Source organism: Periplaneta americana, chromosome 5 (genome assembly GCF_040183065.1).
Source record: "Periplaneta americana isolate PAMFEO1 chromosome 5, P.americana_PAMFEO1_priV1, whole genome shotgun sequence".
Classification (NCBI taxonomy): domain Eukaryota; kingdom Metazoa; phylum Arthropoda; class Insecta; order Blattodea; family Blattidae; genus Periplaneta; species Periplaneta americana.
Window position 1 is genome coordinate 191,536,952 of NC_091121.1, and position 60,948 is coordinate 191,597,899.

At 35.1% G+C, this 60,948-nt stretch overlaps 2 protein-coding genes across 2 annotated transcripts; both read right to left on the reverse strand.

Moving 5' to 3' along the window:
- Positions 1-17,440: 17,440 nt before the first annotated feature.
- Positions 17,441-33,554, reverse strand: LOC138700367 (uncharacterized protein DDB_G0282077-like). Its single transcript, XM_069826952.1, has 3 exons — positions 33,273-33,554; positions 22,470-22,839; positions 17,441-19,491 (listed from the first exon to the last, which is right to left on the reverse strand). The coding sequence occupies exons 1-3, from the start codon at positions 33,334-33,336 to the stop codon at positions 19,050-19,052; spliced, it is 876 nt and encodes a 291-aa protein (XP_069683053.1). The 5' UTR covers positions 33,337-33,554; the 3' UTR covers positions 17,441-19,049.
- An 18,515-nt stretch (positions 33,555-52,069) lies between these two features.
- On the reverse strand, positions 52,070-60,228 carry LOC138700561 (uncharacterized). Its single transcript, XM_069827145.1, has 2 exons — positions 60,142-60,228; positions 52,070-53,090 (listed from the first exon to the last, which is right to left on the reverse strand). Exons 1-2 carry the CDS (start codon positions 60,203-60,205, stop codon positions 52,495-52,497), a joined length of 660 nt encoding a protein of 219 aa, XP_069683246.1. The 5' UTR covers positions 60,206-60,228; the 3' UTR covers positions 52,070-52,494.
- Between the last annotated feature and the right edge of the window lie 720 nt (positions 60,229-60,948).

The following is a 60,948-nucleotide window of genomic DNA, read 5'->3' on the forward strand; positions in this document are numbered from 1 at the left end:
ACACAAACACGGCATGAGAACTGTGGCCGGGAGGAAAAAGGTCTTAAGTCCATTTTTTTGTGAAAATGGGATTTTTATACTGTATATTCTGAAAGCGGAAACAATTCTCTACAAGCTAGTAAAGTCAAATAAGACTCCTGACTGGATTTATAGAGCGTTACCAAATGTCCAAAGTACTTTTTGAATCGAGCACACACAGAATATTTAATACTTTATTTCTTACAAACCATCACATGTTTACTTTCCATGCTTCCCTATTAAAAAGGTCTAGCTTGTATTTTAGCTAATTTATCACATACTGATGCCCTTTCCTTTTAAAACTTTAAGCACTAGGTAAACAGTCCTATATTGTTTAAGATCTATCTTGCATTCCTAATAATTTACATTTCCCATTTATTTTGACATGAAAAAGGTATTATGTTTAAATAGTCCCTTCTTCTCAGTTTGGGTTGTAGTCTTAAAAGGGCTTAAGTGAGGCTATTTTTGGAAATAATGAAGAAAATTGTTAAATGAGCAACATTAGCTACTTTATAAGAAATATAAACAAATAACTTCCAGGAAAAACCTCTTAATTAAAAGAACTCTTTAATTGACACCAATTTCAATCTTTCTACTGCTCTCCTGAAAAGTATAAAATATTTACTTAAGACCTTTTTCCTCCCGGCCACATTAACATATCACAATACCAATACTCACAAAATTGCAACTTCATTCGGAAAACTAAAATACAAGATAGCATACAAAACAAATAACACAACACAGAAATATCTAATTAATCACATCAAACATTCAAATAAATATAATTCAACTGGGATTTACAAATTAAAATGCAATAGTTGTCCACATTTTTACATAGGACAGACAGGAAGATATGGAAATTCTACACATCACATCAAAACGTCCACAGTTAAACATCTTGGAACAATACGAAGTATACAAACATACAATAACACACCCACAACATATACTTAATACACAATTACAGTTCAATACCCACACATTATTCGACATCATGATACATAGCACACAAACAACCACCCCCCACCACAAGAGCAACACACCCCCACCCCTACAACTGACGAATGCAAATAGCAGGATGCAAGATCAACAGCAACATCAGTAGTTCGTAGAACACTGAAGATGACGCAGAACCGGCGTCGAAACGGGCCGTCTGTCTACGGTACATAATCTTTTTTAAAAAATTTTAACACTTTTAACGCGTCGTTAAACAATTTTAAGTTTTTTAAACACAGTGTTAATGTGAACCAGAATCAATGACTGGACTTATTATTACTTGCTTACTTACAAATGGCTTTTAAGGAACCCGAAGGTTCATTGCCGCCCTCACATAAGCCCGCCAGCGGTCCCTATCCTGTGCAAGATTAATCCAGTCTCTATCATCATACCCCACCTCCCTCAAATCCATTTTAATATTATCCTCCCATCTACGTCTCGGCCTCCCTAAAGGTCTTTTTCCCTCCGGTCTCCCAACTAACACTCTATATGCATTTCTGGATTCGCCCAAACGTGCTACATGCCCTGCCCATCTCAAACGTCTTGATTTTATGTTCCTAATTATGTCAGGTGAAGAATACAATGCGTGCAGTTCTGTGTTGTGTAACTTTCTCCATTCTCCTGTAACTTCATCCCTCTTAGCCCCAAATATTTTCCTTAGCACCTTATTCTCAAACACCCTGAACCTATGTTCCTCTCTCAGAGTGAGAGTCCAAGTTTCACAACCATACAGAAGAACCGGTAATATAACTGTTTTATAAATTCTAACTTTCAGATTTTTGGACAGCAGACTGGATGATAAGAGCTTCTCAACCGAATAATAACACGCATTTCCCATATTTATTCTGCGTTTAATTTCCTCCCGAGTGTCATTTATATTTGTTACTGTTGCTCCAAGATATTTGAATTTTTCCACCTCTTCGAAGGATAAATCTCCAATTTTTATATTTCCATTTCGTACAATATTCCGGTCACGAGACATAATCATATACTTTGTCTTTTCGGGATTTACTTCCAAACCGATCGCTCTACTTGCTTCAAGTAAAATTTCCGTGTTTTCCCTAATCGTTTGTGTATTTTCTCCTAACATATTCACGTCATCCGCATAGACAAGAAGCTGATGTAACCCGTTCAATTCCAAACCCTGCCTGTTATCCTGAACTTTCCTAATGGCATATTCTAGAGCGAAGTTAAAAAGTAAAGGTGATAGTGCATCTCCCTGCTTTAGCCCGCAGTGAATTGGAAAAGCATCAGATAGAAACTGACCTATACGGACTCTGCTGTATGTTCCACTGAGACACATTTTAATTAATCGAACTAGTTTCTTGGGAATACAAATTCAATAAGAATATCATATAATACTTCCCTCTTAACCGAGTCATAAGCCTTTTTGAAATCTATGAATAACTGATGTACTGTACCCTTATACTCCCATTTTTTCTCCATTATCTGTCGAATACAAAAAATCTGATCAATAGTCGATCTATTACGCCGAAAACCGCACTGATGATCCCCAATAATTTCATCTACGTACGGAGTTAATCTTCTCAAAAGAATATTGGACAAAATTTTGTACGACGTCAACAAAAGTGATATTCCTCGAAAGTTACCACAGTTGGTTTTGTCCCCCTTTTTAAAAATAGGTACAATTATGGACTCCTTCCATTGTTCTGGTACAATTTCCTTTTCCCAAATAGCAAGTACAAGTTTATAAATTTCGCTATATAATGCACTCCCACCCTCTTGTATTAATTCTGCTGGAATTTGATCGATACCTGGAGACTTGTACTTTTTCAGATTTTCTATCGCAATTTCGACTTCTGAAAGCGTGGTTCGGGTATAAATGGCTCAGCAGTTTGTATTTCAATTTCGTCCCGATCATTTCTATTTGGCCTATGTACATTTAGTAGTTGCGAAAAATAGTTTTTCCATCTGTTTAGGATTGATGGAGAGTCTGCAAGCAAGTCACCATTCTCATCCTTGATCACGTTTACCCTTGGCTGATATCCGTTCTTAAATTCCTTTATACCCTTATATAAATCTCGAATGTTTTCATTCTTACTATTTGTTTCTACCTCATTCAGTTTTTCCTTCAAGTAACCTCTCTTTTTATTCCTAAGTGTACGACTTGCTTCCCGTCTTTCATTGAAATAATTATCTCTCTTCTCCTCAACTGGATCCTGTAAGAATTTCAATTTTGCCTGTTTCCTTCTTTCTACTACCATGCAACAATCTTCATCAAACCACGGTTTCTTTTTTTTAGTTTCATAATAACCTATGCTCTGCTCAGCTGCAATTTTGATACTATCTCTGATATTTTCCCACACGCTATTAACATCTAATTCTTTCTCAACTTCGTCGGAACTTTCTAAAGTGGCAAACCTATTCGAAATTTCGACCTGATAATTTTGCTTAGCTTCCTCGTCCTTTAATTTCAAAATATTGAATTTAGTAATATTAACTTGTTGCTCTACTCGCTTGGCTACTGATAATCTTTCTCTTATTATTACTATTGTTATTATTATTATTGTTGTTATTATTATTATTATTATTATTATTATTATTATTATTATTATTATTACTTACTTACTTACTTACTGGCTTTTAAGGAACCCGGAGGTTCATTGCCGCCCTAACATAAGCCTGCCATTGGTCCCTATCCTGAGCAAGATTAATCCATTCTCTATCATCATATCCCACCTCCCTCAAATCCATTTTAATATTATCTTCCCATCTACGTCTCGGCCTCCCTAAAGGTCTTTTTCCCTCCGGCGTCCCAACTAACACTCTATATGCATTTCTGGATTCGCCTATACGTGCTACATGCCCTGCCCATCTCTGTTATTATTATTATTATTATTATTATTATTATTATTATTATTATTATTATTATTATTGCTATTACTACTTACACTACTATATTTTATTTCACCCATACCAAGTGTTTACCTTATTCCTATGGTTTTCAGAATGCAGCTGTCAGTTGAAATTAATTTTATTTACGAGGACATGTTTATAAAAAAATGATTATGCATGCACCCTATATTGAGCGCTTTTGCATCGCTTCAACCATGTATTAGAAAGTAATATGGCTCGACTTCTGTGACATGTTGTCACAAAGACGGCAATCAGTTCGTATAAAGCAGTGGTTCTCAATTGGTGGTCCGCAGTCCCCCATCCAGGGTGTCCGCGATATTCACAAGGAAAAACTCCATTGCTGCAGTGGGAACTGTTTTTACAGATTAAAATTTTCTTATAGGTAGTGAACAATTTTTTTTACAGTAACATGTATAGTACATAAGTGTCAGCCTGAAAGGGATTTTACTTTAACAGAGATGGTTAACAGGCAGGAACATTTATATTTTTAATTGAGGTGATGAACATATTTTATACCTATAATTTTGTTTCATAGCCCAATTAGTTAATATTCTTGGTTTACTTACACACTCTCAACACTAGTCTTCAAGAAAATGATTTGAATATCTTAAGCTTACACGTTGAAGATAAAATTCAGGCAGTAATTAAAAAGTCATCGTTATGGATAAATAGAGTTGTAAAAGGTAACCTCATTAGTATCCGGACAAGCCAGCGGCGTAGCTCGGTCGGTTAAGGTGCTTGCCTGCCGATCCGGAGTTGCGCTCGGGCGCGGGTTCGATTCCCGCTTGGGCTGGTAAATTGCCTTGTTGAGTTTTCCGAGGTTTTCCATAACCGTAAAGCAAATGTCAAGTAATCTATGGCGAATAATCGGCCTCATCTCGCCATCACCAATCCCATCGACGCTAAATAACCTCGTAGTTCATACAGCGTCGTTAAATAATCAAGTAATATCCGGACACTGGGGACATTTCTAGAATTCGCTGACGAAGAGCTGTTAGTAGAAGTTGAACGCAATAATAATAACAAACACTTGCTTGGTTTATTGACTAGCTTCAGAAATTACTTCTCTACACCAATTCTTTAAAATGTATGTATAAATTTGTATTATGTTATTTCATGACGTTATATAAAGTACTAGGTTATTTAGTGTCGGTGGGATTGGTGATAGCGAGATGGTATTTGGCGAGATGAAGCAGAGGATTCGTCATAGATTACCTGACATTCACTTTACGGTTGGGGAAAACCTAAAAAAAAAAAACAATCAGGTGACCAGCTCAAGCGGGGATCGAACCAGCGCCCAAGCGCAACACTTGTTATTACATGCTGCAGTTCTGTTTCGAAAGATTATGTTAGTCTTATTTGATGACGTAACTGTAGTTCACCTATACCTATTTGTTAGTTGATTTAAATTAGGCCTACTTTTTCTTGTCCATCTTCGTCTGTTAACAGTAGGCTTAGTAGGTCTATATATCCATAGAATTTATCGGTTTTTTCTTTAACTTAATTTAAAGAATCACTCATTCATTCATTCATAGTGTTCTACTCAAGGGCAGGTCTTTCACTGCAAACCCAGCATTCTCCAATCTTTCCTATTTTCGGCCTTCCTCTTTGTCTCCTCGTATGATCCATGTATCTTAATGTCGTCTATCATCTGATATCTCCTTTTGCCCCTAACTCTTCTCCCATTCACCATTCCTTCCAGTGCATTCTTCATAAGGCAGTTTCCTCTCAACCAGTGCCCCACTATCGTTACCAAATGAATGGGTTATTTATGAAAGGGCCTAAGTCATTATTTTGTGCAAATGAGTTTGTAATGTAATAATTGCTCTTTGGGTGTAGATACATCGATTTAAATATGAAGAGACTAAGCTTCACAGTCTAAATGCTTTGTAGAATTTATGATACAATTTTTATTGTATGTATGTATTTATTTACACTGCAAGTGGGCAAGCACCCGGTGGCAGTGGTATATACAGTATTAACAATACACAATAAAATGATAACCAATACACAATAAAATTTACGATACACAATACAGTTTTACAACACATATACAATTTTACACACAATACAATAATAATACACAATACAATTTAACACAATAATAATAAAACATAAAATAAAATACCTAATTTTACAATACAACCTACATAATTATGTATAGGTCCTACATAAGTTTCAATAGTCTTTCACTTTACTCTCATCTCATTCCCTGTAGTGGTACTATGACGCATTTCACTGACACTTTAGCACACATTTCACTGACACTCTGTAACTCATTTCACTGACACTATAGAACACATTTCATTGACGCTATAAATTATCACTGATCGGAACTGTTCACTGCACTGTAAAACCATAACTTCACTGACTCACCTCGCTTCACTGATACAACAGTTCAAATAAGTCAAATAATTACACCCTTATGCATACTTATAAACAGAACTACATTTAAACTAAACATTTCTAGTCTAAGGCCCTCTTACACGCTAGTTTTAAATAATTTACAATTCAAACCAAGGAAGTAAACTCGTCAGCCTAGATAAATACATGTCACCTTAAAAAAATTAAATGTTGAATGTCATCTTAATTTTAATTTTCACTTTATATACAACTTTTTAAATTATTCTTGAATCTCCTTAAGGAAGGACAGCCCTCAAAGACCGCTGCAGGTAGGTCATTCCAATCATTTATAGTTCTAGCCAATCATTTATAGTTCTACATATTTCAGCCTTAATTTCAAAATTTCGGCTTATAAGCAGTTTTTCTTTAATTGCTAACAATTTAGTATTCAAGACTTAGGCCCTTTCATAAATAACCCATTCAAATTTAGTTGGAGCTCTTGGATAATAAATCATCAGAAACTGGTGACAAAGATGATGCTGGAGACGACAGCGTCTTGTTTGCATTAAGTGATCAGCATAAGCGGAGTATCGGTACTAAAATCAAAAGAAATCTACCGAATAATTTTCATCACTCCTACAAGTCCAACTTATTTTCTTTAAAGACGAACCTTGATTCTTTTTGTGAGAAGTCAGCCAATTGAGCTATGGCTGGGGATAGAATAAAGTCGTAGTTTCTGTGATGTACAGAACCCGAGTGTACTTATTTCCACACGGATTGTTGCAGGATGTATACTCAGAAATCCCTAACCTCGTCAGTCAGTGCGATTTATTGCCTCTCACTTCAGCCACGTCGATGCAATCAGTTAACACGACTCATCCGCCATAAAGTTGCTGTTACAAATTCATTTATTGCATCAAACTTTATGGCAAATGTTTATAGATGTTGTATGATGTTAAATTTATTTAAATCGATAGTGATTATGTCAGATCTTGTAATGCTATTCAACGAAACTTGCCTATAACATTAAAAACGAAAATGTTTTTAACATGAAATTACATCTTAGTACAACATGACAAATTTAAAAATTCAATTAATTTCTTCATCTTTCTCCATGTTGAATCTTTCGTACACTACTTTTAACACTTGAATATAAGTAATCGATTAAATGGCGATCTTACCCATGTTAATTATGTAAACATGTGTGGCTTACAGCTGTTTCGGTGTTACTTGACACCATCCTCAGAGCCTACTAGATCTCGGCGCTATCTCAACTTCGCTGCCTGTTGTGTGGGTGTGTTCGTGTGATGAAGAGTTGTGTCAAATAGTGTGTGTGTTCTGAAATTGATCTGTGTGTTGAGAATTTGATCAGGGTGTGTTTTAGTGTGTCTGTATATTTCATATTGTTCTAGTGTGTTGAGTTTTTGGTTTTTGGGTTATATGTGTAGGATTTCCATGTCTGTATTTATGTTATTGTATGTGTGGTTGGCATTAGTTATGTGTTCGGCATATGTAGATGTATTGTGTCCTCTGGTTATTGCTTTAATGTGTTCTTTGTATCGAGTTTGGAATGATCTGCCTGTCTGTCCAATGTAGAAACTGTCACAGCTATTGCATGTGAATTTGTACACGCCTGTGTGGTTGTATTTATTTGTTTGTGTTGTTTGTGTGTTGATATGTCTTTGTAGTGTGTTTTCTGTTCCGTATCCTATGTTGTATTTCTGTTTTCTGAATGAGGATGCGATCTTGTGTGTGTTTTTGTTTTCGTATGTTAGTGTGATGTATTTCTTGTGTTCTTGTGTTTGTGTTGTGTTTTGTGTGTTTTTGTGTTTGTTGAGTTTTTGTTTTGTCTTCCTTATGATGTTGTCTATTATGTTTGGGTTGTAATCATTTTCTTGTGCTATGTATTTGATTGTGTTCACTTCTTCACCCAAGAGCCAACAACAATGCAATAATTTCTACTCTGCCAGTCACTTGACCACGCCGAAATATTAGGAGTGACTGACAGTGTTAGAAGAAGAGTACAGGTGTGTGCTGCTCAGAACGGCAGATAGTTTGAAAATTTATAAAAAAAATTATGGAATTGTCCAGCTTTTCAGTAATATATCAACAGTCCACACCTGTGGAGTAACGGCTAGCGCGTCTGGCTGCGAAACCAGGTGGCCCGGGTTCGATTCCCGGTCGGGACAAGTTACCTGGTTGAGGTTTCTTCCGGGGTTTTCCCTCAACCCAACATGAGCAAATGTTGGGTAACTTTCGGTGCTGGACCCCGGATTCATTTCATCGGCATTATCACCTTCATTCCATTCAGACGCTAAATAACCAAAGATGTTGATAAAGCGTCGTAAAATAACCTACTAAAAAAACACATCAACATTAATTGTCTTGTTTACATTTTCGCCTTGTAACATTTCTCAATATTGGTGACATTGTCTTTTTGTACGTTTTCTCATTGAAAGAGTAGGAATTGATAAAAACGTTTCATATGAAAATTGTTTGTTTTGAAGAGCTCTATGAAATGGTACTCTATTTGACCCGACTCCCATTTGTAAATTTAAAGTGATACGCCACTGACCCTACTTCCTGTTAGAGCTGATTGATGAAATCAAGCTCAAGTGAAAGTTCACATGTAGTTTAGTTATGAATATTTTTGTCTCGAAAATTTTCATACACTAGTTTCCGAAATAAATTACTTACGGGTGGTCTGAATCACCCAGTATATATATATATATATATATATATATATACACACACGATATGGAGTAGGTTGCCATTTTGTAATATTTGTTTAGGAAAATAAACATAGAAATGCCATTATTCTTCAAATAATAAAATTAGTCTGAAGCTTCTCATACATACGTCAGAATTCATTTAATTACAATTATTTATTATGAACAAAATTCGTGTAATGTAAGAAGACAAAAAATAAAATTTTCTATTTAGAGGTTAGGACACAAAGAAGCAATGTGGCTTAAACCTTGAAATAAGGAAGAGAAATACACGAAGATGATAATTATGTCTTCGTCACGCTGCTGCATTGAATGTGCTTTACTACTATGAAAACATTAATCACTACTTCTTTAAAGCGGTGCGAATTCCAGAATGATTTGTGTAACAATGAAACCCCACACCGGGGTATCAGAACGCGAATGTGATCACGAGACGAATCGTACTTCCTTTCCTGGAAACAGCTGTTTCCTTTCTGGGGTTTGACGTTTATGTATTTTTCTTCAAACTTGCACCGTCATTTGTCTTACTGTAAAGAAACCTTGAGCCATAATGTTTACATTTTAACAAATGGAAGAGCGGATGTAAACATTCCAGATACCGTTTTTGTCGAAACCTGAACCTTATTTTGTAAGAAAGAAGAATTATTTTAATCACAGAGACTACTTATACCCGTTACTAGTTACTTAATATTTCTTCTAAATTACATGGACTCTCCAGAGGCGAAGTTACAATAAAGTAGAGTGCGTTCGACCTAGAGTCGTGCACAACCTGTTACGAAAAACAGAAATGATACAAGTAATTGATTAACTAGCGGACTTACTCGTGTTAATTATGTAAGTTTGTGCGGCTTACAGCTGTTTCGGTGTTTCATCACACCATCCTCAGAGCCTACTAGATCCTGGCGTCATCTCGAACTTCTCTGCCTGTTATGTGGGTGCGTTTGATTGTTGAAAAGTGGAGTCAAATAGTGTGTGTGTACTGAAATTGTTCTGTGTGTTGAGAATTTGATCGGGGTGTGTTTTAGTGTGTTTGTATATTTCATATTGTTCTAATGTGTTGAGTTTTTGGTTGTTGGGTTGTATGTGTAGGATTTCCATGTCCGTATTTATGTTATTGTATGTGTGGTTAGCATTGGTTATGTGATCGGCGTATGTAGATGTATTGTGTCCTCTGACTATTGCTTTAATGTGTTCTTTGTAGCGTGTTTGGAATGATCTGCCTGTCTGTCCAATGTAGAACTTGTCGCAACTATTACATGTGAGTTTGTATACACCTGTGTGGTCGTATTTATTTGTTTGTGTTTTTTGTTGTTGAGATGTCTTTTTAGTGTGTTTTCTGTTCTGTATGCTATATTGTATTTCTGCTTTCTGAATGAAGATGCGATCTTATGTGTGCTTTTGTTTTCATATGTTAGTGTGATGTATTTCTTGTGTTCTTGGACAATTGTTACTCCGTTTGTGTACTCAGAAAATGTCAGATTCATATATGATGAAGTGCGCCTGGTGTTCTGTCTAGTCTACAAGGGATAACCGGTTGAAATTCGAACATTTGGTCGAATGCTCAACCTTGATGGATGTTCTCTGACCGGTCGAATCTAAACCGGTTCTAAGCGCTATTCTGCAGCTCTCTAAGTTCGATCCCCATTGGGGTTTATTTATTGGTTGAGTTTTTACTGAGGTTATCTCCAACTATGCGTCAAATATCAGGTAATCTATTGTGCATCCTTGGTCTCACCAAATATCATTTCGCTATCACCAATTTCATCGACTCTAAATAACCTAGTAGTTGATGCAGTGTCATTAAGCAACCGACAACAAATAAAGCTGTGGAATGTAGCACTGTTACGAAAGTGGGAAACCCTTGGCCATGTTTTGGGTTATTGCCCTAAAGGAGAACTACTGAGGAACAATCGCCACCATAAAGTGAGAACCTCCATCGCAACCACTCTTCGGAAGGCAAAGTGGGAGGTTTACGAAGAAGTGCACTGCTTGGCTGAGAATGGATCGAGAAGAGCAGACATTATAGCCATCGATCGCCGGAATCAAAGAAGCCTCATTCTTGACCCCACTGTCCGTTTTGAGAAGGATGATCAACAAGCCAATAACGTTAACGATGAAAAGAAGTCTATTTACAACCCATGTATTCCTCACTTCAGTGAGAGATACAAAATGAATATTAATACATGGGAAGTGCAAGGACTTCTTTTTGGCGCTAGAGGAACTTCATTTAAGTTAACCAAAACTATTCTACTTTCTCTTAAATTTCCTAATGAGGACATTAACAAAATTTGTCTAATGGTATTGAGAGACTCATTATCCATTTTACACAATCACTTGTATAATACTATGTAATTTATATTTTTTTTCACTTCATTTCATCACTCTTCAATGTATTTTCATCTCATGTTTCTTCGAAATCAAATTGTACTTTATTTTTAAATTTATCATTGTTCCGCATTCTCTCCGCAATCATATTGTATTTTTCATTTAACCTCTGCTTTGTATTCTGGATCCTAGTGGTCAGCCGTAGATGTCGGCCAGATGTCCCAAATTGAGGAGTTTGTATGTAAAGGAAATCTGTACTAATAATACCTAAATCTGTAGCCGAAATTTTTCTGGTAATTTTCGATTTTCCAAAAATAATTGGTCCTAACATATATAATTAACCATCCTGAAACCGAAAATCGCTTTTTTGAAATTTTTGTTTGTATGTCTGTCTGTATGTTTGTTACCTTTTCACGCGATAATGGCTGAACCGATTTCGATGAAAATTGGAATATAAATTAAGTTCGTTGTAACTTAGATTTTAGGCTATATGGCATTCAAAATACATTATTTAAAAGGGGGGTTATAAGGGGGTCTGAATTAAATAAATCGAAATATCTCGCTTATTATTGAATTTTGTGAGAAATGTTACATAACAAAACGTTCTTTAAAAATCATTTCCGATAAGTTTTATTCTTTGAAAAATTTTGATAGGACTGATATTTAATGAGATAAATGAGTTTCAAAATTAAAATAATTGCCATCTAAGGCGGTGTAATGAAATACACAAATGAATTCGTCTATAAGGGGCCTTGGTCAACAACAATCCAAAACTATGAATCATACCCTACAGAGAATGTTTCTATGTTTGTATGAAGAAATATCGGAAGCTAAATTAACCGATTTGTATAATTAATTATTATTTCACCATTGGAAAGTGTAGTTTCTCTATATGGACGTAATGCTATAATGTTATTACATTAACTTCGGAGTGAATTGGGGACAGGTAAGATTAAAATAGCTTCTTATGCACAAACAACTTGATAGGCTATTCTGTGTATTCGTTTCCTGTATTTCTCAGAGAATTAACGAACCACAAGAGTGTAGTCCACACCTGTGGAGTAACGGTCAGCGCGTCTGGCCGCGAAACCAGATGGCCCGGGTTCGAATCCCGGTCGGGGCAAGTTACCTGGTTGAGGTTTTCTCCGGGGTTTTCCCTCAACCACATACGAGCAAATGCTGGGTAACTTTAGGTGCTGGACCCCAGACTCATTTCACCGCCATTATCACCTTCATTTCATTCAGACGCTAAATAACTCAGATGTTGATACAGCGTCGTAAAATAACCCAATAAAATAAAAATAATAAAAAACAAGAGTGTATTGATTTAGTATGCAGTAATAATATGTTAGCTTAGCATTCCATTATTTTATAAACCAAATTTTAACTATGCTCAATTGAATCGTGTTAAAATACATAAAATACATATCCATTAAATGCAATGCAAAAAAATTGGGTAATGAGCGAAGCAGATTATGTTGCGCTGTTGTAAAATAAAATTTGTTCCTCCTGAGATTCAAGAGCCCCATAACAAATTAAAAACTTACTTATCGGTGTACATCCGTTATCAACACATTTTTATATAATATAATATAATATAATATAATATAATATAATATAATATAATATAATATAATATAATATAATATAATATAATATAATATAATATAATATAATATAATATAATATAATATAATATAATATAATTTAAGTTATTTAAGTTAATTTACACGAGTAAGGTCAAATTCAACAGTGTTCATGAATAAGATATTAAGCATACAATGAGATAATTATTTAAGTAGATTTGAAGGGTTCAGAACTATAGTGGTCCAAGCGCCATTTACTGAATACGTAGAAAACAAGGGTTAAAATTAAGTTATCATAATTCAATGGAAACATATAGCAAGTAAAATAAATTATACACATTAAATCTAAATGATATGTCAGTCTTCATTAAAGTTTGGATGCATGTAATAAAAATTAAGAAACTTGTTAAAGGAATTTTCATTGCACCAATGAGTGGTCTCTGGACCAAAATGATCGCATTTTAATTATTTGAATACAATTTAAATGAAGTAACATATTAAACGATTTATCCTTCTATGAAACACGAATCTTCCCTGATCAAATGTCCTATTTTAATTATGTAATTACTTTATATTTATTTCTAACGGGTGCAGCGGAGCGCACGGGTACGGCTAGTTTGAAGTAAACTAATACGAACTCGAAACTCTGGGAAGGTAATATGATAGAACGCAGCATATCGCTGCCTTAATGCAACGTTGGATATTTTGCAAAAATTAAAAATTGAGATAAATATATAATTTATTTATCTACAACACTACTGAAGTCCACTCTGCGACGTTCCGCCTGGCACCCATGTGCTCCGTGTTCCAAGCAGAACTATTTGCCATCTTGCAAGCAGTGAAATGGAGCATTACCAACGGGATTGACTCATGTACTGACAGCGACTCTCTATCTGCCTTACAAACCATTGACGATAAATACAACTTGCATTCCATAGCCGTCGAAATTAGATCCCTAATACTTAAATTTGAAGGTCGTATTTGCTTAATGTGGGTGCGCGGCCACACAGGTACTGAAGGAAACGAAAGAGCGGATACATTAGCCTCAACCAACTCAGAATATAAATATTCCACCTGTCCTATTTCATACATTAAGCAGAGGATCAAGCACACAACTACACTCAAGTGGAACACATACTGGAACTCTAGTGTTAAAGGCTCTGTGACCAAGAAATTATTCTTTCATTCTTTCCCAATGCACAAGACAGACTATGTTGCAGTCAGTTCTCAAGCGACTTCTTTTTCACTCAATTTATGACCGGCCATGGAAAATTCGGTTCCTACTTTGAAAGATTTAGGATCAAAAGTGCAGAAGAATCTCTGTGCATATGCAAAGACAATCAGACTGTTGAACATTTGATTTTTCACTGTCCAGTGTTCGAAAGGAAAAGATACTTTCTAAGATATCATATCTCGGACTGCAATTTAAATTACTGCACACCCCTTTACCATTTACTTAGGAAAAAATGTTGTTATAAACAATTCACAGAGTTTATACGCCACATCCACGCAAGACTGTAGCTATTAAGTGTATGTAAATTAATGATGATATAAAATCCTAATGCACTATCTAAAACAAGGTGTCTCTCTTTGGGATATAATAATAGTAATAACAACAATAACATGTTTGTATTATAGATTTTACTATTGTTCAGTATTTGATGACAGGTATATAGTTTGTAACCGTAAGTAATTTTGTTTTCATTTTTTTTACTATCGCAAACCACCTACATATTAGGTGTTTAATTTGTAACTAAGCCAATTTTGTGCATTATCTCTTTACTATTGCTTAAAATTATGTATAAAATCGCAAATTTATGTAATATTCTTATAATCTCTCTACACCTTCGATTATAATTTCTAATTTTATTTCATTTTGTTTAACTGAAAGTAATTATTGCATAACGTATTTAGTATTGTTTACTGTCTCTTAATTAATGTATTTATATTGTAAGTATGACTCATGCCTACTACTACTTCTTTAAAATTGTGTATTATCTCTACATAATGTATTTCACATGTACCAAACTACAACCCTAATATACCAAAGGTAAAATAGGGTTTCAATATTTGGATAACAATAATAATAATAATAATAATAATAATAATAATAATAATAATAATAATAATAATAATAAATATACAATTTATAAAATGAGGCCTTTTCAATGCAGTAATAGGTTATATTATATTTGCATTAATGATAATGCTATAACACATATTCCGCTATGGAAATAACGTAAAAATATTTGTGCGAATTCAATACAATATATTATGTTGTATATATCAGTATTGCAGATCTTTCCTTTAAGCACATAGCTTTTTAAATTAAATGCGATACTGGGATATTTTAAAATGTTCATTGTTAAAGGTAAGATATTAGTGGCAAAGCATAGAGCATTTTTATTCGCAGTTGTATAGAGAGGGAGAAAAAAGGATATTAATGACTTCATCAATTTTATTTATGTGCTTAGTGAAATTGTTACCATTGCTAAATCATGTAAGAAAAGTGGAAATCCTTTTAACTTGCAAACGAAATTAAGACAGATCAAATTCTGGAAGATTTAATCCTATTCGCATACATGGTATGATTATTTATTTTGAATGGGGAGTAAATTTATATTTGTGCCAAACTCCTTGGTGAGATTCCTTTATAGTAGGCTAATTACTAGTTAGAACTATAGCTAATTTTTCTTCATTTCTCTTGACTTCGTACTTCAGACTTTGGTACTTTGTTCGTTTCTCATCTTCTGTTCTTGATAAACTGTAGGCTGTTATGATGATGATGATGCTTATTATTATTATTATTATTATTATTATTATTATTATTATAAGTACAATTTTGCATAGATTTTCAGTTACTGATGAAGGCATTAACCTTTACTTCACAATTCACTCTATTCATATAATAATACTTATATCCTGTTACAATGACTTTCTGTGCTTGAAAACAGATTTTCATGCACATTAGAGTCGACGGCAATTCGGAAGGCGGTAGTCTGCTAGCGTTTGCATCGAGAGAGACAGCTAGAGAGAGCAAGGCAGCGTACAACATTGCCGCATCGTACTTCACTCACGTGCAATACAAATAGCGCAGGAGAGAATTTAAATTATCAAAAGACAATAATGACCTTAGCCGTTGATTACTGTAAGCATGACATCAAACAAACCCTGTTTCCTTCACTAACAATATTCTTTGCGTGGTTCTCAATCCCACACCATATGCTTCTGCAGTCGTTTCTTGCGCGTTGGCAACGTTGCAGCCAGAATCAAGATGGCCGGCAGCGTTCTGCTCGTCAACGTTTTTGAAATAATTATACACCTTAAACACTATTTTCCGCGCCTGCCTGTGCAATACTTGTCTTTTTACAGTCTCTTCTTCCATTTATTTTATCTTACATGTACATAGTAAATGTTAGTTTTACTTATTCAGTGTGTTGAAACACTCACACGTGAACAAACGAACTCTGGAAGTGCTTGTTATAAACTGATTCTGATTGGTTCTACTGTACAAGTTTGTGACGTTACATACCAGAAATGCTATTGCGCATGTAGCAGCTGACAGCCTTCCGAAATGCCGTCTAGTCTAGTTGTGCCTTTCATACTGTACCTGCAGACCCACAATAAAGACTCTTAATTTTATTTCCATTGTTTTCAAGTAATGGACATCTTAAATTCAGTGAATAACCTTGTAATATTTCACTGCTTTTGTGCTATTTGTCTGTCCGTCTGAATGTCCGTCCGTCCATGTGTCGATTATTATTATTATTATTATTATTATTATTATTATTATTATTATTATTAATTTTGTTGTTTTATAACTGAAACGCCCACCAACGTTCTTACAATTGTGAAGTATGAATGGTTACCACTTTCTGAAACATACTATAATCAATACTGATTTGGTAACTGGTTTTATTTTAATTCTTCCCACGGGGTCAATGGTATGTATTAGCTCTTCAGTTCCATCCGCGGAAGGAAATGAAACCAGTTTCTGAAACGTAATTTTATATATTGAGATGTGATAATGAACATCAAGATTTATTCCTGAGTATATTTCTTTAGAGAGGAAGAGAAAGAGAGAAAGAGAGAGAGAGAGAGAGAGAGAGAAGCAGATTCTTGGCTTAAGATTTCCAATAAATAAAATCTATTAGTCTTCTAAAGATGTTCACATCGTCGTTGTTCCTGCAATAAGTCCTATGTGACATATTTATCGATTTTCAGATTTTTGCTCTATTAAATAACTTAAACAGTGATACAGCAAATAATAAATCTCCTATTTATGTAGGCCCTAATTATATTTCTTTGTATCGAAAATGTAAGAATTCACAGTCTGCTATGTACGGCTACCATAGGATGAATAAATGAGTTTTTTTTTCCTACTGAAAAATGTTATATTTTGCACATAGGACTTGTCGCAGGAACAACAACGATATACACATAAGAATATCGTAGTTGGCCATTTGAACACAGTATAGGAAACAGTGGATTTCTCTCCACAGATGTTAAACTAGTAATGGCAGTTTACTCCTATTTGAGGTAAAAAAAAATAGTTTATAACATATGTAACAAAAATATGTTTATATAGATGAACACGTTTACAGTTTTCTTTTTTGTCAAATCATCATATTACCTTCAGTACCACTTTCATGTTCTCATAAATCACGAGTTCTCCTTTCTTTATATTTTCTTCTTGTTTACTGTAGCCTATATTACAGTAGGCCTACTTTTCTTTTCTACGTCATATATCTGAAGTTTTTTTTTTATTCTCACTTAATACAAATTTCATTTCATCTTCTACGTAGGACTCGACATGTGCGTATTATATGTATATCCTATGTATGTAGGGGAAAGTCGGGTAGTATCGGACATCGGGTAATATCGGATATGGTAGTACCTGAATGACATGGTTACGTTTCTCTATGCGACATCACAGAAACGTAACCATGTCAATCAGGTACTATCATCGTGTGGTAGATGAAAGAAACTCACTGTCCGATATTACCCGATGTCCGATACTACCCGACTCTCCCCTATGTAAACAAATTAAATTATGGCTTATTTAACGACGCTCGCAACTGTTGGGGTTATATCAGCGTCGCTAGTGTGCCGGAATTTTGCCCCTCAGGAGTTCTTTTACATGCCAGTAAATCTACTGACATGAGCCCGTCGCATTTAAGCACACTTCTGGGCCGGGATCGAACCGGCAATCTCGAGCACAAAAGGCCAGAGCTATGCCGACTACGCTACCCAGGCCGACTCGTATGTATGTATGTATGTATGTATGTATGTATGTATGTATGTATGTATGTATGTATGTATGTATGTATGTATGTATAAGTCATTCGTTATATTCTCGTGAAAAAAAGTGCTTGGTTGCGCCGTAGCATATTATAGTAAGATATTATGGTGAGATTGTGGAGTAATGGTCAGCATGTCTGGCTATGAAACGAGCGGGCCCGGATTCAAATCCTGGTTGGGACAAGTTACCTATTTGGGGTCTTTTCCGGGGCTTTCTCTCAACCAATTGAAGCAGAATTGCTGGGTAACTTTAGGCGTTGGACTTCGGTCTCATTTTGCCATCATTAATTTACATATCATCATCATCATCATCATCATCATCGTCATCATCATCCATACAATAGTCCGGGTTAAGTTCACGGTGCGGCGTGCTGTACTTGTACAAGAGCGCGGCCGTTCCGTTAGCCAATCATTCACAAGAACAGGAGTGGTAAGCACAATAAGCCTCAGGCTGCAGTGTAAGCCTTCGGGTCCCTTCTCCGTACAAGAAAAACAAAGATATGGTGGGGATAAATGACCTAACTAGTTACAAATAGAAGAGTATGGAGAGAGGGAGGCTCCTCAGTCCACTTTTTTCTTCCCCTGACACGCAAGTAGATTTCACGAGATAACGAATGGCCTATACGTATGTCAGAAAGATAAGCACGTTGAAATTAATCACTTCAAATATATTAATCTTGGATACCGACGATTTGATATGCCACTGTTGTTTTTCTTGTATTTTTCTACTGTTCTTCTTTGTCTTTCTTTTCTGAAATATTTTAAGTTACCTTGTTCTTTTATCTAATATATAATATTTACATTTTTTTTATATTTTGAATAACAAAAAGTTCAGTTTTCTGGATGTTTGGATTACTTGTTTCTCGTTTATCACTTACGATGGAAATACAATTTCTCCTTCCCTTTTACTAACGGGGAAAGCTTCTGTGAACCACCCGGGATATTTCCTACGTCCATTATTTTTCCTATTGCCCTGGTGGTACCCCCTGATAAATTCAGGAGGAAGTTTCACGTTCGGATAGCTTTCAAAACCACCAGAGCCACCAAACGCTCCCCCTGCACTCTGACTGCTCGATCCAGTTGCTCCTCCTCCATTCGGGTAGTAGCCGAACCCTCCGCCAGGGCGCCCTCCTGCCATAGAGAAGCCTTGACTATTGGCAGAGCTGCTGGAGCCCCCGATATGGGCCCCAGCGCCCTGGAAACCGAAGCTGGAGGCCTGGCTGGCGGCCGACGAGCCCGAGACTCCTCCCGCTCCGGCAGATATGCTGGATGCCTGGCTGCTGGCTTGGCTGCCTGATAACGACGGACCGCCCGATCTGAAACGAAGTAAACCATGTCATAAGAAATGCATAATCCCTCGTTCTGCATTTTACGCTGTTTTCTTTACATTCAATTTTTCTTTTTCTTTCTGTCCTTGTTGAAGTTCTAATGGAAAGCGACGTAACTGTATTTGTAGGGGAGAAGTGGGTACAGTAAGACAGGGAGAACAGTGAGACAATTTTTATTAGATGGTAAATTTTGATGTTGAGATGTAGGTAACAGTGGAGTTGTATGTTGCATGAGTAAAGTAACAGTATTTTCATACTCGATTTGATTCTAGTTTTAAAGGTGAGTGATGAAAAAATAATTCGTAATTTTTCACTCTAGAAGTAAAATTTTGGTTTGTGTTTAATGAAGGTTATATTGAATATATAAATGAGATATAAATATGAATGTTTCGTTACCTAATACAATGGTATTTGAGATTATGTTTGGCAAAGTTTCGTCTTTCTTGTTTTAATTTTGAAGTGATGGCATCATTTTTAAATTAACTATGCGTAAAGGGAACAGTGAGACATGCCATTGAAGGGTACACTGAGACGTCTCACTGTTCCCATGTACCAATGATTTGCAAAAACAAACTGTAATTATATTACATTTACCAGTAATTAACATTAAAAATGAACATACTAGTAACCAATTTAGGAACTATAGCTTAAAATAATGGATACATTACATTTTAATGGTTTCATAAATAAAAAAAAAATTATTCACAAAATTTAAGAAAATGTTAAAAAATAATAAGGAAATACATTAAATTCTCATAATTATAAACTTTGTTGTCACCAAAAATTCATTTCATTTTTTCGCAAAAGTTTCAAAAGTCATGGAAAATTCACTTTTCCAAATGTTCCAGATGTTTCAATGGTTTCGAAGTCAGACATCAAAATGACCCTAAATAAGCCTACAGAACATGGCAAGATAAAGAGACAACAAGTTTTTGTTTTCTTTTGAAATAAATGTAAATCATTTCAATGTCCGTTAATAGACACTGTGGTGTCTCACTGTACCCTCCTGAATGGGAACAGTGAGACATTTGCATTTTTTTGACAAACACGTATTGTATATTATGTCCTTTATCTATTAAACTGTTTGTTTGTGTATTATTGTACTCCATGTTTTAATGTCTATTTCTATTGCACTTGATTTTAAAAATACTTGAATTATCACTTGCATACATATGTCTTAATATTTTGTGTCTCACTGTACACACTTCTTGAGGACACACTTTTATCACTCAAGTGATAGTAAATTTGTTATAGAAACAACTTTCTTGTGTTAATTTGAAACTATGGTTGGTAATTTACCTTAATTTCACGTTAATACAGGAAAGCTGTTTCTATAACAAATTTTTCAAATCTTTATTGATATCTATTTAATAACAACATAAATAACCAAATAAATAAGAAAAAGCATTATTATACAGGAACATAATTTTATTTTTACTTCAATTTTTATTGTACCTGAGTTTTTGAATGTACTTCACTCCCACCCCTTCTACTAATGAAGTTCAACCGTCCTCCACACAGATCCAAGACTGCATATACAGTCGCGTTTTCCTGTGACGAAAGAGCTTTCAATATTGAATCATTTTCGCACAGGTACTGTCGTCCATTTGCCTACGTCATATCCCGGTTTCCCCCACCAGCTTTTATTCGCCAGCTAGTGGCTGGGCTGTCTTAGCTCTTTTCTGAGAACATTAATTTCTGTTAGGAATTGGACGTCTACGTAATATTATACAACTGTTTAAAATAACTTAAATAAAAGGGCCTCGTTAAGTAATTAACTGTCACGTGATTTCCTCCCTTTCTACGACCCTGCGACAAAACCACTTGGAAGGACAGTAGATAGTATGTCTGAGTAATTTTATCTTTTCGGATCGGGCAGAAGTGAAGATTGAATTTACAGTACGTAAGGTACCCTTTTATAGAGTAGGTATAGAATTATTTCAACATGAGTTATTAGTACCAAGGACGAAACTGGTAATTGGGATTAGGTACAATAGTATATAGTGCGATAATATGCACATTAGAACTGAAGCCTGTCTCGAAATGAACGGCCACCATTTTTTAAAATGTGTTTAAATATCCATATTATGATTATTTTTCAATTTAACTTCATTCTCTATATTGTACGCTAATATGCTGTAGACAGTATAATATATACTGCATAATGAATACGTCCGAATGGAAATCTCAGTTGGTGAGTAAAAACACTCATTGTTAATACTGTACTGTACTGTATTTTGATTAAACACAAACCTAATGAAAATTATCAAACTCAAAAGCGCAATATTTCCTAGTTTACGTAAATGGATGAACTACTTTTCTTCCCTCCTATACCTAGTAAAGTGATTTGTTTGTATATTACGCCAGTATCATCGAACTCCAGTCGTGGAAGGGGGTAGCAACGCTCGTGGAATTGCTCTATAATAAATCTATAATGAACACAGATGAAAATATCCCTCAGTTCTCGTGAAAAACAACAACTGAATAGACTACAGTGGACTATAGTGGACTTTATGTTGTCAGCAAACAGCTGGATACATTAAGAAGATTGAAGATTGATTGATCGATTAATATAATGTCGAACATGGAGTAGGGCCACAAAGGAAAAAACACTAGGAGAGGGATTCGATCCAGTGCTGAGGATTGAACTTTGGTGTAGCTCAGTGGTTAGAGCACTTGGTACGTAGAACCAAGGACCTGGTTCAATCCCCGGCACCAGAGCAAATTTTTCTCCTCTAATAACCATTTCAAACAATGCCAAGACTACTTAAAGCAATTGCTTTTTGGTTAAAAGTACAAAAATTAAAAAAAATTCAACAATCATTTTATTATTGATAACTGTATAAAACATTAAGTATCAAAAGTAATAATTATTAAAATTAGGCGACATTCAGGTTTGAACCAGCAACCTCCTGATATTCGATTGATCCAGAGGTATAGGCAAGTTAACTAAAGTTCGTACGCACCCGTAGTAACCTGGAAACTGGGAGTTAAAGCTCGAAGCCTGGCTGGCAGACTGCGAGGCGCTGAATCCATTGGCTCCGGCCTGGAAGTTGAATGACTGGCTTTGACTCCCGGAATGACCCTGTCCTTGACCTCCGTAACTGCCACTGAAGCTCGCAGATCCAGAAATTCCGCTCGGCTGAACTCCGATATTGAAACTGGAACTTACTCCACCAGAGTCGAAGCCAAACCGAGGCTTCACCTCGCCTTCTTTTGTCTTTCCATCGTCATGACTACCGATTGTTTTCGGCTGCGGAGAGGAAGTCGAAACAGCTGAGGTCTTTTTCAGGTCTGCAGCCTTGTCTGGGAATACGATGACGTCATCGCCAGCCACTGAAAATGTTCACATGTTTATTATTGAAGGTACGGAGTCAAATATAATTTCTTGTTGAACTAACTTAAACGAAATGCTCAAGTATATTATTTATTCTTTTGTTTGTTTATTTATCTATCCATCCTTCGATTTATTTCTGTACCGGTATTTAATCTTCTGGCAGGATTAAGGTCAGGACGAGTCTGTCTATACAGTAGCGTGCAAATTAATCCGAACACGACATATTTTTACATTTTCTGTCATTGTTGGCCTCACAGCTGCTCATACCGCTTTAATTGACATCTGTAGTACGTGTAATTCCATTGTTGAAGGTCTGTCGTTATTATTTTTTTTAATAATATGTGACATTTTGCCTGTCGTTTTGTACTTATAAGCATTTCAGTTGTGTTGAAGACTTAATAATGCAATCCTGTGTACATTCTGTCGTCTTCACAAATGGATACAACTCCACGAAAACGGTCTAAAATTATAACATTAGCAGAGCATTCTTCTATGACACAGAGGCAAATTGCTGCAGAATGTCACATCGGTTTGGCTAATGTTAATTCGATCATAAAACGATACAGGGAGACTGGATCCATCACACCCCAGAAAAAAAGGAAACTGTGGCCGGAAAAGGAAGACTTCACCTGCAGATGATCGTTTAATTGTCAGGAAAAGTAAATTAAATCCTAGACTAACTGCTGTCGACTTAACCCGCGAGTTAATGGCTACCACTGGGGCGAATATTCACATCACAACAGTGCGGCGTAGGCTTTTGAAAGCTGGACGAAGGGCTCGTAAGCCTATTAAGAAGCAACTGCTAACCCATGTTATGTGCAAAAAAACGCTTAATGTGGCCAAATTACATCAACACTGGACAGTGAATGACTGGAAGAATGTACTTTTTCCCGATGAGTCTCATTTCGAGGTCCACGGCCACCGTGTTTCTTACGTACGGAAAGGATCCGAAAAAGTAACAGCAGCTCATCTCCAACAAGCACCCAAATACCCCCTTAAAGTAATGTTTCGGGGTTGTTTTACACATGAAGGGCCTGGAGCATTAATACCTATCAAGGGAATGATGAATTCTGACAAATATATTCACTTATTGGAAACCAGAATCGTACCCCAGCTGCAAAAATCATTTCCGGATGGCAGAGGTGTGTTCCAACAAGACCTGGCACCATGCCATACGTCTCGAAAAACTACAGAATTCTTCAACAAAAAGAATATTCAGGTACTCCCCTGGCCAGGCAACTCACCCGACATCAACTCTATTGAGAACTTGTGGTCAATTTGCAGAGGAAGAATGCAAAAAATGGATTGTTCTACAAAGGAGAAGATGATTTCTGCCCTCATTGGTGTATGGTTTCGCGATGAAGAAATGAACAATATTTGTGGGAAATTAGTGGAATCCATGCCAAATCGTCTCAGAGCTGTTATTAAGGACAAGGGAGGCCACATAGATTACTGAGGTATGTCTTAAATCCTTTTTTTTTTATCCCGTTTGAGTGTTTTTGCATAAGTAATTACATTGTTCGGATTAATTTGCACACTACTGTATTAGGAGGAATACTGTTACTACATAAATGTAAAGCAGTTATGAGATGATAGGCTGATAGACGTGTACGCGTAATATTTTTCATCAAGTTCATTTTAGAAAATAAAGTTGTTCGCAGACATACGTGGATTCATAGATTGCCAGCATCTTAGTTGAGAAATTACGTAAATTAGGAGACTTGTGATTAGGTAATAATTCATACAATTCCTTGCTGGTTTTACCTAGTATTTAAAAAAGTGTATTGTTATCTATGATTCACCTTTTGTGTCTGAAATGCGATAAATTGATCGGATGCATTTTCAACTAGTCGGTTGGCTTTTCCATTAACAAATTGTACTTTCAGATTCTTGAAAACTTTCTCACTATTTCAACCTGCACAACAAATTACATTAAAATAACACATTGCTTTATCGCATGTAACAACTATTTTATTAATATAAACAATTTTTAACAATCCTATTTTAAACCTCTTACCTATAATTAATATTCGAGGAGAAAAATTCGCTCCGGCGCCGGGGATCGAACCCGGGTCCTTGGTTCTACGTATCAACCGCTCTTACCACTGCGTTACGCCGAATTCAATCCACAGCATCGGATCGAACCTTCCTCCTTCAGTGTTTCCATTTGTGGCCTGACTCCAAGTTAGGCATATATGTTGACGTAATGTCTAGTGTCAACTGCCATTATACTCGTATTAGGAGCGCACTCAATTGAGTGACTTATTTTGGCCGGGATTCCACAGTTATGATGCACTGCTAGTTATGGGAATATTATGGGTTTATTAATTTGTCCTACAGAATAATCTCTGTAATGTTGACAATTAATGTTTGAGGAGAAAAATTCATAGCTAGCAGTGCATCATAACTGCGGAATCCCGGCAAAAACAAGTCACTCAACTGAGTGCGCTCCTAGTATAATGGCAGTTGACACTAGACATTACGTCAACATATATGCCTAACTTGGAGTCAGGCCACAAAGGAGGAAGGTTCGATCCGGTGCTGTGGATTGAATTCGGCATAGCTCAGTGGTCGGAGCAATTGGTACGTAAAAACCAAGGACCCGGGTTCGATCCCCGGCGCCGAAGCGAATTTTTCTCCTCACATATTAATAATTGTCAACATTACAGAGATTATTCTGTAGAACAAATTAATAAATCCATAATATTCTTACCTATAAGTTTATGTTTGCCAAAAATCCTTCTATATTCAAGATCAAAGTGCCGTCTGGTGTTATAATGTTTTATATACAGTGGCTCCCATAAATATTCGGTTCGTGATTGATTTTACAGTATTTTGCTATTGTTGTTTTGTTCTGTGTTCAAGCGAACCTGCATTTCCTTGCAAATATATTATTTAAACACTTTGTACATAACGTTAAATAATTTACATCGAAAGTTTAATATTCACGATGTAATAACAAATAATCGGCAAGTACCATCAAAGTTCACTCTCTTTAATATTCGGTTTTGATTTCTTTGCTTTTAATCTAATGCACGTTTTCCGTTGACATCATTGTAGGGTTCAGTAGCGAACGTGCAATCATTCTGTCTACACGTTGTGCACAACCCTGGCGAGGTTGGATTAGTCTACAGGTCGTCAAATCGGTCGCAAAGGAAACAACACAACTTTTGTGATCTATCATGACGAAGAGGGGCTAAAATACACAAAAATAGCCAAAATATTAGTGTGAATAAGAATACAGTTGGGGATATAGTGGGAAGAGACAGAAACGAAGGCAGAATGGAGTCCATACCACAGAAAGGGCAGCCAAAAAAATTAACTGAACGAGAAGACCATTCCATCCTGAAGAAAATAAAAGAAAATCTTCGATTAAATGCAACGAAACTTGCAGCATGTGTTCTTGAGGAGTTTAGCAAGCAGGTAGGTGCCGAAATAATTCGAAGAGATTTGAGGAAAGAGTGGTTTAATGGGAGAGTATGTAGGACAAAACCTTACATAAATGAAATAAATAAAAGGATGCGGCTTCAGTTCGCAAGGGAACATGTCCACAAAGAGGAAAACTGGTGGGACGTTGTGATGTTTGCTGATGAAAGCAAATTTAACGTCTTCGGGTCGGATGGACAACAGTACGTGTGGTATAAGAAAAATGAAGATCTCGGAAAAAAAGAATCTGTTGCGAACAATGAAACACGGTGTGGGCAACGTCATGGTATGGAATTGTATGGCTGCAGGTGGAGTTGATGAACTTGTTTTCGTAGAAAAAGAATGGATCAGCATGTGTATTTGGACATTATTAGAAATAATTTAAAATGAAATGGAGAGAGCTAGGGATTAAAGACAGTTTCAAGTACTATCAGGACAATGATCCTAAACACACAGCTGTAAAAGTGCATTTATGGCTTCTATACAACTGTCCGAACCCCAGCACAATCACCGGATTTAAATCCGATTGAGATTCTGTGGAAGAACCTGAATCGCAATATCAGACAAATTTCTATCACTTCCAAGACAGAACTGAAACGGAGATTAACGGAAGAATGGAGGAAAATTAGTCCCCAATTTATTACGAAGTTATCCAGGAGCATGCCAAGGCGTTGGAGGGCTGTTTTGAGGCAAAAGGGGTATTCAACAAAATGCTGAATTGAACAAACCGAATATTAATGAGGCACTATGTTCTATCACAAATAATGTAATAATTTTTATAATTTTTTATTATGCAGCAGAGAAGATGTTTTTCATTTTGTTGTAATTCTATGTAATTTTACGGAGAGTATAATTTTAAGTTTATTATAGTGCACATTTTTACTTTCACTAATTTTTTTGAAAATAACTAGTGTATTTATTTTAATCTTACATGCCAGTCAAACCGAATATTAATGGGAGCCACTGTAAATAGCTGAGGCATTGAGTTGTTCCTTTATTCATCATAGCAAATTATTCTTGTTTCCATGTTTCTTTGAAATTAAAACGAAACTTCCAATTTATTCGCCATATTCCACCACTTTACACACCCCTGATTAGAACGCTATGATACCGAGTTCAACTTCTGCTTGCTGTATATACACGCGGATAGAATATTTGTGGAGGGAGAAATGAAGGGGTGGTGTATACAGTGCCCGAGCAGTATGTTCAAGTCACAAGTGAGATTTTAACTCACGCGCTACGACAAAGTATTTATGACGGTGATGTATTCTAACATTGCCTTCTTCTGTTTCCACCATATAGATGTCATGAACCTGGAGTGCGCTAGTATTACTGGACATGGTAGATCAAGATTGGTGTGAGGCTGTTATGGAGAAGCAGACAGCGGTGGAGTGCTGCGAAGTCGGTGAGTGTTCTAGACAAATATTTCCACATGTAGAACAAATGATTGTGTGTACGATGTAGATCTGTTGAATGTACTGTCATTTGCTTTTATTTTCATTGCCTGCAGTTTTCAGATGATACTTCAACAAAAAATTTAAGTGCAAGGGACAGTTTTCTAGTTTGAAATGTAATATATGGATCAAGGTAAAAAAAAGTGACAGGGGTTTGAGGAAATCACTATGGTTACGAGTAAAGTCTGTATAGACAGGAATTAGGGTAATGGAATTAGAATAAAGGCTTAAGTGCATCTAATAAACGGAATGCATGGCAGTTGATCTTGCAATAATAATAATAATAATAATAATAATAATAATAATAATAATAGTTCGATAATTAAAATGTGTCTCAGTGAAACGTACAACAGAGTCCGTATACGCCAGTTTCTATCTGATGCTTTTTCAATTCACTGCGGGCTAAAGCAAGGAGATGCACTATCACCTTTACTATTTAACTTTGCTCTAGATTCTAGAACATGCCATTAGGAAAGTTCAGGATAACAGAGAAGGTTTGGAATTGAACGGGTTACATCAGCTGCTTGTCTATGCGGATGACGTGAATATGTTAGGAGAAAATCCACAGACGATTAGGGAAAACACGGGAATTTCACTTGAAGCAATTAAAGCGATAGGTTTTGAAGTAAATCCCGAAAAGACAAAATATATGATTATGTCTCTTGACCAGAATACCGTACGAAATGGAAATATAAAAATTGGAGATTTATCCTTCGAAGAGGTGGAAAAATTCAAATATCTTGGAGTAACAGTAACAAATGAGCCGTTCAGAGCAGAAATGGTGTAAGTCAATTTTGACTTCCACCACTTTTGCTCTGAACGGCTCATATAAACTAGGCTAACGATTCGGTCGTTATTATACAAATTTAAATGACATGAATATATATTTTGCCTGTAAATGTATATACGAAGAACAGAGAGATTAAGAGAGAGAAAAAAAAACAAAGAATGAGACCAGTTTTTTTATCTCGGTCGATTATTATGATGTAAGCACGCAGTGTAGATCCTTCCTTAGAAAGACATTAAACTTCCTCATATACTTGTGTATTTGATCTCGAACATATGAAATAAATTTCCTAGTCTTTTAATAAGGGTCTAGTAATTAAATAAAGATTGGGGAACGGATTACTACACTGAAAGTTAGAAATGTTGTTTCAAATAGGCTACTCAATTGTTCATACATATATAACAGTCGCCAAAACAGATAACAGCTCAGTCTGGTATAAATAACTGTGACGATTCAAGGCTGCTTGACGTTCGAGAGTTGATCACTCCCGAAATCCCGATGTTTTGAACGTTTGATTACAAACAGGCAATACTGTCGTGCGGGTTTTCGCCTTTGCGGGCGCTGTTAGTCTTGCATTCTCGCTCGTTCATCTCTAATAGCAATGTATGTTTAATTGATTTCCTTTTTAAATTATATGTTATAAGGTTATGACTTACAACATTAGTGTGTCACATATATGAAATACTAGTACTATTAGTATTCCATCTTCATACCCTGGTTTTCTGTTTAGTTACTCTTGTAACCTCAACTTCCAACAAACTTAGAAAACAGTGGAATGAAATGACAATGGAAGAAGCCATAAAACAAGTTTGAGAAAAAACGTGAGAGACGATTCATCTGGATTCAGTATTACGATTGGGGAAAAACCTCCTAATGAAGTCGGTGAAACTTGTTCTGTGCTTTTCTGACGATACTTTGGACCAAAGTTGACTCTGGAAAGTACAAAGTCGCTATTTTCCTATTCACAGTCGACACTTTGATGAAAGTAAACTTCGATCGTGACTTTACTTCGAAGTCGCCAAAAATCTAGACTTTGACTTTGACTTTCGTTCGTGGACATAAGAAAAATGGCTGATATTTGGGAAATTGTTATATTTGCCGAGAAGATTTATAACATCCAGGAAATTATTGAAGCTGCTCGTGTTTCTCGGCGTATTATTAGACATGTGCAAAACTCTATTAAATTTTATAGAGATAATGAATTCAAATCAAAATACAGATTTGAAAAATAGACCGTATTAAATAATATCCAAGATTCAACATGCACTGATGAATAATATAATAATAAAAAAGGATTACCTGTTCCATTAATAATACTCTTATTTCACTTCGATATTTCTGTATGGGTATAAGGATTAATGGTTTACTATTGATTTTGTATATTTAATTGTATTCTTTATATGTCTTCACCAGTTCTAGTAGCATGTCTCTTTCATAATCTGTCATTGGTGGCATCTTCTTATCTTTCACGTCTTCACAATTATTATTTTACAGTGAAATAATACATACTAGGTTCAAAAAGTTCCCGGAATTTGCTAGCATCATAGAAACAACGTACCTTAAACACTATTCTACAGCATTCCCTTCAAAATAGTTGCCTTCCGCAACAACACACTTTTGCCAACGCGTGTAGAGTTCCTGGAAGCAGGCCTGGAAGCCATTTTGTGAAACCCGTCTTAGTGCTCTCGTCGCGTTTGCGATAACCTCTTCAGCATTGAATCTCCGTCCTTTCAGATGACTTTTCAGACGGGGAAACAGAAAGTAATCAGGTGGTGAGAGATCGGGAGAGTATGGTGGGTGATCCAAAGCAGTTATGTTGTGCCTGGCAAGAAAATTCTTTACAATAATTGCGCGATGAGCAGGTGCATTGTCATGCATAAGGAACCAGTTGTTTTCTACCCACTTTTCTGGACGTTTCCTTCTCACTGCGTCCCAGAGGCGACGGAGGGTTTCTACGTACAATTCTTTCGTTACAGTACGACCTTCTGGAATGAACTCATGGTGCATGAGACCCTGAGAGTCGAAGAAAACTTCCAACATAACTTTGCTTTAAGTGTGCTTAAATGCGACAGGCTCATGTCAGTAGATTTACTGGCATGAAAAAGAACTCCTGCGGGACAAAATTCCGGCACATCCGGCGATGCTGATATAACCTCTGCAGTTGCGAGCGTCGTTAAATAAAACATAACATTTAAAATAACTTTGCCTTTGGAAGTGTCCCTAGGAAATTTTTGCTTCCGAGGAGATGTTTTCGATTTCCACTCAGATGACTGTCGTTTAGGGACTGGGTCGTACAAGTAGCACCAGTTTCATTTTGTTTAAGAAATCACCATCTTCATCAGCCATACTGATCATGTCCCCAGCAAAACACAGAACTTGATGTTTGTACTTCGCTCTGTGGACATAATTACAAAATGCGACGAACAAACAAAACACTATGATAAACAAATGCCTACAACTCAAAACCAATAGTTGCCATTATCAACAAACTTTAAGGAAATGACATCATGAATGTTACCAACAAAACAAATGTATAATATCCCTTGTTATATATTAATACGAAAAATGGTAGTAAAATTCCGAGAACTTTTTGAACCTAGTAGTATTATACAATACTGCAACAATCGCTTAATGTCTGCCGATGTTCAATTGTTTCACTGATTTGAGACTTAAAAGATGGCTTTTATTGCGGCAATGCCTACTCTATTTCAGCTATTCATTAATTTAATTCGTTTAGAAGGCCATGATTATAATTGCCAACATTCATAAAACATAGTCAAATCTCGACTTACCGAAGTGAAAGTCAAATTCTCAGAATTATTGTCTATGAATAGGACTTTTAACAAAGTTAAACTTTACTATGAAAGTCGGCTTTGGGAAGTTTTCAGCCAAAGTCTCGTTTATGAATACGACCCTTAGTACAAAACATTTTGACTTTGCAATTTTGTTAATCTTGTAGGTTAGAGTAGCATAAATTGCACCGCTTCCTAAATGGCACCACTGCTAGTTTAAAACAAGTTACTGTAGTAGTGTAGCATCTAGCGGTATTGTTACAATCTATCATATGAACTTCCACCATGTCACTTGATTTCTGCCACTTCTTTGTGCTAGCAACGTGGTGATAGAGTATTTAATATAATCGCTCAGGTGGATGTAAATTTAGCTAACATTTTGTAACTAAATAACGGATTTGTATGCAAAGGAATCCATAATCTTAAGATGTCATTGGTTAAAAGAAATATTAAAGAACATTTAACTTAGTACGATTTTCGAACATGTGGTGATTATAGGCTAGAATGAAGGAAGTAATAACTTATGACGTAGTTTCTTAATTCGCACCACTTTGTAGGTGCCTAATTCGCACCGGTGCGATATGAGCAACTGTAGCAATTCTAGCCGTACAAAAGAAGGCCCAAAAATTTTAACTGAACAAGGAATGTATCAGGTGGGTGCAGCATCAAGTGGTGAAAAGGGCGTTAATACAACAAGTGTGTGTCGTACAAGCGCACCAGATATTTTGTGCCACCTATGAAAATTTTTAAACGTCAAACAGTGCATCCTACATTATCAGCTGATGTTCTTCCAGGATCGTTATTTGTCTGCTCTGAGTCAGGTTACATCAACAGTGAACTATTTGTCGAATAGCTCAAACATTTTATTTGCCACTCAAATCTGCCATAGAAAAAAGTGCTGCTTCTGTATGTCCACCTATACGAACCATCCCAAAAATTTAGAAGCTGGATTATCTCGGGAACATGGTATGCTCCTATTTCAGCTTCCTCGTCATAATACTCAGAGGCTCAGCCTTTAGATGTTTCTATGTTCAAACCATTTCAGACAGCTAAATCATGAAGCAGTTCTTTGGTGGCTTCGAGATAATCGTGGAGAAAAGGTGACGCAGTTTACAGTTTGAACTGCCTGGTGAAGCACATGGTAAATGTGTAACAATAAAAAACGCATTCAGGAAGTTTAAATGTTAGGTAATTTATGCTCTATTTTTTCATTTTAATTTGAAGATGCGTTACTCTCTTTCATTAATTTCAATAAACTTGTAATTTGCATTTATTAGATTATTCATATTAAATACTGTTCAATATGTTCAATATTAAAACCTTTCCTTCATCCTGTTCCCTGCAGTTAAAGAGGTGCGATTTAAGAAACCGCAGGTGCTATTTAGGAAACTAGTTGCCTAAATGGCACCACTGACATGTGTTTCGAAAATGTCATTCTACTTCAAAAATATTAAATCAAATTCAAGGATTCTTTTTTACATGAAAGGTAAATGTGCTGGGAATGTATTTCTGTAAAGGAATGCAGAAAATAAAAACTGTATTGTTCAATAAAAATTATAAATGCTAAAGTGGTGCGATATACGCAACCTTACCCTAAGTTGTTAATAATATTCCATATTTGTACCTTTATTTTTATGAAGAAAATATGTTACATTTTGAGAAAATTATTTGTATCAAACATTTTATGACATCTTAAGAACTTCTGTGTACCATTCACAGGGGTATTCAGCAATAAACAGGACGATACTTTACGTTCAGTATTCAAAACATGTAGGTTCCAAAACGAGAAAACAAAATGGTATTCTATATTTGTAACATTTCCTCTATATCTTTCTGAAACTGAACCACAATCATTTCAATCCCTCTAGTTATTGTACCAACTGAACCATTGTATTTGTTTCTTACAAAAATGTAACAGTTTTCAACCACCGTTGTTTTTGGAGAAGTAATACAATGTTCTGTCTGACACTCACCTGGCTGCAGAAGAACAGCAGGCCAAACCAGCACAAAGCACAGAATTACAACCGCCCTGACCATGGCCACAAGCCCAACTGCTACAAGCCTTGCCTGACGTGCGAATGAATATACCAACAAACACCTCGTCACATCCTCCTGTTTGTCTTCAAGTACCGAGAAGGTCGCATGTTTGCCGTGTTTCTACACCGCATTGTTGTTTCATGTTTGAGTTGTACAATGCCATGCCTTGGGTAAACCCCTTGGAAACGAAGCATTGGCTCTCTGAAACCGTTCGTCCACAGCCTTCTGAATAAGCCAGTGTCGTAATTTGTCCCCGTTTTGGTTCAGATGGCCGTGAGAGTTAGTGTTGTCATTGGTTCGATCATTGGCAATAAGCGTTCGCAAAGTGACATGCGTTGGCTGTTAGATTGAATACCAATATGCACACAATGCGATGCAACGGGATAGGCCTACATTCTGGGTTTTTACACTGATCTGTGATTCTTCGCCGGTGTGAAGAGTAGTCGGTCAGGGATCTTCGTGTCCTCCACCGGGAATGAAATGGTACAAGTCCGGGAAACTGCATTCGATTCCCTTTAGCGAAGTGAGGTCATCTGTCTTCGTTATGTCTCTAGTCTTCGTCTGTAATGTCTGTCGTGTTGACCACATAAGCAAGTAGTCCGATATTTGTGACTGGTATCGGTTCAAAATCTTCATGGGAGAGAGGACGGAAAGTACCTACGACAGGGATGAGACAATATTAGCTCCCAATCATGGTAGAAGAGCTCGACCTTGATCGCGAGCGCATAGCGCATCCACTGTAACGTAGACAACAGGGATGTACATGCACATGCAGCGAATAAAGGCAGCAATTATTACAATAACTTGCGTTACTAAATTTCTGGCTATGTGATAGGGCTAATTACTCAGTTATTTAATATATATGTACATATATAAACAAATCGCAAAGGGGAGGGTTTTTAGGAAAAAAAAGAGAAATAGGAAAAGTTAATTGTATGTAAACCATTTTATTGTTACAAGCAATTATTTATTATGTAAATAATTTAATTCATCGGTTAGGAGAAACTAATAGTGTCTACCTGCTCGACGTGTGTGATCTCTAAGTACTTTTGAGTATTTGTTGGAAAAATAATAATGGCAATATTGATTGAAATAAAGTATATTGATTGTATGATTGTGAAAATGTAGTCCTTACTCTCCAGTCGTGATTATGTAATGAGTTTTCTTAGAGTGATTTGTGAGATGCACGTAACACGAAAAAAACAAATTGATTAAATTAAGATATTGAGAGCCATCGTAATTTTTGGGGTCAATCATTTAAGGGGATATGTATGACTTTTAAAACTTCAACAATTTTGGCCAAAATTTGTGAAATTTAAACTATATAAACAGATCTATAATAATATCATCTGTACAAAATTTGGTGCAATTAGGTCTAATAGTTTTGAAATTATATTTTTAAGTATATTTTATATTGACTTTACTAAAAAAGCTCCTTGCATCAAAGTTTTCAAAATATTTAGTTCATATTTGATAAAAATCTTGAAAATAGTTATTGGAATAAAAGTGAATTAGCATTTTGAGTTTAGTAATAGTATAAGTTAAAGTGCAATCAAAGATAAAATATTATTTCTAAATTAAAGAAACACGTAGTCTAATAAAAGTAAATATCCAGAAACAAGCAACAAATAAAACATCAATAATACATTTAAAATAAAGAAATAAAAGGAATCTACTGTAGATATTATCTGCTGACCCAAATGTAAATTAATTTAACTTCGATGTCAATTCCGAAATGAATTTATTTCTCTCTCCTCCTGAATAATGCCTATATATTTTTTTTTCATGCTGCGTCTCATAATGCCGTTTTATGTTGCTTTTTTTGCAAATTATATTTTTTTTTACACAACAAACATGGACTTCATCACCATGATCGAAGCATAAATATTGTGTCTTCCACTCTTCCTTGAAAGCTTCAAGCGCTTCCGTTCCGTCATGATGCGCTGTGTTCTAAGATCTGTACATCCTTTAGCAATGTTTACAGGTAAAAGAGCTCCGCGCGCGCGCAGCGGGCAGAAAATAGCTCTCGCCGGCAAATATTAGTAACCATCGCAAGACTGACCTACGAGTATAAACCGAAAACTGACTTGAATTATGATTATGACTCTTTATAGCTGTTAAGGGTATATGTACGTGAACGACCACAAATATCAGAAAATGCAGGCTTTAAGTTTCTAAAATTTTATAAGGAAATGAACTCACAATTGGACAAAAATTAGAAGGTACCACAACAAGACTTATTAGAACTTAAATATCTGATAAAAGTATAAAAAATGTTACTATTAATATTTTTCAAACCAGTTTTATCAGAGTATGAAAAAAAAAAAAACCAAAAGAATTCTGCAGTTACATCATTTGGTAACAATAACATTGTTATGGTCTCTCTGACATATTTAATATTTTTCCTGCATCTAAGAAACACTTATTTCTGAAAAGTAGACTACTCTCATTTAGAGTTGTTTATTTTAATACAATAATTTTTTATTTGTCCTATATAAAATACGAGTATATTAAAACTGACAATGTTTTGTGACCTATTTTTTATATTTTCAAAGAAATGGGCGTTATTGTAGTTTACCTTTTGCATAAATGCATGTTACTGTAAATCAGTGTATAAAATATCAGAATTCTATCTCTAATGGTTGTGGAGTTATGAAATAATATTTGTAAAAATTTTCAAATTTTGGAAAATTTAATTTAAAGTTAAAAGTGATTTCTAAAAAAATATTATTAATAACTTTTTTATACTTTTTATCAGTTATTTAAGTTCTAATAAGTCTTGTTGTGGTACCTTGCAATTTTTGTCCAATAGTGAGTTCATTTCCTTTTAAAATTGTAGAAATTTATAGCCTGCATTTTCTGATAATATTTGTGGTCGTTCACGTACAAATACCGTTAAGTCTTTGTAGGGATTATACAATATTTATTATCTTTCTTAAAAATATTTGTACACTGTACACCTATGAAACTTCTTTATTATATTCCCTTTGGCCGTTTCCTCCCCATTCGTGTGGATTTTATGAACCAACATTACAATAGTAACATTCTTTTCCGGTAGTTAGCGTAACGCAACGTGACATCCCAAGAAAATACAGGACAAACAAAAGACTAAGACAATGCCTTCCTAACGTGAGATAAAAAAATTCCTCTCTTATCGGAAGTCGAACCCGAGTTTGCTGGATATTTAGCTAGAAGTGCTGCTACTTAAATCATAGCAGAGAACTAGTTCTTTATTTAACGGCCATTTTAAACTTCATAATGTCAACCACAATAATTCATCACGGGTGTTGTAACCTTGTACTTACTTACTTACAAATGACTTTTAAGGAACCCGCAGGTTCAATGCCGCCCTCACATAAGCCCACCATCGGTCCCTATCCTGTGCAAGATTAATCCAGTCCTATCATCATACCCCACCTCCCCCAAATCCATTTTAATATTATCCTCCCATCTACGTCTTAGCCTCCCCAAAGGTCTTTTTCCCTCCGATCTCCCAACTAACACTCCATATGCATTTCTGGATTCGCCTATACGTGCTACATGCCCTGCCCATCTCAAACGTCTGGATTTAATGTTCCTAATTATGTCAGGTGAAGAATACAATGCGTGCATTTCTGCGTTGTGTAACTTTCTCCATTCTCCTGTAACCTCATCCCTCTTAGCCCCAAATATTTTCCTAAGCACCTTATTCTCAAACACCCTTAACCTAACCGAGGCTTATTGTTAGGTTTCGTAACAAGCTGTTTTTTGCGGTGATGGGTTGTTACCCCTTCGCCCAACCCCCAAGCTGGAGGACCACCCCTTATCGACTGTCCACGACTGCTTATTCAATATATTCGCAGCTACCCTCCATATCTGGAGGCCGTCTCCTCTATCCACAACCTGAGGACGCTCCATGCCGTGGTGATAGGGACCCTCAATACATGGAATAATAATAATAATAATAATAATAATAATAATAATAATAATACAGTATAACCTCTATTATCCGTGGTAATGAAGGGGGTGGAGTGAACGTTTAATTGAAAAAATCTGATAATCCGTACCATAAAAGTTTTCATAAACTGAGTAGCTACATAATAGTGTCGTAATTTCCTCCATGATCTCTTTTAATACGATAACTAGTGGATCAGAAGTTCACTAATTTAAATCTTTTTTTAACAATTCAAGTTAGATTTTCCGATGTCAGTTATTAAAACATTATTTATTGTACTTAAGTCTGGTTTTCAACGAATCGTTTTTAATTCTCAAGGAGACTCCATATGACGACCGTCTGTGGAAAGATAGGAATAGTAGAGGTCTCATGTTGTAGACTTACAAATTTTATACACTTTATATTTTGCTTTTCATTACCCTAAATCACACACAGTTGTAATTCCTATCTCGTATTGTGATGTGAGATGAACCACATTTTCTCTTTCCCAAAACACTCAATTACTTGCACTTAAAACCTACTTAAAAAAACCTACTTTCACTTTTTTCCGTAGTAAAACATGTTTTCTTTTGACACTTGTAGAAGACATTTTTCATAGGAGTTAAACAGTACGGCCACTCGAATAGTAGGTCTAAAGCGTAAGGGTAAAGGTTTGTAAAACACACTCTGTAGAAAAAATTCGTGCTTATTTACTCGTAATGTACAGTACTTCATATTTTTTTCTGCGAGAGAGAAAGACAGTCGGATAATCCATCAATGGTTAATAGGGTGACGGATAATCGGGGTTTTACTGTAGTAATAATAATAATAATAATGATAATAATCATAATAATAATAGTAATAATAATAATAATAATAATAATAATAATTTACCTTCACCATTTGGTCAGGTCCACGTGTAAAATGGACAAAATGTAGCGTAACCTCCTGGCTACATGTTCACTGTTAGGACAACATGTGACAAACACAAGACATAGAACATAATTCAATAGATAGGCTACATTTATTCCCCATGATAGATTTAAATCTTTACTTACCTATCATGAGTCAAGCTCAGGTTCAGTAAATATAAGATTGAAACACTATACCTACAGCTTAAGGCAGTTTACAGAACTAATTATATGTTTAACGTCTCTTGCGAGCAGTTGAGGGTATTCACAGACGACGGGACTTCACTGCGATAATGAACAAGAACGACAAAGGAATCAAAATACTCTTAAACGTGTTACAGAACATGTAGACAGTTGTCAACTATGCAAATCTAGCTTTCAGATAGTAGCTCCCTCTAAAGCAGGTTTGAATAATTTCAAGGAAAAATTGTTCCGGGGCCGGGTATCGATCCCGGGACCCTTCGCTTAGCGCACGAATGCTCTTCCGACTGAGCTACCCCAGGACCATACACGACATCGCCACAGTTTTACCCTTTATAGCCACATAAGTCAAATGGGCTGACAAGACGTCAGAACCCAACTTTGAGTGCACACAAACAAATTTTCCTTGAAATTATTCAAACCTGCTTCACAGGGAGCTACTACCTGAAAGCCAGATTTGCAAAATAATTTCGTTACTGGAGGTACGTTGACAGGAAGCCATAAAATTTAAGTCACACAGAATTTGTGTGCACGCAAAGTTGGGTTCTGGCGTATTGTCAGCCCATTTGAGTTATGTGGATGTAAAGGGAAAAATTGTGACGGTGTCATGTATAGTTCCTGGGGTAGCTCAGTTGTGAACTGTTGTTTATGTTATTACGTTCACTGTTGGTCAAGGTTTTTTTTTTTAGTGTGCAGTTATGTATAATTTGTGCAGTAATCAAATCGTTATGTGCTATAATAAAACAAATTTTGTGCAGCAAATAAATAAATGCAACAGAAAACGTGAAAGCAATAGTATAATAGTCATGAAAGTGTACATTATAGCCTATAAGTTCCTTGATACAATTGAAGGGTTTTTAAAGAAAGAGCATAGTCCAAAAAATGCAAATTTGGAAATATTAAGCATGTGGTAAGTGCATTGTAGTGGCATCTACTAAATTAGTTGTTAGTGAAAAAAAACACCACAATCCAATGAAATTTCGGTGGTTTTCATAAAACAATCCTAGTCAAAAATACTTTTTTTGTGAAAAAAGCCATTGTCCAGGAAGATGATGGCATTTACAAATATCCCATTCATATCATCTTGAAACATTTATCCATATGATTTTAAACTGTAGTAGGTTGGCAGTACTGCTTCTTACCTAACACTACAAAAGGCATCTCAAAGAAAAATACGTTGATACGCGAATTGTTGTATTAGTTATGGAGTCATCTTTAGGTGCAGAAGTAACTCCATGGAAGAGACGTACGAAACAAAAGCAGAAGAAACAAGATGTAATAAAGAAAAAGAAGATTAAAAGAGAGGCACACTTCAGCTACAACAGAGAATTTTTTTAACAACCATTGTCCACAGTTACCTGCATTTTCACATGTATTTCTATGAGGGAATTTAAGTTATAAATGCAGTTCAGTTTTCCGAGAGGCACACTTCAGCTACAACAGAGAATTTTTTTAAAACAACCATTGTCCACAGTTACCTGCACATTCACATGTATTTGTATGAGGGAATTTAAGTTATAAATGCAGTTCAGTTTTCCGAGAGGCACACTTCAGCTACAACAGAGGATTTTTTTAAAACAACCATTGTCCACAGTTACCTGCACATTCACATGTATTTGTATGAGGGAATTTAAGTTATAAATGCAGTTCAGTTTTCCGAGAGGCACACTTCAGCCACAACAGAGAATTTTCTTAAAACAACCATTGTCCACAGTTACCTGCACATTCACATGTCTTTGTATGAGGGAATTTAAGTTATGAATGCAGTTCAGTTTTCCTAGAGGCACACTTCAGCCACAACAGAGAATTTTTTTGAAACAACCATTGTCCACAGTTACCTGCATTTTCACATGTATTTCTATGAGGGAATTTAAGTTATAAATGCAGTTCAGTTTTCCGAGAGGCACACTTCAGCTACAACAGAGAATTTTTTTAAAACAACCATTGTCCACAGTTACCTGCATTTTCACATGTATTTGCATGAGGGAATTTAAGTTATAAATGCAGTTCAGTTTTCCGAGAGGCACACTTCAGCTACAACAGAGAATTTTTTTAAAACAACCATTGTCCACAGTTACCTACATTTTCACATGTATTTCTATGAGGGAATTTAAGTTATAAATGCAGTTCAGTTTTCCGAGAGGCACACTTCAGCTACAACAGAGGATTTTTTTAAAACAACCATTGTCCACAGTTACCTGCATTTTCACATGTATTTCTATGAGGGAATTTAAGTTATAAATGCAGTTCAGTTTTCCGAGAGGCACGCTTCAGCTACAACAGAGAATTTTTTTAAACCAAGCATTGTCCACAGTTACCTGCACATTCACATGTATTTGTATGAGGGAATTTAAGTTATAAATGCAGTTCAGTTCAGTTTTCCCAAGTTTCTACAATACCTCCAGAAATGGCATGATGAAGTTCATACTGGAAGTGTCAACAACACCCATGCCAGATAATTTTTTGTTTCAAAATTTATGTTTTTTTGCTAAGGTTCTTTTTCCAAAAAAAAAAAAAAAAAAAAAAAAAAAAAAAAAAAAAAAAAAAAAAAAAAAAAAACCTTCAATTACAAAGTACAAGAAATATAAACAATTTTATTATAGCAGAATTCTGTAGGGAAAATTAACTTCTAAAAGTCATCAATATCTTAGGACACCCTATTCTTTGTTGTTGTGGAGTTATCTTCCTGCGAGTGTCTTCTTGACATTTCTCGGTATGGTTGAATAATATGCTAGTACTGTAAGTACTCAATCATAATCCCCGGACTTTAAAAATTAAACACTATGTAGTTAGGCCTACTAACTACGTAGTTGGCAACCTTGACCTTAGTTGTTAAAACGTTCGCTATAATTTCTGCATATTTGAAGGACAAATCTAAAGTGATTTCAATCATTTATTATGATAATACACTGCTCTCTTAAATTGACTGAGCATATTGGAAATTAAATCACTGGCTTTATCAAAGCACGCTATAAAATGTTTCATGTAAAACAATTTTTATTTCGAAAAGGAAGCAAAAACGAGCAAAATTGTATTAATCTTTTTGTTTGAAAATTAAAAAAAAAAAAAAAATGATACCCTAAAATTAATAACATTACGGTTTACGCTGTATATACAGAGTGTATCAAAATTAATAGCGAAAACTGAAACGGTTGGAAATATACGATAATAGAAGCAAAAAATATTCCAGTAAACATGGGTTCTCAAACGAGCGGTTTTGCGAGATAATTGCGAATACATTATTTGGTTACAAGCCGCCACTGATTTCATTCGTTGTAAACACCATAATATCGTTGCGCACAAGAAGCGGTCCGCGATGTGCTCTTGTTTACAAAACTGAACATTGGCGAGAGATGGAACACGTCCTTTAACAGGTAAGAGTGTACAGTAAATAGTAATATGTAATGTGCTGAAGTAGTATGACTGAAACTTGAGCCAAATTCGATAGGAATTAAACGAAAAGTCTTCATTTCAAATAAATTTGTACTAACTCGGACGATATTTCATAATGAAGTCAGTGGCGGCTATTTCGTTCCATGACTTGCGTTGTGAAAACTTGCAACTGCTTAAGGCTTTGTTATGAAAAGAAGAACGGTATTTTTCGCGATTTGAACACGAATTATAGTGAATGTAAGTGATTAAAATGGGCTAATTGCGGTGGGACGCGGCAGTATGACGTCACATGCATCGCCAGTAAGACGGTTAGAGCTATGTTACTTGCAAACCAATAGTCGTAGAAATGTCTAGTTTGCACCATTGTATGTACAATTAAAACATGTTTTTTAGATTATATTGTACGAGGGGGATCCAGGAAATAACGACCGTTCGCGCATACTCGCCGCGCAGCTGACTCCCCTTCCTTGTTTGAAGGTCAATTGGCTTCCTTAACATGTGTTCTCATAATGTTGTGAGTACTGGCTGCAACAAGTCGCCATTGTGCATTTTGTGTTACTTCAAAATGAACGACGTGATTGATAATACCGCCGACTGTGAGGTGAGGAGTGTGATTCGATTTTTGAATGCCCGACATTTGAAAACTGCAGAAATTTACCGGCATTGAAAGAAGTGTATGGTGATACTGTAATGAATGAAAGAAATGTGAGAAAATGGTGCGAAATGTTCAACAATGGGCGAACAAATGTCCACGATGAAACTCGACCCGGACGCCCATCACTCATCACAGAAGACCTGAAGACTAAAGTGAACAACAGAATCTTGCAAGACAGGCGCACATCACTCGACGAATTGCATATTGCCTTTCCTGACATTTCTCGTTCTTTGCTTGGTGAAATTGTGTCGCAACATCTTGGCTACCACAAAATCTGTGCACGATGTGTTCCACGGCAACTGAGTGACCAACGCAAAACTCAGAGAATGGCCTCAGCATTGATATTCTTGATGCGATGTCACACAGATGGAGACGCCTTTCTTGATCAAATTGTGACTGGTGATGAGACCTGGGTGTCTCACAACACCCCAGAGACAAAGCGCCAATCACGTCAGTGGCATCATCCCTCATCACCCAAGAAACCGAGAAAATTCAAACAGACTCTCTCAACACAAAAAGTCATGGCTACTGTCTTTTGGGATCGCAAAGGTGTTCTTTTGCTGGATTTCATGCCAAAAGGCACTAAGATCAATGCAAATCGTTATTGTGAGACTTTACGAAATCTACGGCGAGCCATCCAAAACAAGAGGCGAGGAATGCTTTCGAGAGGAGTTGTGCTTCTTCACGACAACGCCCGCCCGCACACTGCTGCTTCAACTCGAGAATTGCTGGATCAATTCGGTTGGGAAATCTTTGATCATCCGCCCTATAGTCCAGACCTTGCTCCTAGCGATTTTCACCTTTTCACTAAGCTGAAAGACTTTCTGGGTGGTACGCGTTTTGGAAGTGATGAAGAGTTGAAGAAGACAGTGAACACCTGGCTTAATGAACTGGCGGCAGAGGAGCATAACACGGGAATTCTAAAGCTAGTGAACTGATACGACAAATGTTTAAATGTAGGTGGTGATTATGTATGGGTAGAGAAGTAAAGGAAGCTTCAGTTATGTAACAGACTTTGTTTTTTCAAATAAATATATATTTTTTTAATTATTACAACAAAACGGTCGTTATTTCCTGGATCCCCCTCGTACCATCCAAGAATGTTATTTTTCAGTTTAGTACCCCTTTAAGGAACTGTGGCGAATGTATGATATGACTTTGTAATGTAGTCTACATAGCAGTATGAATGTAAAGAGAGAGAGTGGGTTCAAAAGGGAGAGAATTAGGGATTGAGAAATGAAGTAATAAAGGGTGCTATACATAGAGATTTCGCTAACCCGCGCTACGAGCTTGCTAAACAGGATTCATATCATATCATATCGCTGACATTGGTTTATGAATACGAAAAACGTTAGTTCGCTGATCATCCACCGAGAGCCCGCGCTAAGAATGTCTATGAATACGGCCCATAATTTTTAAGGAAGATGAAACTAACCTGGGATATTAAATTCTATCGCCTGTTATACGTACAGTATTCGTTATCCTCAACATTACAGGGCACATAATATAATTTTCGTTTTATTGCATGTCGTTTCTTGCTGTGATAAAATGAGACTGTTATTAGGAGGAATCCCACGCCAAAATATTTTATTGCTGTAATTATGCAACCCACTGTAGTGTTTTATTATCTTTAAAATACGGGAATAGGTCTTGTATAATCTCAAAAAAAACTCTCATACATTTCAAAGGTTTCTTTTCGACGAAGACAAAACAATAACTTATTTATGTCTTAAACTTCTTTCTTTAACGACAATTTTAAACCGCAGGAGGTATTCATTGTCGGTGACTTAAATGTAAGAAGGTGATGGGTCAATGGGCAATTGAGATCAATTCAGAGAACCGAAATATACGGAGAAAATATTTCTCGTAATCGTTTTGTTCAACAAAACTCACAATTTGTGCAGCAAGTCTGAGCACTGCCATCTTCTTCGGCAACTTAATCCGAGTGCGGTCTAAAATAGTAATAGTAATAATAATAATAATAATAATAATAATAATAATAATAATAGTAATAATAATAGTAATACTAATAGTAATAATAATAGTACTGTAATAATAACAATAGTAATAATAATAACAGTAATAATAGTAATAATAATAATAATAATAATAATAGTAATAATAATAATAGTAATAATAATAGTAATAATAATAATAATAGTAATAATAATAATAGTAATAATAATAATAGTAATAATAATAATAGTAATAATAATAGTAATAATAATAATAATAGTAATAATAATAGTAATGATAATAGTAATAATAATAGTACTGTAATAATAACAATAGTAATAATAATAACAGTAATAATAGTAATAATAATAATAATAATAGTAATAATAATAATAGTAATAATAATAGTAATAATAATAATAGTAATAATAATAATAGTAATAATAATAATAGTAATAATAATAATAGTAATAATAATAATAATAGTAATAATAATAATAGTAATAATAATAGTAATACTAATAATAATAATAGTAATAATAATAGTAATGATAATAGTAATAATAATAGTACTCTAATAATAACAATAGTAATAATAATAACAGTAATAATAGTAATAATAATAATAATAATAGTAATAATAATAATAGTAATAATAATAATAGTAATAATAATAATAATAGTAATAATAATAATAATAATAATAGTAATAATAATAGTAATAATAATAATAATAATAGTAATAATAATAATAATAATAGTAATAATAATAGTAATAATAATAATAATAATAATAATAGTAATAATAATAGTAATAATAATAGTACTGTAATAATAACAATAGTAATAATAATAACAGTAATAATAATAGTAATAATAATAATAATAGTAATAATAATAATAGTAATAATAATAATAGTAATAATAATAATAATAATAGTAATAATAATAGTAATGATAATAGTAATAATAATAGTACTGTAATAATAACAATAGTAATAATAATAACAGTAATAATAGTAATAATAATAATAATAATAATAGTAATAATAATAATAGTAATAATAATAATAGTAATAATAATAATAGTAATAATAATAATAATAGTAATAATAATAATAGTAATAATAATAATAGTAATAATAATAATAATAATAATAATAGTAATAATAATAGGGCCTAATAATAATAATAATAATAGTAATTTATTTATTTATTATTATTTATTTATTATTAATATTTGTGTGCTGAATAATAATAGCAATAATAATAGTAATAATAATAATAATAATAATAATAATAATAATAATAATAATAGTAATAATAATAATAATAATAATAATAATAATAATAATAATAAAATAATTATAATACATGGTTATTATGGTAAAAATTCCAGAATGTTATTCCTTCTTCATGTGGTCTTCAGATTCCAAGCTCAAAATTATTAAATGTTTTGTTGTTTAATGGTTTAATAAAAATTATTTTTAAATCTCACTTGGATTGAATACATACATACATACATACATACATACATACATACATACATACATACATACATACAGTCCACATCTGTAGAGTAACGGTTAGCGCGTCTGGCCGCGAAATCACGTGGCCCGGGTTCGATTCCCGGTCGGGGCAAGTTACCTGGTTGAGGTTTTTTCCGGGGTTTTCCCTCAACCCAAAATGAGCAAATGCTGGGTAACTTTCGGTTTTGGACCCCGGACTCATTTCACCGGCATTATCACCTTCATTTCATTCAGACGCTAAATAACCTAAGCTGTTGATAAAACGTCGTAAAATAACCTACTAAAATAAAAAATACATATATACATACAGCCTATACATACGTTCTGCCCAAGGGTAGATCTTTCACTGCAAACCAAGGATTCTCCAATCTTTCCTATTTTCTGTCATTCTCTTGTTTCCTGTTTTCTGTCTTCCGCATGTGATCCATAGACCTATATCTTAATGTCGTCTATCATCTTCTACCCCGAACTATTCTCCCGTTCACCATTCCTTCCAGTGCATCCTTCAGTAGCTAGTTTCGTCTCAGCCAGTGACCCAACCAATTCCTTTTTCTCTTTCTGAACAGTTTCAGCATCATTCTTTCTTCACCCACTCTTTCCAACACAGCATCGTTTCTTATCCTGTTTGTCCACTTCACACGCTCCATCCTTCTCCATATCCACATTTATAATGCTTCTAGTCGCTTCTCTTCACTTCGTCGCAATATCCATATCTCCGCCCCATACAATACCATACTCCACACAAATCACTTCACTAGTCTCTTTCTCCAGAGGTCCACAGAAGATGTTTCTTTTTCTATTAAAAGCTTCCTTTGCCATTGCTATCCTCCTTTTGACTTCTTGGCAGCAGCTCATGTTACTGCTTATAGTAGCTATACCCCAAGTATTTGAAGCTGTCCACTTGTTCTACTGCCTCATGTAGTATTCGCAAGTTTACTTACTTTATGTTTTTTCCTATGACCATGGTATTCGTCTTATTTGCATTTATCTTCATCCCATACTGCGCACAGCTGTCCTTTAGCTCCAGTAACATATCGCTTAGTATTATCTCCTCTTCTGCTAACAACGCCATATCATCAGCAAATCTTATACGATATTTTTCCAATAATTTCTCCAACTGTGAAGCTAATGTTAAATAATCCCATTGCGAATCCTCGGAATCATATCACTGCCACCAATTCCGTCGACTCTAGGTAATCGAGCAGTTTATTGTGTATTTTTAAATAACCGATATAAACCACGTCGTTGCCCTCGGTAGCGCAGTTGGTATAGTGCTGGCCTTCTATGCTCGAGGTTGCGAGTTCGATCCCGGCCGAGGTCGATGGCATTTAAGTGTGTTTAAATGCGACAGGCTCATGTCAGTAGATTTACTGGCATGTAAAAGAACTCCTGCGGGACAAAATTCCGGCACACCGGCGACGCTGATATAACCTCTGCAGTTGCGAGCGTCGTTAAATAAAACATAATTTAAATTTTTAAACCACGTCTTTCTTCTGGACTTTAGAAGCCACGTCCGACTTTTGGATTCCGGAAGCCGAATCGCCATGTCCCTCTTTTGGGCTTCCGAAGTCTAGATTCAAAACATTCTTTTGGTCTCCGGAAAACTGGGTACACGATATTTCACTTCCTGACTGCATAATCCGTTTGCCGTCACCGCTATCAGTGCCGCGCTGTATTCGCGAGGCATTTGCGTCCTCAATCCTGAGTGCTTCATTATGCCTTAGACGACAGCATGCTGGATGTGACCGGCATCGGAAGAGATTGTTTTACTGCTTGGATGACGAATTATTCGTGAAGGACACAGCACCTCCGCTCGGATCGTTACCGGTACATAATATTAGCTTGGCGTGCGTTTCAACTTCCCCCGCATATGGCCCGCGGTATGTGAAAACCAAGTCTTTTAAAGCGTGTCTCATGAGTTCCACGTATTATGAAAAGTAGAAGGTTATCATTTTATTTTTATTTCAGATAGCACGATAAACAGCAAATATTTGAACATTTAAACAAGAAAACGAATATCACTTTTGTTGACGTCGTACAAAATTTTGTCCAATATTCTTTTGAGAAGATTAACTCTATATGTAGATGAAATTACTGGTGATCATCAGTGTGGTTTTAGGCGTAATAGATCAGATATTTTGTATTCGACAGATAATGCAGACAAAATGTGAGTATAAGGGTACAATGCATCACTTATTCATAGATTTCAAAAAGGCATATGACTCGGTTAAGAGAGAAGTTTTATATGATATTCTTATTGAATTTGGTATTCCCAAGAACCTAGTTCAATTAACTAAAATGTATCTCTGTGAAACGTACAGCAGAGTCCGTATAGGACAGTTTCTGTCAGATGCGTTTCCCATTCACTGTGGGCTAAAGCAAGAAGATGCACTATCACCTTTACTTTTTAACTTTGCTCTAGAGTATGCCATTAGGAAAATTCAGGATAACAGAGGGGGTTTGGAATTGAACGGGTTACATCAGCAGCTTGTCTATGCTGATGACGTGAATATGTTAGGAGAAAATCGCAAACGATTAGGGAAAACACGGGAATTTTACTTGAAGCAAGTAAAGAAATAGGTTTTGAAGTAAATCCCGAAAAGAGAAAGTATATGATTATGTCTCGTGACGAGAATATTGTACGAAATGGAAATATAAAAAATGTAAATTTATCTTTTGAAGAGGTGGAAAAAATTCAAATACCTGGGAGGAACAGTAACAAATATAATTGAAATTCGGGAGGAAATTAAACGCAGAATAAATGTGGGAAATGCCTGTTATTCGGTTGAGAAGCTTTTATCATCCAGTCTGCTGTCAAAAAATCTGAAAGTTAGAATTTATAAAACAGTTATATCACCGGTTGTTCTTTATGGTTGTGAAGGATGGACTCTCACTTTGATAGAGAACATAGTTTAAGGGTGTTTGAGAATAAGGTGCTTAGGAAAATATTTTGTGCTAAGAGGGATGACGTTACAGGATAATGGAGAAAGTTACACAACACAAAACAGCACGCATTGTATTTTTCACCTGACATAATTAGGAGCATTAAATGCAGACGTTTGAGATGGGCAGGGCATGTAGCACGTATGGGTGAATCCAAAAATACATATGGAGTTTTAGTTGGGAGGCCGGAGGGAAAAAGACCTTTGGAAAGGCTGAGACGCAGATGGGAGGATAATATTAAAATGGATTTGAGGGAGGTGGGATATGATGGTAGAAACTGGATTAATCTTGCTAAGGATAGGGGCCAATGGCGGGCTTATGTGAGGGCGGTAATGAACCTCCGGGTTCCTTAAAAGACAGTAAGTAAGTAAGTAAGTAAACAAGAAAACGCAATTTTTAAACTACACAATTCTTTAGATGAAATAATGCTTTATATTATCAATAATGTTATTCAGCATCCATCTTGTGGAACTCATTATATCTGTAACGAAAATGTTTAATGTAGCTCAGTAAAATGTTACTGCATAAAGGGAACAGAGATTTTGTGATGCGTGTCAAATTTATTAAAAAGCAGATATAATACATTTCAGTCATAGTATTTAATAAAAATTAACCAATCTACATGTTCACTTTGCTTAAAATTTTTACAATAGTGTAATATATTAAGAGATGCTTATTCGCAGACACAATTATTGACATTGGAGCTGCTTATGGTAAGGTGTATGCAGATTCTATTATTCCACATTCGACGACCATATGACGAAATATCAAGGATGGAGCAAATAAGATTTGTGTTGAAGTTATTCCAAAATTAAATAATCAATGGAAGAAATCCTACAGACGTGGACAAATTATTAGACTAAAACGTTTTCTTGGAAACATAATATAATTCGTCATATCAACTATCAGTATAATTCGGAGAGGCTCTATTGTTGTAAATATGATTGTTTACATCTTCTAGTATATTTTTCCAATGGTTAAGTATATTTTTTTACTGGCTGTGTTGGTACTACTGGCGTTTTAATTATATAATGCAGAAGATATTCTCCAATGGCCTGCAAGAAGCCCGGACATGAACGAAATTGAAAATCTGTGATTGATACTGAAGAAGAAAGTGAACAAAAAGAGGCTTACAACAAAACATGGACTCATTTAAGCACCGTCTGATATCTGGCTAAATGATGCTGATATTCAAAGAAAGTGTCAAACTTTGGTTTCCAGCATCCCTGAAAAATCAACGTGTTAATAAAGAATAAGGGAATGTTCACAAAATATTAATAACTACAAGACTAAATTTTCTGTTCATTATTTCAGCACAAAATTCATTTTTGTTCATTATTTCTGCCGATAAATACAGCTTTGTTGCACATATAATTAATTTAGTCTAATAATTTGTCCACGTCTGTATTTGGTTTTAAAATTAATAATTTTTGTTCAATCTTATCTATAATTTCCTTCTTGGTGTCTTTAATGCATTTACTTTTGTCCTGTGCCATTACGAATGTAACACTGTTACAAAATATTAAAGTTCCCGTTCAACTAGATGAGAAAGACTATAACATTCGTTATTTATTTTTATCTTTTTAGTTCTGTTTATACTTTATATATATTTTTTTCTTATAGACAACATAGTCTGTTAAAATTTTATTTTATTTTATTGATTTACTAATTTATTATTTAAATATTTTATTCTAATTTTTTATTCAATCTGATAGCCCGTATATCTTCTAAGTTCACGAAACAGGCGATATAAAATTTCAAATAATAATCCAATAATAAATATAAATGTCTTTTATAAATTATTAATATAACCCATACAGTAAAAATAAACTATAATTGAAAAAATTTAATCAACATCGGCATGAGGCAGTTTAATAATTTCCATAACGCATACTGTAAACACATTGATCGAAGACATCTTTCAGTGTATGATACTCTCCATATGACCGAGACGATCGGTCGTCCGTAATGCTTCGGTTGGGTGTTTTGCTTTCTGCGGAGTCAGGACACGCGGCAGCCAGCCTGCGGAGCGAGCGACCGATCGCGCGTATTATCGTGACTCTCGGTCGGTCGTTCTTAATGAAATGTAGAGCTCTACTCAATGTACGACTTAGATCAGTGATGTCAAAGCAAGCGCATTTTTCTGACCTTGACGTCGAGCGTGGGCATTAAGCGCTAGATATGAAAGGAGGAAGGATTATGTATATGAATAAGCAACCTATTGGATTAAGAAAACAGTGGTGTACAAACTTCAAACGGAACGTGACATTTTATGTCGTTATTTTTATATGGCTTCTTTATGTTTGTTATTTTCTATATTGTCTGTAAAACGAAAGTACTGACACCAATTTCTTAATATTGCAGTTGTTTTTTTTATTTTACTGGGTTATTTTACGACGCTGTATCAACATCTAGGTTATTTAGCGTCTGAATGAAATGAAGGTGATAATGCCGGTAAAATGAGTCCGGGGTCGAGCACCGAATGTTACCCAACATTTGCTCGTATTGGGTTGAGGGAAAACCCCGGAAAAACCTCAACCAGGTAAATTGCCCCGACCGGGATTCGAATCCGGGCCACTTGGTTTCGCGGCCAGACGCGCTGACCGTTACTCCACAGGTGTGGACTATTGCATTTGTGTTTTAAACGTTAATAACATAATAAAGATTAAAGAAGGAATATTCACATAAATTCCATAATAACTACAACTATACTGTACTAAGCGAATTAAACTCATCATTCATAAAGAAACTGGTATCCCAAAGAAAGACACTGAGTATGACATGGTAAGTTGAAATTGATATTGATGTATCTTTAGCCTTATAAAAGTAATCAAAACAATATTAGAATACACAGCAAAGTTTCCTAGGTATATTATGTTTTAACAGTAACTAATATTCCATAACAAAACTCTTATCGCATTATGCTTTTAAGGTGATATTGATACGCAACTTCCTGTTATCAGAATATTAAATTATTTCGAAATCTACTGAAGCTATAGAGCTGACGTTTTTAGAACACATGGGCACATATCTTTTGTTTACGATGTAACAGTAGTTGCTTTGTTAATTCATTTCCTTACAAACATTTTCCATGCGAATATTTTCAAACATTTTAATACACTATCTTCAGTAATACGTACAGTATTTACGGTATATTAGATTTACGAAAACGTGGTTTTAGTATCTATAAGGCTACTAAATAAAAATATTTGAAAATTTCGCCTTTCTGTAAAAAAGTTTAGAAAATATTTATTTTGAATAAAAAAAGCAACCTTGTGAAAAATGAGCATTAAAATTAAAACTTACATTCTTATAATGCACTTATACTTCTCAGACAAATCTAAAAATTACCATGGATACAGTTTTAATAAGTTCTCTTCCCTTTATCTATTGAATCAGTGCTGGCCATCCCTGTATATAGCTCGACCAAGCGGCATATACTACCTCTTTCGTCTGTCTCTTTCCTTTCCGCTGTAAGGCGCTCAGGCTCTCCTGGGCTCTGAAGCGCGCGCTTGCTCCTATGGGCATCAGTTGACATCACTGGCTTAGATGATGCACATTCGACACCTGGTAAAGATCTTAGTTATATCTGTCATAGTTTGAAACTACAAAGAAATTGTATCTAAAATAATTGAAAAACTCAATCTTCTTCACACCTCATGGTCTATTGCCAAAATGTTGTACTGTCACTGTTCCATGTCCTTCACCGTCTCCTGGCTTCGTATATGTGCTACTGACTATTACTCCACTGCCTTCTCCATTGGTGGTGCTGGACGATGACTGACTAGTCACAAATCCACTGATCTCAGCACCTCCCGTCTCTGTAGTCACAGGCACGACCTGTATTTCTGGGAGCCCAGAACAACTAGCAGATGCAGTTATGTTGGCGCAGTGAACAACGCTATTAAGCTTGGCCATCTTCTCTTTCAGAATTCTGATCTCTCGTTCAAGATATGCGACCCTGTTTACCAGAAGATTATAGTTTCCTTGACCCGCGAAAGGGTTGATTAGTGGTTGGAAATTGAAGACTGGCAGAGGGGGTAGAAATGATGTAGGTTCCGCCGGGGGTGCTTCTCGCCGCAACACATAGTGAGTCATGTGCCTCAAACGGGGTTTGGACGGCGGGTCTTTCGGTTTGTCCCAGAAGAATATGTTCTGTCCTTTGTCAGCTTGTTTCAGATGGCGAGGTTTGATGACATGGATGATACTTGACACTACCAGTTTTGGTTTCGAGGTGGCTTCTGGTGGGATACCTGAGAAGAAGTAAACAATTATAAGTGTTCATTTTCTCTTCCTTCTCTACTTGTGTATTACTTAATCTATTAGAATATTTCAATCGTTATATATTTACTTCTTTATTAAATATATGTTTCAAATGTATTGTCTTCAAGAACAGTTCTTTATAACAATGCTATTCATTTTCGCTACTATGTGTCAGATATTAATCTATACTAATAATAAATCTGTAGCAGAAATTTTTCTGGTAATTTTCGATTTTCCAAAAATAATTGGTCCTAACATATATAATTAACCACCCTGAAACCGAAAATCGCTTTTTTGAAATTTTTGTTTGTATGTATGTCTGTCTGTCTGTCTGTCTGTATGTTTGTTACCTTTTCAGGCGATAATGGCCGAACCGATTTCGATGAAAATTGGAATATAAATTAAGTTCGTTGTAACTTAGATTTTAGGCTATATGGCATTCAAAATACATTATTTAAAAGGGGGGTTATAAGGGGGCCTGAATTAAATAAATCGAAATATCTCGCTTATTATTGATTTTTGTGAAAAATGTTACATAAGAAAAGTTTCTTTAAAAATAATTTCCGATAAGTTTTATTCCTTGAAAAATTTTGATAGGACTGATATTTAATGAGATAAATGAGTTTTAAAATTAAAATAACTGCCATCTAAGGCCGTGTAATGAATTAAAAAACAAATGACTTCGTCTATAAGGGGCCTTGGACAGCAACAATCGAAAGCTATGAAAGATAGCCTACAGATAATGTTTCTGTGTTTGTATGAAGTAATATCGGAAGCTAAATTAACCGATTTGTATAATTAATTATTAATTCACCGTTGGAAAGTGTAGTTTCTCTAGATGGACATAATGCTATAAAGTTATTACAGTAACTTCTGAGTGAATCGAGGACAGGTAAGATTGAAATAGCTTCTTATGGACAGAAAACTTGATAGGCTATTCTGTACATTCGTTTCCTGTATGTCCTAAAATAATTTTTATGTCCAAATGAGTGGTCTCTGGATCAAAATGATCGCATTTTAATTATGCAAATACAATTTAAATTAAGTAACATAATAAACGATTTATCCTTCTATCAAACACGAATGTTCCCTGGACCCAATGTCTTATTTTAATTATGTAATTACTTTATATTTATTTCTAACGGGTGCAGCGGAGCGCACGGGTACGGCTAGTACAATAATAAGTTAAGAATTGATTCAGCATTCTTTATTGCAACATATAATTATTGGTAGGTGATCTTGCTACCGTTTTTATCTGTTTCGAGTAATCGAATCATGGAAATCAACAAGAACCTAACTCCCGGTAACCAAATTTTTCAGGAGAGAGAATAAACTGTTTTATGGCCATGTTTTATGCCCAATCATTCTGCTTCTTTTTTAATAGTTGCATTTCCTTAATGTAAACCAGCTGTGAATATAACAATAGCTATAATTATAATAAGTTCTCGTATAAAAATATTATATGTGCCTAAAATTAGGTGGTTTTTGATTTCCATAGAAAGTAAAATAACAAACTATCATATTCGATACTTGTTTTATATTGCAATGATACAGAAACACAAGAAATATGAAGAAAAATGATCTATTGATATTTTGAAATCCGTAGGCCTATTTATAGCAATTAATGTAATATTTAGAACCACAGCCATTACCCCCATCCTAAAAGTCAAATAGTTCCCATTTCCTAAGTTTTATTTTCTTCCACAGAATTTGTTAACTTCCTAACTTCAGTTACATGTTTTGTTCAACGAATATTAAATACATGAAATATTCATACATATTCCGTATCAGATTCACTTTAATCGTTTGTGCTAACTGCACTATCATTATCACATAGATTGAACAGTTTTCTTTAACCCAGATAAGACTGACGTCCTATATAAAGGAACCGGACGTTTTATTTTTTTAACATTGCTGTGTAAGATTTTCATAGTCGGCAATCATGATACCATAATCCTTATGTGTTATAAATTGCCTCCAATTTTTTTCTTATATTTAGTCTGCCATAGTCATTGTTATTAACATATTTGTGTGAAACGTCCGGTGTCCTATATGTAGGACGTCAGTCTTATCTGGGTTAATACAAATGAGCATTATCTGATAGAAACTGCATTAAGTTTCACTTATTTTCTGCTTTTTCAAGGGGATAAAAGAACTGTACTTCGATGCTGTAGGAAATGGTACATTCTAGTGTATTTGATTTCTGTAAGCTGAACCTACTGCATACTACAGCTTTCATTACATTGCTGACAGTAATATCATGTTTGTGTAGATAAGAGTATCTCAAAACCTTACATCCTGAAATCAAAAAGGAATTTGCTAGTACCGGTATGTCTTTCGTTCTTCTGTTTGCTACATTCTTTCTGAAAATGATTTTTGAACTCAAGGAACGTGGAATGTTTCACCTCAACTACAATGAACTTCACGTCATCACGTACTATGTTGTACCAGTCACTGGGTGTGTCTACTTTGTCCTGTTTCTGTTCTTTTTTCAGTTACACCAAAGTCTCTACATTGGGAAAGTAACGTGCATTGTAATGGGAAATCGTGGCTCAATATACTTGAATTCCGCTGTTGCACCAAAGTTATTTACCCATATCTGCCAAAGGTGGAATTCATCAGAAACATTTGTGATTGGAACAGAAAGATTTTGCTGAAAGTCGAAAGTCATTGTTTCAGTGGCATTCTTCTCTTCTGGAAGTTTCTTATGCTGCTGCAATTCTGTGTAAAAGATTTTTGTTTTATCTTGTACATCTCCCCCCTAACTGAACCTTTAATAAATAATCCATACATTTATCTAACTAGTAAAGTACGTGACATATCTAATGGGCTACTCAGTATGGAAATTTACGAATACCATATGACAATCCATCCACAGGGTTGTAAAGTATTTGATCTACTGCGGTGATTCCCAAGCATATCTTGCGGTGATAAGCCTGAAGTCAACATCTTGAATGAATTTTAACACGCGCCTCTGTCACACCATAAAGGCTACAAAATTCTGTGAGGCAAAGTATATGCTTCTCAGCTCTTAACTTTATTTTATAGACATAAGAAACTGAATATTTAATTCATGGGACGAGATTGCACCAATGCCTGTAGATATGCATCCTATGCCAACGTGTTGCCTCCTGTTCCCATTAGTATGTCTGATTACAAAAACATTGTATCTTAATTATCTCATTTCATATCACCTTAAAATATTTTTTAATTTCTTGGGCTCATGTTATTTTAACAAGTATCAATAATAACAACTCCAATATCCTGACAAAATATGGAGTGTATTCTTTGTTGTAGTGTGAAATACATTATTATACACTTTTCAATCAAATTTATATTATTTTTATTTTATATTCAAAAAGATTCGTATCATTCACAAATTAAATTCAAAATATCATACCCGACTTAAAAAAAAAGTTATTCGAGAGTAATTAATTTTCATACCAGTGTGTCACATGTTTAATGGCAATGTATGAGTACACACATATCTTTAGTTCACAATAAGAAAATAACATAAATTGCATATTATCCCTCCAAAAAAGACTGTGTTTCTAGCTTTGGGATCTCTTTTCGAGGATTTTTCTCTTTATATCATGCACTTCTACAAGTCCTTGAAGGTACACAGGTACACATCTTGTTCATTTTTGCTTTCAAATGACGTAGTTTTATTAAAAATGTCTATTCTCTCTGGTACAGGCACTGTACTATCATAGATCAATGTTGATTATTTTTTCTTCTACAGAACTCTTGGAACTACACTCACTGTCCAACACCTTGACAAGAAGTGCATGATGGCAAGTGCGTCATGGCTGTATCATGGCGTTAAGCGTTAAAGCCGCATAGTCCGGGACTGATGTGGTTTTGAAAGAACTTAATATTTTAAGATTTTATATAATGCTTAGTAATGATCGGACTCATGTTGTTTTGACTGGAAATTATGCGTCTACCCATAGTGGTTCCTATAGTACCGGTAACTCATTTTCGTAACAATGTGGACTCGTGTGGTTTTACAAATGACCGATCCAATTGATATGTATGTTTATCATGGTCCTTTCTTTTAATATAGCCTACTTCGTCAAAACATCAATAGCTGTTGCCAACAAATTGTTCATAAAAACTGTTGTAAATTATTTAACACACTGGCCCGGTTTCTTCAACCTTTGTTAAATTATAACAGTGTGTTATTCCATTTTAACTGTAAACTTAACAGTTGAAGCATTTCTTCAACTACTCTTAATACTAACAGGCTGTTAAAACCTATGTTAATTTAACTGCCCAATTTCATGCAGTTAAATCATTTAACTCTCTGTTAGCATAGAAGTATCCAATATGGCTGGTGCGTTAGATGCTGACCTTATGTATGTATATATGTATGTATGTATTTTATTCACACTGCAATGGGTATATACCCGGTGGCAGTGGTAACTAATTACACTCAATATGACAATAATAACTTATTAATTAAAAATACAGTTAATAATAATGCCAATAATTAATACAAATAATTAATATTAACAATAATTAATAATAATAATAATAGTAGTAATAATAATAATAATAATAATAATAATAATAATAATAATAATAATAATAATAGGGAATATCCTAAATTAAATGAAGCACGATCACTTAAAATAACATTTAAAATAAATATAATTTGTATCTTAAATCTAAGTTCGAACTGAAACCCACGAGTATGCTATGTTCATATCTGCACAAGTATACCTTTCCACATTACACTCATTTCGCTGTCAACTCACTCACTGCACTGTAACTACGACACATTTCACTGATTTTATCCTGATTTCATTAACACTTCAAAAACATTTCACTGTTCAAATACTTTGCACTGCCACTATAAACTATAAAGTTCCCCTGACAGGAACACGTTTCACTGACACAACACACTTCATTGACACAACACACTTCACTGACACAACATAATTCTTCACTGATACAACATTTCAATAACAAAATATCATTTACATCCTTTACATACTGTGTATAATTACCGTCTATTAGTAAAGTCCTTAAGCCTATTTTTAAATACGTTTTTGGTTGTTGGTAAAGCCTTTAATAAGTCTGCAGGTAAAGTATTCCAGTCCCTGATAGTACGATTGAGAAAAGAAAACTTTCCAGTGTCCGTCCTCTCTCTTCTCTCCCTCAATTTATATGAGTGGTCGATTTATATGATTTATATATCTGGATTATTTAGAAAATGATATCCATGAATACATAAACAGAGCGAATGATTTCTGTGATTTGACAGAACAGAACTTCATACAAAGGTATAGGCTATTTTCTGCCAAGCCTCACTTTTCGCTTTCAGAGTAGATCCGTTTGTTTGTTTATTCTCAATAATTGCTTTATACTGCGAAATTGTTGCCAGCAGAAGGCTTCCCTCGAAGGAACAGAAATTAGTCCCACGATTTCTTTTTGTTCCAGTGTTTTCCATTTCATAACAGCAATAGAAAGACTTCTATTCTCTCTGAATCAAACAACGGAAACAAGCGAGAATCGCAATTGTCAGAGTTCAGAAAACAGAAGTGAGCCTATACTTGTTGATAGGTTATGGTTAAACTCTAGAATCTCTGGTCCTAACAGAGAGTTAACAAACAGAATGTTAAAATGTGAAATGTAAAGTTGAAGAAACGCAATATTTTAACAGCAATTCATACTTTTAACTAACAGTTAATTAACGCTATGTTAGGTGCATTTTAACAAAGGTTGAAGAAACCGGGCCATTATCATAATAATAAGACGCCAAGCCTCACTTTTTGCTTTCAACTTAGATACGTTTGTTTGTTTATTCTCATTAATTGGTTTATACTGCGAAATAATTTCCAGGAGAAGGTTTCTTTCGAACGAAGAGAAATTAGTCCCACGATTTCTTTTTGTTCCAGTGTTTTCCATTTCATAACAGCAATACCAATACGCCGCTCCACGCTATTGTGATACAGACGAGGAAAGAAGCAGAAATCAAACCTGAGAAAATAGAAAGACTTCTATCCTCTCTGAATGAAACAACGGAAGCAAGCGAGAATTGCAATTGTCAGAGTTCAGAAAACAGAAGTGAGCCTATACTTGGTTATAGGTTATGGTTAAACTCTAGAATCTCTGGTCCTAACAGAGAGTTAACAAACAGAATGTTAAAATGTGAAATGTAAAGTTGAAGAAACGCGATATTTTTAACAGCAGTTCATACTTTTAACTAACAGTTAATTAACGCTATGTTAGGTGCATTTTAACAAAGGTTGAAGAAACCGGGCCATTATCATAATAATAAGACGCCAAGCCTCACTTTTTGCTTTCAACTTAGATACGTTTGTTTGTTTATTCTCATTAATTGGTTTATATTGCGAAATAATTTCCAGGAGAAGGTTTCTTTCGAACGAAGAGAAATTAGTCCCACGATTTCTTTTTGTTCCAGTGTTTTCCACTTCATAACAGCAATACCAATACGCCGCTCCACGCTATTGTGATACAGACGAGGAAAGAAGCAGAAATCAAACCTGAGAAAATAGAAAGACTTCTATCCTCTCTGAATGAAACAACGGAAGCAAGCGAGAATTGCAATTGTCAGAGTTCAGAAAACAGAAGTGAGCCTATACTTGGTTATAGGTTATGGTTAAACTCTAGAATCTCTGGTCCTAACAGAGAGTTAACAAACAGAATGTTAAAATGTGAAATGTAAAGTTGAAGAAACGCGATATTTTAACAGCAATTCATACTTTTAACTAACAGTTAATTAACGCTATGTTAGGTGCATTTTAACAAATGTTGAAGAAACCGGGCCATTGTCGTAAAATAAGGCTAGAATAAGAGAAAAAGGAGAAGATGATGGAAATGATGGAAACGGAAAAAAAAAAGATTAAAGATGAAGAAGAGAAAGAGTAGGTGCTCGTGGTGATGATAGCAGTGGAAGCGGTGTGGCTGTGAACATTGACGTCCTGTTGGCAGTCGTAGACATTGTTGCCGTAGTAATTAACTACCACACAGTGCTGAGGTGCTCATTAGGTAGAAAGAAGGAGCAGCCCTTACCTGTGCTGAAATCCGATCGTACTGCAGCGACGGACAGCACCGCCACAATTAGCGTAATCAGCATGGCTCTGAGGTGAAAGAAGGGACTTCCTAATTTATACCGGCCACATTAACGATTGCTGTTTAGCGTGATGCTTTGTTTCGTGCCCGCTTAACGATCCGTGGGGGAAAACCACAATTATCTCCTATGTGTGTCGCAAGAGCCTCTCAGTCGATATTTGTACAAACTCCGCGTTAAATGCTTTCAAATTATCTCGCAAGAGAAGTCACGTGTCGTTAACATTATTGAAATTATTTCATATACTTATCTAGCCTGTTGTCCATCCTTAAGAACAAAACAAGAAATGCCTTCATGTTGCTATTGATTGACCACAGTTCAACAAATTCTGTAATTAATTATTATTCTCGGACAGCTAGATTGTCAGCTTTGCATGCCAGACAATGGCGTTCAAAATGTTTGACTGTTCACAGAATTATCAGTTATTAAGACAAGTTTTTGTATCTCTGAGCTCTCCAAATTCTCCGTTGTTATCCATCCAGAGAAGATAATAATAATAATAATAATAATAATAATAATAATAATAATAATATTATTATTATTTAAAACAATAACTCAACAATTTGGTGAACTCTAAACTGACTTTACCAAAGACTGCTATCGGACTGTAATGGCCGGTTTCTCCAAGTATTGTTAGAACACTTAACGACTGTTAAACCCTCAACAGTTTGTTAAATACAGTTCTTTCATGTCTTCAACACTAGTTTGGCTTAACAGATTGTTAACTGTTTGTTAACTTTAATGGCCAG

Bases quoted from the DNA above. Each gene is read 5' to 3' on its own strand.
- LOC138700367 (XM_069826952.1), bottom strand. From the start codon at position 33,336: ATGGTCAGGGCGGTTGTAATTCTGTGCTTTGTGCTGGTTTGGCCTGCT. The intron at 22,840-33,272 runs GTGAGTGTCAGA...GAACATTTTCAG, and splicing joins TGCTGTTCTTCTGCAGCCAG to TGGCTGGCGATGACGTCATC. The intron at 19,492-22,469 runs GTGCGTACGAAC...ACTTCGTTTCAG, and splicing joins CAGTTTCCAGGTTACTACGG to ATCGGGCGGTCCGTCGTTAT.
- LOC138700561 (XM_069827145.1), bottom strand. From the start codon at position 60,205: ATGCTGATTACGCTAATTGTGGCGGTGCTGTCCGTCGCTGCAGTACGA. The intron at 53,091-60,141 runs GTAAGGGCTGCT...ACTTCTTCTCAG, and splicing joins ACGATCGGATTTCAGCACAG to GTATCCCACCAGAAGCCACC.